This window comes from Helianthus annuus, chromosome 5 (assembly GCF_002127325.2).
Source record: "Helianthus annuus cultivar XRQ/B chromosome 5, HanXRQr2.0-SUNRISE, whole genome shotgun sequence".
NCBI classification, from domain to species: Eukaryota; Viridiplantae; Streptophyta; class Magnoliopsida; order Asterales; family Asteraceae; genus Helianthus; species Helianthus annuus.
In genome coordinates this window covers 32243344-32315432 of record NC_035437.2, presented here as the reverse complement: position 1 = coordinate 32315432, position 72089 = coordinate 32243344, and the positions used below count along the sequence as shown (strand labels likewise).

At 39.7% G+C, this 72089-nt stretch overlaps 2 protein-coding genes and 2 long non-coding RNA genes across 4 annotated transcripts; all 4 read left to right on the top strand.

Annotated features, from left to right (window-relative positions):
- Positions 1-40984: 40984 nt before the first annotated feature.
- On the top strand, positions 40985-44066 carry LOC110943093. Its single transcript, XM_022184849.1, has 4 exons — positions 40985-42359; positions 42738-43288; positions 43385-43915; positions 44004-44066. Exons 1-4 carry the CDS (start codon positions 40985-40987, stop codon positions 44064-44066), a joined length of 2520 nt encoding a protein of 839 aa, XP_022040541.1.
- A 293-nt stretch (positions 44067-44359) lies between these two features.
- On the top strand, positions 44360-45102 carry LOC110943092. Its single transcript, XM_022184848.1, has 2 exons — positions 44360-44975; positions 45098-45102. The coding sequence occupies exons 1-2, from the start codon at positions 44360-44362 to the stop codon at positions 45100-45102; spliced, it is 621 nt and encodes a 206-aa protein (XP_022040540.1).
- A 155-nt stretch (positions 45103-45257) lies between these two features.
- On the top strand, positions 45258-46541 carry LOC110938808. Its single transcript, XR_002591707.1, has 3 exons — positions 45258-45346; positions 45815-45868; positions 46347-46541. It is a non-coding gene; the product is annotated as an uncharacterized LOC110938808 (long non-coding RNA).
- Positions 46542-52133: 5592 nt separating this feature from the next.
- LOC110938807 lies at positions 52134-53577 on the top strand. Its single transcript, XR_002591706.2, has 3 exons — positions 52134-52263; positions 52732-52785; positions 53264-53577. It is a non-coding gene; the product is annotated as an uncharacterized LOC110938807 (long non-coding RNA).
- Positions 53578-72089: the final 18512 nt, after the last annotated feature.

Sequence of the window (72089 nt, the reverse complement as noted above, 5' to 3'; positions counted from 1 at the left end):
CGTTTTAACATGGCATCCACGATCCATGTTCCACAACGACCTGCTCCTTCCTAGTGCAAGCTCCATAAGTACCTAAGGTCCTGCAAGGCATGCAGCAGAGAGTCAACAACTAGTTGATCGGGTTCACAGTTAATAGTTCAGTAATAGCAAGTCGTAATAGTACGTGTATCAATATATTCATTCGTTATTCATGTATTAGTTCGTATCGCGGCCTCCCAGGCAGGTATGCGAAGATTAGGGGAAATTTCCCAGGTATTCTAGACTAGGTTTATTTTGTATCGCGGCCTCCCAGGCAGGTGTGCGAAGATTAGTAAATTTAGTTCGCGGCCTTCCTATGGCAGGTGTGCGAAGTCAGTCATAATATCGCGGCCAACCCTTGGCAGGTGTGCGAAGATCAGTTCAATAAGTGTTACTAGTCTAGTCGTATCTTATCGTTTGGTTCTATCATCTGAGTATACACAATAATTCATCAAATCCCATTCCCACCCGGGAACCCCATGCCTTGGCTGTGTGAACTCACCTTGGTTTGCTCGGCAGATACACAAAGTTCGATTAAGCTATATAGTGATCAACCACGTCCTAGCATGGTTACCATACGAGTTAGGTTCGTATTCAAGTATAGCACGTATGTTCTACACGTAATGTGCACAAGTAAAAATCATGGCATGCACAAGTATTTCATAGCAGTCCAACAGCAGACACGTAAACGAGTCCAAGTATCCGGCCCAATCGGTTGGGCTCGTGACAGTGCAAGTCCAATAATAAGGTGTAAGTGTTCACGGTCTCGAGTCGAGACTAACGATCTCGAGTCGAGACTAGGAGGTCTCTAGTTGTACTGGTTTTCGGGGTCTCGAGTCGCAACAAAGGAGATCTCGACTAGTGCATATATCACTCGAGACTGGGTGGTCTCGAGTCTGGTCTCGAGTCGCAACAGGACTCGCAATAGGGGTCTCGGGTTGTGCTGTTTTGTGTCGGTGCTGAGGTCTCGAGTCGAGACTAGGAGTTCTCGACTCGCAACCTGTGTCGAGACTAAGCATGTAACAGACTTCCTGATTTCCATAATTTGCAGCTAAATCAGTTCTGTAATATTAGCAAACAGATTTAGCAGTTTCACAATTCAGATCAATCAACATTCAATTCAGAATTCAAACACATTCATATCAATTAACAAATTTCCAACCATCCGATTAGCATACCATCGATCAAACAGGGCATTTATCAACTGATTCATAAGAACCCTAATCATAACCAAAGCATAAACAATAACTACAACTCATATGATTCGGTCCATCATGCAGTCAATCCGATTTACAACAAGAACAATAACAAGGATAGCAAACTTCGATCCGGTTATCATGCATACACATATCGTACAACATATCATACAACATATGAACCGAGTTACTAACATAAACCCTAACCGATCATGTAATCCGATTAATAACAATATCACATATAATACAAGCCGATAATAAGACACTAACCGGATTAGAGGATGAACAAGAAAGGTCTCGGGTGAACAAAGGAGTTATCGCCGGTTTCAAGAGAGAGGGAAGGAGGGTGTGTAGGGTTTGTGAACTTGTGTATGTTTGGTAAAAATGTGAGATGTTTACAACACCTCATGTGTTATGCGATTAGGGGGGATGGGCCGAACCCATCTTTGGGTTGCCTCTTGGTCTCGAGTCGGCCAAACATACATGGGCCGAGTGGGTTGTGTAGTCGGATAAATATTCGGTTCATGTAAAAATATACACAATCACATATCACGCATTCATTCATTTATTAAAGTTCACATAAACACGTAATGTCACACAAGATAAGTTCGAAATACGAGTTGTCACATTATCCCCAACATAAAAGAAATTTCGTCCCGAAATTTGGTACGCACTCACTGGGGAAGCTAGGTAGGTTATATCGTTCACTGGTTTTCCTGGGGTGTCACATCCTCCCCCCATTGATCTGGAATTTCGTCCCGAAATTCCGCAATAGTAGCTTCAGCCTCAGTAGTGGTTGTATTGGTTCCGAATAACTGGGGATACTTTTCTGTCATCTGGTCTTCGCGTTCCCAGGTGTACTCTGGGCCACGACGAGAGTTCCAACGAACTCGAACAAGAGGTATTCTCTTGTGCTTGAGGACCTTAACATCCCGGTCCGTGATTTCCACTGGTTCCTCGATGAAGTGCAACTGTTCGTCGATAGTGAGCTCTTTCAAAGGAATTATGAGGGTCTCATCTGACAAGCACTTCTTCAGATTCGACACGTGGAAGACGTTGTGAACTGCCCCGAGTTCTGCTGGTAGGTTCAGTCTGTAGGCTACTTTGCCTATTCTTTCTATGATTTCGAACGGTCCGACGTACCGCGGATTGAGTTTGCCCCGCTTGCCAAAACGTACCACACCCTTACAGGGTGAGACTTTAAGTAAAACCCGGTCCCCGACCTGAAATTCCAAAGGCTTCCTACGCTTGTCTGCGTAGCTTTTCTGACGGTCGCGTGCTGCTGCCATACGTTGCCTTATCTGTGCAATCTTTTCCGTGGTGTCCACTATAAGTTCTAGACCCGTGATCTGACTATCCCCCACCTCTGCCCAACAGAGAGGTGACCGGCATTTACGCCCGTACAATGCCTCGAATGGAGCGGCTTGGATGCTGGTGTGGTAACTGTTATTATACGAGAACTCCACCAAAGGGAGATGCTTTTCCCAGCCGTTGCCGAAATCGATAACACATGCCCGAAGCATGTCTTCTAGAGTTTGTATCGTGCGTTCAGATTGTCCATCCGTCTGAGGGTGGTATGCTGTGCTCATGTCTAACTGTGAGCCAAAAGCTTTGTGCATTGCTTGCCATAGTTCTGATGTGAATCGCGCATCGCGATCCGAAATGATAGAGATGGGCACCCCGTGCCTTGAGACTACTTCCTTCAAGTATATGTCTGCAAGTGTGGAAAACTTGTCCGTTTCTTTGATTGCCAAGAAGTGTGTAGACTTTGTGAGTCGATCCACGATCACCCATATGGTATCATTCCCACGTTGGGATCTGGGTAAGCCTGTAACAAAATCCATGGAAATTTCCTCCCATTTCCACTGTGGTATCTTTGGTTGCTGAAGTAAGCCTGCTGGTTTCTGATATTCTGCCTTGACTCTTGCACAGGTCAAGCATTTGCCGACATAGGTGGCAATGTGGGCCTTCATGCTAGGCCACCAATACGTAGTCTTGATGTCGTGGTACATTTTATCCGACCCTGGATGTACCGAGTAGCGAGATTTGTGAGCTTCATCCATCACGAGTTCTCGTAAACCGCCATGTAGTGGGACCCAAATTCGTCCCGTTACGTAATAGGCACCGTCTTCCTTCTGTTCTAATCGTTGCCTTGAGCCGCGTAAGGCTTCAGCCCTGACGTTTTCTGGTTTCAATGCTTCTACCTGAGCATCTCGTATCTGTGCTGGAAGATTAGACTGAATAGTGAGCTGCAATGCTCGCACGCGTCTAGGTAGAGTGTCTTTCCGACTGAGGGCGTCAGCCACAACATTGGCTTTGCCTGGATGGTACTTGATGGCGCATTCGTAATCGTTCAAAAGTTCGACCCATCGTCGTTGACGCATATTCAAATCCTTTTGCTTAAGGATATGCTCAAGACTCCTGTGATCGATATAAATTGTGCACTTGGTACCGTACAGGTAGTGTCGCCATATCTTAAGCGCGAAAACAACAGCTCCCAGCTCTAAATCGTGCGTCGTGTAGTTTCGTTCATGAACCTTGAGTTGGCGCGAAGCGTAAGCATTGACCTTGTCGCGCTGCATTAACACACATCCAAGACCCTGGATGGATGCATCACAGTAGACCACGAAGTCGTCCGTGCCCTCTGGTAATGAGAGGATAGGTGCACTGCAAAGTCTATCCTTTAAGTGCTGAAAAGCAGTTTCCTGAGTATTACCACAACGGTAGGTGACACCCTTCTGTGTCAGTAGCGTAAGCGGCTGTGCGATCTTTGAAAAGTCCTTGATAAACCGTCTGTAGTAACCTGCCAATCCCAAGAATTGGCGTATTTCCGTTGGTGTACGCGGTGCAGGCCAGTTCCTGATCGAATCTACCTTGGATGGATCAACATGGATCCCATCCTTATTTACTACGTGGCCTAGAAAGTGGACTTCACGAAGCCAGAAGTCACATTTCGAGAACTTGGCGTACAGCTGTTCCTTTCGAAGAAGTTCCAAGATAAGACGCAGATGCTGCTCATGTTCCTCCTGACTCTTGGAGTAGATCAGAATGTCGTCAATAAACACTATCACGAATTTGTCTAAGTAGGGTTTGCACACCCTGTTCATGAGATCCATAAATACGGCAGGCGCGTTCGTTAACCCGAACGGCATGACAAGAAACTCGTAGTGGCCGTATCGAGTTCTAAATGCTGTCTTGGAGACGTCCTCCTCTCGGACTCTCAGCTGATGGTAACCCGACCTTAAGTCTATCTTGGAGTAGTAGCACGACCCTTGCAACTGGTCGAATAAGTCGTCTATGCGTGGAAGAGGATAACGGTTCTTCACTGTCACCTTGTTGAGTTCTCGGTAGTCTATGCACATCCTGAAGGTACCGTCCTTCTTTTTCACGAATAACACTGGAGCTCCCCAAGGCGAAGAGCTAGGACGAATAAAGCCCTTTTCCAAGAGCTCTTGTAGCTGCTTTGACAGTTCTTCCAGTTCAGTTGGAGCTAAGCGATACGGTGCTCGAGCTATGGGTGCTGCTCCTGGAGCGAGCTCGATTTGAAATTCGACCTGACGATGAGGCGGTAGACCTGCTAAATCTTCAGGAAACACCTGAGGGAAGTCGCGTACAACTGGAATATCTTCCAATTTCTTTTCCTTCGCTGATGCATCAGTAACGAGTGCCAAGATAGCGGTGTGACCCTTCCGCAAACATTTCTGAGCCTTCAAGAAAGAGATGTTTTTAAGATCTGCAACAGATGTATCCAACTTTTCAATTCATGCCGTCAAATCCTGATGTTTTAAATCATCACCCAATTTAATGGGATCATCTGATTTCCCACTAACAGTGGTTTTATCAGTGGTAGAGGTAGGGAGTATACTCCAAACATTACCCACTAATGCCCCTTTTTCTTGGTACTGGGTCTTCTTCCTTCAACACTTGACAACCTTTTGATGTTGCCAGTAGGATAAATAAATCCACTGGTGGTTGGCAGAGGTGCTATAAAAGGAATTGCCTCCAAGGAAGTCTTATTGATGTAACCACTGCCCAACTGTAAACCAGTGGGTTCAACAGTTGTAGTGGCTGCTTCACTTGGATTACCACCAAGAGTTACTTGTAACTCAAGGGGTGTAACCTCCTCAGGTTGTGTTGGTGGGTTAGCAAGGAATGATACATCAGGCTCAGTCAGTTGTTGAGGTATATTCTCATTAATAGGTGATTGAGAAGGACTGAGTAATGCCTGGTTCAAATCGATTGCATCCAACAAAAGTTGTGTTTTTGGTGGAATTGTGGATGTGAAGTTGGGTGTAGAAAGAGGATTTGCCCCGGGCATTGGGCTATGGATGATGGAAACGAGTGTTTCCATAGCATCATAATGTGGTGGCCCTTTGTGTACAACTTGTTCTTTTTGTGAAGAAGCAGGAGGAGTTTTGGTTATGGGTTGAGATATTTGTACCAACTACTGTGAGGAAGTAGCAGCAGTGGTTTCTTGTGACATATGTGTTGTCACAGGCAGTAGCTCTGGTATCTCATCCTCCAGAGTTCCCGTTTTGATTGGTTTGGGGGGTTTTTTGATTTTTCTTTTTGTTTGGCTTTTTGCGATTTGCAGGTGTGGGTTTCAAAACAGTTGGGCTGCTGCTTTGATCACCTAGAGTAGTTGGCTCAGCAGCAGATACCTGAGGAGCAGTGGTAGCTGCTAAATTCTGCTCAGGCACCTCTACTTGTGTTTTGCAAAGTGCTAACATTCTTGAAAAAGTTTCAGTTGTTAAACTGTTTATTTGTGTAGACTCACCTTGATTTATTACAACTAATCATCCTTACTGAATTTCTTTTCAAAATAGTAACTTAAAAACCTTGGAAACAATAAGAATGATTTTGTTTCAACATTATTAACCAAATCTTTAAAAATTTCCCGAGAGTAGTTAAAATTTTCTTCTTGAAGAATTGCATACCCCAGATTTTGGATCTTTAAAGGGATTTCATTGAAAGAAGTGGTTTTGTTTGAAACACATAGTAGGAGGGTATGAAATAAAAATCTGGTTGCAGAAGGAAAATAACCTTTTTGTAAGGTAAGTCTCTTCATCATTGTGGCTTCATACCCTCTTTCAATGAAGTCAGTTTGTAACTCGTTTTTGGTGAAAGAAGTTTTACCTTTCTGATCATCGAGTTGAAAGACCTCTGAAATGGATTGTGGCGTGATTTGGACTTCTTTACCCTTTATAGAAGAGTGTATGGTGGTTGTAGTGTCTCCTTGTTTTTCAAGGGTTGCATTCTTCCAGAACTCCCTTTGGGTATCCAAATAGATTGGTGCATTGGCAGTAAACAAAGTTTTGTACTTTGATTTTGCCATGATGTTAATGGTGGAGTCGAAGACATCGGTGGTACCTGGTTTTGTGAGAAGACCCAGGTGATTGTGAGATGATTTATATGGGATTTCAGTGGAGATTGCATTTTGAGATGCTGTTTTCGACGATGATTTGGATGTGGGTTTTGCAGACTTCGATTTTGTCATTTTGAGTAGAATGATCGAAGAAATTTGTGAAAGATGAGATGAAAAACTGCTTTGAGAAGAAAATTTTTGAAGAATTCAATTCGATAGTAAAACCCTGTTTTGGTGGTGAGTGAGGGATTTTATAGGGAAGAAAGTGAGTGCTGACGTGGCAGCCGTTACAAAAGGTCTGAGCACTATGTACTGCCCACGTGACAACCCCTGGTGAAAGTGAAGGACAGTACTTTGATGAAAGTGAGAGATGAAGGCAGTGGTAAGGAAGCAGTGGATGATTTTCACTATTAGTGGATAGCATATCAGTGGATAAGACACTGCTTTTGAACAACAGAGATTATCCAAGGAATGAGAGAACAGGGGTTGACTTTCAGCAGTGGACAGACTTTTGAAGTAGAGCAGACTTTTGAACAATCAGTGGTTATGGCAGACTTTTAAGGATTTTAATGAAAATTTCATTTTTAGCTATTTTTAAGGATGGAATTTTGATTTTCTGAAAACATTTTGTTGCTTTTATTCACAGGAAAACAAGATGTTGCTTGTTACTCCATGTTCAGCATCCCAATCCTAGAGACCAAGCTTTCAAAAGTGGTTGTATCAAGTGCTTTTGTGAGCACATCTGCCAGCTGGTCTTTAGTTGGGACATGATGCAGAGAAATCAAACCTTTTTCATAGCAATCCCTCACAAAGTGATGTCTGATGTCGATGTGTTTGGTGGTAGAATGGGAAACTGGATTTTTGATGATATTTTCTGCTGCCTGGCTGTCCAACATGAGTGGTGTTTTTAAGGCAGTGATACCAAAATCCAGTAACTGATTTTGAAGCCACAAGAGTTGGGCAGTACAGCTTGCAGCAGCAATATATTCAGCCTCAGCAGTGGATGTTGAAACTGCTGCTTGCTTTTTGCTTTACCAAGAAACTAAGCAATCACCTAGAAACTGGCACCCTCCTGAAGTGGACTTCCTTGTGGTGTGACATCCAGCAAAGTCACTGTCTGAAAAACCTGAAAGCTTGATATTCCCATTTGCTGGATACCAGATACCAAGTGTGGGAGCACCTTTTATGTATCTGAAGATCCTTTTTACAGCAATGAGATTTGATTTTCTGGGAGCTGATTAACTTCTTGCACAGACACATGTTGCAAACATGATGTCTGGTCTAGATGCAGTTAGGTACAATAAAGACCCAATCATGCTTCTATAGAGTGTTTGGTCAATCAGCTCATCCTTTTCATCAGACATGACCAGCTTATTTGTTGCCATGGGTGTGCTGCATGGTTTACAATCATTCATATCAAATTTGGTCAAAAGTTCTTTAGCATATTTGCTTTGATGAATGAAGGTTCCATTTTGCATTTGCTGTACTTGGAGACCAAGAAAGCATTGCAGCTCACCCATTGCACTCATTTCAAACTCAGCTGTCATGAGTTCTCTAAACTCTTCACACATTTTGTTACATGTGCTTCCAAAAATAATGTCATCCACATAAATTTGGACAATCATTAAATCCTTCCCTCTCCATTTAAGAAACAGTGTTTTATCAATGGTACCTCTTTTGAAACCATTTGAGAGTAGGAAATTGGAAAGAGTTTCATACCAGGCCCTTGGTGCTTGTTTCAGGCCATACAAGGCTTTGCTTAGCCTGTAGACATGATCAGGATAAAATGGATCCTCAAAACCTGGAGGTTGACATACATACACCTCTTCTTGAATTGTACCATAGAGGAAAGCACTTTTGATATCCATTTGAAACACCTTCATGTTGTGGTTGACAGCAAAGGCTAGGAACAGTCTAATGGCTTCCAATCTTGCAACAGGGGCGAATGTCTCATCATAATCAATCCCCTCTTCCTGTCTGTAACCTTGAACCACAAGCCTGGCTTTATTTTTGACAACAATGCCCCTTTCGTCAGTTTTGTTCTTGAAGACCCACTTTGTGCCAATGGAACTGACCTCTTCTGGCAGTGGTACAAGCTCCCATACTTGTTGTCTTTTAAACTGTTGGAGCTCCTCTTGCATGGCTTCTACCCAGCTGTTGTCTTTTAGTGCCTCTTGGTACTTGACTGGTTGATGGAGTGATAGAAAACCAGCAAAAAGACATATGTTTTGGGTTTGGCTTCTTGTGAGCACCCCTTCATTGATGTTGCCAATGATTTGATCAGGTGGATGAGATCTCAAGAAGATTAAATCTCCTTGGTATGGTATGATGGCATTTGTTGGTGAAGGCTGCGGATGTGTATCATCTGAGCTAACCACTGCTGGTGACTTTGATGATCCAGTAGTGGCTTCAAAAGGTGGTGGAACAGGAGGTAATGAAGTGGATAACTGCTGACTTTTATCCATTGTTTGAGGACTTCTGTCAGCAGTGTCTGATGATGTGGAAGCATTGGTGGATGGGCTACTTTGGTCAACAACTGTTGAGGTAGCAGTGGTTGAGCTTTGACAACTGTTTTGAACAGCTGGTGCTTTTCCTTTTGTGGCAGACCTTTGAGGGATGATGATTTCATACCCATAGTCTGGTGTTGTATCCTCTGATGGACCTGCACTGTTAGTCTTGACAGCAGTATTTTCAAAAGTAAATTTTTCAAGATCAAACAGATCTGCAGGATTTGCTGGGATTTTCATTGATGAAAGTTCATTGAACTTTACATTCAAAGTCTCCTCCACTGCCTTGGTCCGTGTATTGAACACTTTGTATGCCTTGGCAGTGGTTGAGTATCCCAGATGATAACCACAATCAATTTTGGCTGCAAATTTTGAAATGGAATCTTTTAGGTTCAAAATAAAGCATGGGTAGCCAAACACCTTGAAATATGAGATCAGTGGTTTGATTTTATATAGAATTTCATAAGCAGTCTTTTTGTTCCTGGGGTTTATTAAAACTCCGTTCTGGACATAGCAAGCAGTGTTTACTGCCTCTGCCCAGAAAGTTAATGGCAAACCTGAATCTGCAAGCATAGTTCTGGCAGCCTCAATCAAAGTTCTGTTCTTTCTTTCAACAACCCTATTTTGCTCTGGTGTTCTAGGGATGCTGTACTGCCTTACAATCCCTTTCTTCACACAGAAGGCATCCAACTCCTTATTTTTAAATTCTGTGCCATTGTTACTCCTGAAGCTTTTCACTGGAAGGTCAAATTACTTTTCAACCTGTGTCACAAAGTCTTGCAAAATGCCTGCAGTCTCATATTTGGAGTGTAAAAAGAAAGTCCATGTAAACCTAGAAAAGTCATCAACAATAACCAAACAATATCTTTTCTTTTGAGGCTCATGACTTGAACTGGACCAAACAAATCCATGTGTAGCATTTGCAAACACTGGGTTGTTTTGGACTCTTCAATGGACTTGTAAGAACTTTTATGCTGTTTTCCAATAAAAAAAAGAAAATGCAATGTTCAGGACATGAAAACAATTTTTGTGGTAGGCCTCTCACCAAACCATTTTTTGAAATTTCACTGATTGTCTTAAGATTTGTGTGCCCCAGTCTTCTGTGCCAAAGTTCTGTCTCTTTGTTAGAGGCAGCTGAGAACAGACAGGCATCAGCTCTGGGACACTCTTTTGACATATCAACAACATAAACATTGCCACTTCTTTGAGCAACAAGTTTAGTTTGACCAGTTTTGATTATTGCTTCAATCTTTTTGACCATTTCTTGTACAATAATCCTACAACAATCTTTTGTGAAGAATGACCCAAACCCTTTGTCACTCATTTGTGATACACTCAGAAGGTTGAATTTTAGATTGTCTATTAGATTGACATTTTCAAATTTTACATTTCCAGATTGCACTGTACCAGACCCTAGAACTTTCCCTTTACTATTATTCCCAAAGGATATATCACCCCCTCCATGGATTTTAAAGTCTTTGAGGAGGGCTTTACATCCTGTCATGTGCCTGGAGCCTCCACTATCTACATACCAAAGACTATCAAAGCATGCAGAAGCTCCCTGCACATGAAGTAAAAGGATTAGTTCATTAAGGGCTCCAAAGCCAACATGGCTTTGGATGGGGATTCAGCAGTGTCTGGTATGGATGCAGAGTGATGGACAGTGGTTAGGTCAGGGGTTTGGACAGTTTTAGTACTGTTTCTTGCTAACCACTATTGAGGGTCTTGACCAATCACCTGCTGATAACCAAAAGGATGCCTATTCACTTTAGGTTTAGAGGGCCTTTTGTAGGCCTCATAAACGTGTGGAATCCTTTGGTAAGACTGTTTTCCTTGCCTTTTCTGAACTGATTGGCAGAGGGTGCATCAGTAACCTGAACATCTCTTTTGACAGATGTTTGGTTCAGCTGTTTTGTGACAGCTGTTTGAACTGGTACAAACAGTGGTTGTTTCTTGGTGAATTTGACAGAGGATGATGATGGACTCAAGGATATTTTAGCAAGGTACTCATTCTTTTTTACATAAAAGTTTTTGAGATACACACATGCTTGAGTTTTGTGGTTTGTTTTACCTCAAACAATGCAACTTTCAGCTGGAACTATGACACTTGTTCTGTTTATATCATAAGCTTTTAAGTGGAAACAATCTTTTGTTAGATGATTCCTTTTCTCATAGAATTCACAAAACAAGTTATCAATTTTTTCTTTCTTCTTTCTCTTTTCAGACTCCTTTGCAGCAGAGGTTTTAACCACTGCTGGGATGTCCTTGAGAGGAATGACTTTAGCTTTTGGAGCTTTAACACCATCAGTTGATGTAAAGTCCATTGGCTTGAAATTTTCAAGAATATCACACTCATCAGACCATTTTGGTTTAAACTGATGATTTTCAAGCTCCTCAAAAGTAGAGGATCCCATTGGTCTGTCAAGTGTGATTTTGTTACCAAGTTTGTCAGTGATTTTCACTTCTTGGCCATTCTTGTTTGTGGGGATGAACTCAGTGGTTACATCAGTGGTTGAAACAGATTTTTCAAAAGCATTGTTTTCATCATCATGTTTTCTATAACCAACCCCAAATTTCACATTGCTTTTTATCTGCTTTTCAAGCATAACCTCATACCCTTTGCATGATTCCACCCATCTCTCACATGTGATCTGGGTGGACTCTAACTCCTTTTTGCAAACTTGGTATTTTTCTACCAAAGTTTGGAGTTGGGTTTTGGTTATACTCTGCTCTTCTTTCATGCTGCTAATCTCTTTGTCTTTTTCAGCCAATTTGTTTTTAAGTTCTTTTAGAGATCTTTCAAATTTGACTTCATCAGATAAGATTTTATCCCGAAGGTTTTCATTCACCTCTTTGATGTTAGCAAAAGCAATAATGCAATTGTCAGAACACAGTTTTTCAAGAACTTGAGGTGATACCTTGGCAGCATGTCACACCCCGATTTCCACGTGTCTCACCGGTGGGCCCGGTGGGGGATTACCGTGACGATGTTGGCAACAATATAGTCAAACCACACAATTATATAATGCACAGCGGAAGCTTAAGATAAATATATAAACTTCAACCTCTGGTTGTAATATCAAATGTATTACAGAAGTTGAATATATCCACAGCGGATCAAAAGTAATAAATATTGTTCATTCAGATGCAGCATCGAGTTTGCGAGACTATGTACGATGCTTAGGACGCCTAAACCAGCCCATTTCGTATAGTACCTGCACTTAATCTTTTTGGGGAAAATACGTCAGTTTACACTGGTAAATACATTCAACTGACACATTTGAAAATGTTTATTAAAATTGATTTGAATGCACAAGGCACAAACTCTTTTATAACTTGGGAAAATTATAATAAAATCTTGTGAACGTTTTACATGTTCTTTTATGCGTTCAGTAGCCCGGGTCGTGCCGGGTTAAAGATTTATAGACACACCACATTGCGTAAAACCGTAGTATAAAAACCAACGGCTACGTCTTTTAATTTAATGTCGACACTATATACCGGGTGTACGCCTACACCGGGATGTCGATGGTCGTGGCCATTTCGTAAAATGATGCCAAGGATATCCAGGACAACGGTCATTAAACCCCCCAAAGGCTTTTAAGAAACAAAACTGTTTAAATGAGCCGATCATATTATTTAATTAACCACCTAAGCGATGGAAGAATATAATGCTCAATCAAGCGGTATTAATATACCGTAACCCAAGCCCATATAGGGGAAATAAGTTAAAGTATTTACCTTTGCAAGTATATTTCCTTAATTTGGATTAAATCACCGATAGCTTTTACTGGGGCTCCTAATCTGGAACGAAGGTTTTTAATTAACCTCTTAGAATCCTAAAGAGTCGTTATAATGGTCGTAGCCTAGACCGGTTGGTTCCGATATATATAGATATGGTTTAATCGCGCGAAAAGGCGAAAACCGAGAACGGAGTGTGAGTCTGACCCAACAAGTTCAGAGACTTGTTTTATATGGGTTTATGGTTCACACTCTGGAATTTGGGGTTCAAACAATATAACTTGACCCGTATCGGCTAATTTATGAAAACTAGTTTCATAAGCCGAACCGTGCGCGCAATAGGCGAAACGGTTAACCATGAGAGTCGTACGCTATTTCCTAAGTCAATTATGCCTTAAAGAGGTTGTGGTATCAATAGGATACCTTCCGTGATGCCCGTAACGAGTTTAAGTTAATATTATGCCCCGTAGGGGCTTTTCGGTCATTTTAAAGACTTTTAAAAGGGCTTTTCGAGTTCTACAGGAAACCTGAGTTTCCCGAACAGTTTATAAAGTCTAAAATACTTTATTTATTATTTAAAATCAGTAGCAACTGGAATCGGGTCAAAAGACCTTGTAGAACTCAAGTTTTGGCCAAAAAGGGCATATTCGGTATTTACCGAACCGTAGCCATAACCGCAGGTTATGAGCGAGGTAAAAATTATTAAAAATCTTTAAAATTCCCAAAATATTATTTTAATATAGTGGGTAAAAGTTTTGGTGACGAAATCTTGGTTTAGATAGGTGTTATGCTAATTGCGCCGTTAATTACTAAAGTTTACTTTAAATGCGCTATTTAGCATAACTCTCATTCTAGACCTCGGATTGACGTGAAACTTTAAGGACATGCTTATAATTTAATAAGCAAGGTTCTGGTCCGTTCACGTGTCCGAAATACTCGTTTTATTTTCAAATTGGCGTTACGGTCAACTTTTAGGCGATTAACGGAAATGCGCAAAAACATCGGATAACTCATGAACTGATTACAGAGGTTTATACCATCGTGTAACCTGGTCCTAAGAGAGTCCTAAGGTATGTCTATACCTTACTAAAACGGGTCAGAACTGAAGTCAATGCAAAAGTCAAACTTTTGCGACATTCGGCTCCGAACCGGGTCAATATAGCAAATGGTCGATTCAAACGAGCGCAAACAAGTTTATATACTTAATATCATATTTTATGAGTGTCAAAACAGGTTTCTTAGTATGTACATTACAGATTATGCATAAATCGCGAAAATAGCTTTCTGTTGACTTTTTAACCGCACGTTTGACTCGATATTTGACATAGTTAGAGTGGTGATCAGGGGGAACCCTTTTAAAGGTTTATTACCCACATAATTACCTACTCAAAACTACTTTTGATCCGTCATAAGACTGAACCATTTGCAAGTTATTGTAATGACAACCGTTAGTTACGACGGTTGTGTTTATAAGCTATAACTATGGAAATGTATGACCAAAATGGTTATGAATGACTTACAGAAGTTATTTCTTGCTTATAGAGCAGAGATGGATGCTTGGGAGCTCTTGGAATGATCAGATGAATGTGTTTTGTGTTGTGTGAATGTTATGCACATAATGTGGCTATTTATAGCCAAAGAAAGCACCTAAGATCATCACAACTCAGTCTACATTTGATCATGGATCATGGGCAGGTGTCCCTAAGTGATATGGGTCAAGTGTAGGGTGCCCATGCCTCATTTATTGGAGATTTGGTCGTTCATAATGCTCAAAAGGCAAGAAGTTACAACTTTCTGCATCTGGGCGCTTTACGCGACCCGCATGGGAGTTCCATGCGTTTATAATGCGGGTCGCCTGGGATTCAAATAACAGACGCGTAATAGAGGTGGCTCGCGGCCCGCCTCAACTTATCCCTAACCTTCACGCGGGTCGCGAGAGGCTTGGTTTCCAGAAATTTTAAATCTTTTGAAATGATTACGAAATCCTGGTAATTAATAACGAAATCTTTCGTAATGATTTACCTGACCTTTCGGGTTTGAAGGGGTAACTTTGCGGTTTGGCCCTCGGTTATTTACCGATAGGGGCCTCGTGTTATTTACCCGCATTCTTAAGTCCCCGGTTAGTTTATTAATTATTTGGAAAGCCTTAACTTTCACTGTTGACGCTTTTAACCCTTCTCATACGAATTCGATCGTAACATTTCTCGTTTCATAACGAAACTTCGCGAGATTTATATATTATATTTTAGTGAGTGTATAATACCATTACAAAGCCTTGGGAACGTTAAAGGGTCACTCAGAGGTATAATTAAACATGTTGACACAGTTAACCCCTGTAGCTTGTAATCTCTCACTTTCTTTCGTGTTTCGCTTTCGTACGATCTATGATATATTCGTTTGAAGGTACAAGCATTATTTAGGGTTACTATATAGTATATTTACCCTTGTTGACATTTATAACCCTCGAATTTAATATACTTTCAAGGTTTGTCAAAATTAGTCCTTTATTTCATATCAATGCCACGTGTAAACAAATGACACGTGTTAACACATTATTGGACGCAAAAAAATTCGAGGTGTTACATCCTCACCCCCTTAAAATAAATCTCGACCCGAGATTTACTCAAATAAATAGGGGTACTTTTCTTTCATTGTGTCTTCGACTTCCCACGTATATTCGGGACCTCTACGAGCATCCGATTTGACTTTTACAATCGGTACGTGCTTTCTTCGAAGTTTCTTCACCTGTCGATCTTCAATCGACAAAGGTTTTTCTATAAACTTTAAGCTCTCATCTATATGCACATCTGTGTGTGGAATCACCAACGATTCATCGGCGAAGCACTTCTTGAGATTGCAGATGTGGAACACGTTGTGAATTCCATTGAGCTCTTCAGGCAAGTTCAACTTATAGGCGACTGATCTGACTCGTTCAATGACCTCAAAAGGTCCTATGTATCTCGGACTCAGTTTGCCCTTCTTGCCGAAACGCATCACCCCCTTCCAAGGTGACACCTTAAGCAATACCTTTTCACCCACTTCGAAGTGAAAATCCTTACGCTTTGGATCAGCGTAGCTCTTCTGCCTATCGCGGGCAGCCTTGAGACGTTCCCGGATCTGGACAATCTTGTCCGTCGTCTGGAAAACTATCTCTGGTCCTGATAATTGGACCTCTCCTACTTCCGCCCAATAAACAGGCGATCTACATTTCCTACCGTATAATGCCTCGAAAGGCGCAGCCTTTATGCTGGTGTGGTAGCTATTATTGTAGGAGAATTCGATCAGGGGTAGATTCTTATCCCAGTTACCGCCTAAATCGATTGCACATGCACGAAGCATGTCTTCTAGCGTTTGGATAGTACGCTCACTTTGACCGTCCGTCTGTGGATGGTAAGCCGTACTGAAGTTTAAACGCGTGCCCAAAGATTGCTGGAAACTTTTCCAGAAATGAGACGTGTATCTAGTATCCCTGTCGGAGATAATAGACACAGGTATGCCGTGTAAGGCTACAATCTTATCAACATAAAGTTGGGCTAACATATCGGAGCTATACGTCTCCTTGATGGGTAGAAAATGAGCTGATTTAGTCAGCCTATCAACTATGACCCATATTGTATCGTTTCCCTTCCTGGTTTTGGGTAACTTGGTTATGAAGTCCATAGTTACGCATTCCCACTTCCACTCGGGAAGCTCAGGCTGTTGTAGCAAGCCAGACGGCTTTTGGTGCTCGGCTTTGACTTGAGCACAAGTCAAGCACTTTGCTACATGGGCGGCCACAGACTTTTTCAAGCCTATCCACCAATAATTTGCCTTTAAATCTTGATACATTTTGTCAGCACCAGGATGGACTGAATATCTGGAACTATGGGCTTCCTGGAGGATAACATCTCGTAGTCCTCCATAAATCGGAACCCATATACGTCCGTTCAGTTTAAGGATTCCATCCTTGCTAAGAGTCAACTGCTCTTCAGTTATTCCTAACTTTTCATCAGGATAATTAGCTTCCAACACAGCCTCTCGCTGTGCAGCTAATATCTTTTCAATTAAATTGTTCTTGACCTCAATGCTTTTGGCATTGATTCGAATAGGTTTTACCCTTTCCTTTCTGCTCAAGGCATCGGCGACTACATTCGCCTTGCCGGGATGGTACCTGATCTCACAGTCATAATCATTCAGGGTCTCCATCCAACGGCGTTGCCTCATGTTCAACTCCTTCTGGTTGAACAAGTGCTGGAGGCTTTTGTGATCAGAATAAATCACAAATTTAATACCATAAAGGTAATGCCTCCACAACTTCAGTGCAAATACAACGGCACCCAACTCCAAGTCGTGGGTGGTGTAATTCTTTTCATGCACCTTTAATTGCCTTGAAGCATAGGCAATCACCTTGCCCTTCTGCATAAGCACACACCCCATGCCTGTGTGTGATGCATCGCAGTAAACTACGAATTCATCAGTACCTTCAGGTAGTGTCAACACAGGTGCGTTGCTCAGCTTTTGCTTCAGGATTTCGAAGGACTCCTGATGCTTTGGGCCCCAAATGTACTTTTCTTTCTTCTTGGTCAAGGAAGTCAAGGGCGCAGCAATCCTCGAAAAATTTTCAATAAACCTCCGGTAGTATCCTGCTAACCCCAGGAAACTACGAATTTCGGTAGGCGTCTTTGGCTCTTGCCAGTTCATGACCGCCTCTACCTTAGCGGGATCCACTTGGATACCACGCTCACTCACAACGTGACCTAAAAACTGAACCTCTCGTAGCCAGAATTCACATTTCGAGAATTTGGCGTAGAGTTTCTCACGCTGTAGTAATTCGAGAATGCAACGGAGGTGCTTCTCGTGGTCAGCTTGGTTTTTGGAATATATAAGGATATCGTCGATGAAGACTATGACAAATTTGTCTAAATACGGCTTGCAGACGCGATTCATGAGATCCATGAACGCAGCCGGTGCATTTGTGAGCCCAAAAGGCATCACTAGGAACTCGTAATGACCATAGCGAGTCCTAAATGCTGTCTTATGTACATCCTCATCTCTGACCCTTAGTTGATGATAACCCGACCTCAAGTCGATCTTCGAGAAGTAGCTCGCTCCTTGCAGCTGATCGAACAGATCATCGATCCTCGGCAAAGGATATCTGTTCTTTATGGTAACTTTATTTAGCTCTCGGTAGTCGATGCACAACTGCATTGATCCGTCCTTCTTCTTTACAAATAGGACTGGTGCTCCCCAGGGAGATGAACTAGGTCTGATAAAACCTTTCGCCAGCAGTTCATCCAACTGGGTCCTCAGTTCTTTCATTTCCGTTGGAGCTAGCCTGTAAGGTGCTCTTGCTATCGGAGCCGCTCCAGGGATTATGTCTATTCTGAACTCCACTTGTCTATCTGGTGGCAAACCAGGTAGTTCTTCGGGAAAAACCTCGGGGTATTCAGAAATGACAGGAAGATCCTCTATCTTCGGCTTAGGTTCTTCAATTATAACCTGAGCCATGTAAATTACACAGCCTCTGTTCAAACACCTTGAAGCTTTGAGCATAGATACGTCCTCGGGTAACCCGTACTGCGTATCTCCTCGAATGGTAAGTGATTCACCACTCAGAGTCTTTAGCACTATCTGCCTCTTGCCGTAAATGATTTGGGCCTGGTTATGGGATAACCAGTCCATGCCTAGGACTATGTCGAAACCCGCTAATTTGAAGGGAAGTAGAGATAAAGGAAAAGAATGGTTCCTAATGGACATTTCACATCCTTCTAGAATAGTTGAGACGGTTTCTATCGTGCCGTCTGCTAACTCTACTTCGTATTTCGCATCAAGGGTTTTGATAGGCATATTTAGTAGTTGGCAAAATTTCTGGTCTACAAAGGATTTATCAGCGCCAGAATCGAATAGTACTCTTGCAAATATATTATTTACGAGAAAAGTACCTGTGAGCACATTGTCGTTCTGAACCGCTTCCTTTGCATCCATGCGAAAAACTCTTGCATTTGACTTCTTTGTTTCTTCCGCCTTCTTGGCATACTTAGGGCAGTTACTCTTGATGTGCCCCTTTTCATTACAACCATAACAGGTTGCATCCTTGATTTTCTTGCACTCCACAGTCTTATGATCCTTGGACTTGCATAGTCCACAGGAAGGAGTCTTTGATTGCGATTGTGAGTTCGATGCAAATCTACATTTCCCAGAGTGGGGTTTCTTGCAGATTTTGCAGTTGGGCCTTTCACCAGCTTGCCCATCTTTCTTTGCCTCCGACCCTCTCTTGCCTTCACCGTTTCCACGGTGCTTCTTCCCTGATCTTCGTGAGGTATCATCCTCACGTTTTCTCTTCTCAGCCTCCTTGTTCCTTAGTGTCCTCAGACGGACAGCGTCTAAGGTGAGAGACAAGGAGAGGTCAGTAACTGACCTGAAGGTCGTCGGCCGAGAGGCCTTTACACTCGCCTTTATCGCAGGCTCCAAGCCCCCAATGAAACGTGCAATTCTTCGGGGTTCTGGTGTCACAAGGTATGGGACTAGACGAGACATTGTATTGAAACTCGTCAAATATGCCTGGCAGTCCAGGTTCGTCATCACCAGTGACACAAAGTCAGCCTCGATCTTCTCAACCTCATGCTGAGGGCAGTAGTTTTCCTTAATGAGAGCAATAAATTCCTCCCATGTCATCTTGTACAAAGCACTGGGACACATACTTCACCACATCCCTCGCTGCACACCCGCTGATGTCCACAATAGTGTCCATCTCATCTAGCCAGGTGATACAATCAACAGCACCTTTCTCCCCTGTAAATTCCCGGGGCTTACAAGATACAAAGTATTTGTAGGTGCAACCCTTAGCATTTGATGCATCAGTATATTCTCTATCGCGATGGACGCTGTTCTCAGTGGACGAGTGTTTGTCGTCATCTTTCTTGGGTTGAGAGGGTGGTTTGGAGTGTGTCTTTGGTTTAGAGGGTGGTTTTGACACGGTTCTGCCTTGGGACTCAGTATATTGACGATCAAGAGCTGCCTGAACAGCATTGTCAATCAGAGCCTTTAGCTGTGCGCCTGTCAGACGCACTGGCGCATTGTCGTATTCATCATCATTAGTATGGCTATTCTCTTCGTTGGGATCTGCCATTGTAACTTGAATCTATTACAGAAGATAACAAAATTTTATTCAGGAGATTATTATATAGTTGTCTTTTATGACAATTTGTCAACCATGGTACAGAGACCATATTTGGTTAACTTATTATTTCATTACATATTAGGATTTGAATATATCCTATTTCAGCTATATAAATAGTATTGGCGGCATAAAGCCTAATCATGATGATGTTTTATAATATTAGCCGAGATTTCAGAGAATCAAAGGCATAGAGATTTGAACCGTAGTTTCTTTTATCTCTTTCTGACAGGGAGTCATAGACCACCACTGTCCTTTGTCTTTATAAGTAAATTATTACGGCCCATAGGCACTACACCTCTAATGGATGTTTTAATATGGTTGGCCCGTAGGCACTACATCACTAATGGATGTTTTTAATAATACTGGCCCGTAGGCACTACATCACTAATGGATGTTTTAATAATAGTGGCCCGTAGGCACTACATCACTAATGGATGTTTTAATAATACTGGCCCGTAGGCACTACATCACTAATGGATGTTTTAATAATATTGGCCCGTAGGCACTACATCACTAATGGATGTTTTAATAAGATTGATCACCTTCATTGGTGATTTAACCCACGATTTATAAATCATTTAGTTGGGTTTTGAAATCCTTAAAGGATTATTGTATAAGAATGACGTGCATGATTTTAACGAATCACATCTGCCATGATTGTTAACATGCGTACAAAGGTTAACAGGGAATCAGAATCTTTTCAATTAGGTCGTACCATCTTGACGGGATCTTAAAAGACACCAAGCTAGGTTTCACCTTTTAAGATTCTTTATCTAGGCAGATCAATATAAAAGGATTGGTTTTGATTTATTTTATACATATTAAAACAAAACTCATAACATACATTCCATAATCTCAAATACAATTACATATCGCCCTAAACGGGTCTTTCAAATAGTACATACCTCCATAGAGGCTTAAAATAAGTGATAAGTCCACGCAGGGACTAACATAAAGGTAAATGTCCATGCAAGGACTTAAAAGATAAGTCCACGTAGGGACTGAAATACGATAAGTGTCCACGCAGGGACTTATTTCCAAGTAGAAATTACATTAAGTACAACTATTAAGGGCTAGTGGTCACGTTTCTTCTTTTTGCCCTTTAGTAGGTTCGCCAAGCCTTTGAGAAATCCTCGGTGGCTCTTTTTCTCTTCTTCGAACTCTCTCTCCACACGATCTAGTCGATGGAGTATCTCTTCCTGTTCAGGAGGAGAGAAACGTGGTTGTGGCGCTTGATGCGGAACTGGAGGTCTGGGAGGTATTGGATACCCATGAGCTGAGTAGTCCGGTGGTCCCATGTTTCCATGTGCTCCGTCAGGGTAGCGCGCATTATATCTTGCCGACACCACATATGGGTCGCGCTCATAGCCGTAGTTGTATTGTGCTTGTGACGGTTCGAACGGGTTGTAAGCCGTTGGACCCGTGTAAGCAGGTATGGGTTGGTCATACCCGAATGGTGGCGAATTTTGTGCAGCTGGTGCGGAGTTCGCCTCCTGTATAGGACTTGAAGGTCCTTCTTCTTGTAGTGGCGGATAGTGGCTACTACTAGAATGTCGAGGAGTGCTGAAGTGGATACCCCCTCCTCCTCGTGTAGACATACGAGCATTTGTCCTCCTACGCCTTGGCGGATCAGGCATTACTGGTTGCGCCGGTGGCGGAGGTGGTGGCGTAACTGCCTCAAAGCGTGAATCCTCAGAGGGATCCTGTGGATGTCGCGGTTGTTATGATGTCTGTTGAGGTGGCGTGTAGTACCACTCATGTCGGTCAAACAACGCTTGGAAACTGTCTGGTCCCTGATAGGGTGTGCCATGGAAGGATGACCCATCAGAGACTTCTATCGGATGCGTGGGCGTACCACGCGCAGGTTCAGTTGGATCAGTATCTTCATCCATATGGTCCTCGGATAAGTGATCTTGTGGCCCTAATGGAATAAAACCTGAAGGTTCCTGTATGTAGTCAGCTGGATTAAACTGACCTATGTAGTAGGGAGTAGGGTCGTCGTAATTTCGGTGCGATACCGAACGTTGTAGAGGTATGAAGGAAGGTTGTGGGTTGTTGGGATCATTTTCTGAGTTTGGCCCAAAGGAGTGCCGGTAGGATGGCGTCGAGCTGTGCGAGGTGGAATGCCTCGCAGGTTCGTAAAGATCTCTTCGTCGTTGTGGCTCTTCGCTCCGTGTCATCGAAGGATGTCTTGTACCAGATGGTCCAGCTTCGTTATCGTGATGTGTCACGATTTCTCCTCTGCCTCTTCTTCCCCTTCCTCTTCCTCGGAATATAACAGGTGGCATTTTCCTGCTCCAAAACTTATTTAAAAATCGAATGGAAAATAAAGACAAAAAGGAGTATTAATCCGAATTTGTCCTAAGTTATTGTCTAGACTCAAGTATGTGCAATTGTGTCATTGAGATTAAACACATTAGGATAGTGTTTAATTCACTCAATGTTGGCTCTGATACCAACCTGTCACACCCAGATTTCCACGTGTCTCACCGGTGGGCCCGGTGGGGGATTACCGTGACGATGTTGGCAACAATATAGTCAAACCACACAATTATATAATGCACAGCGGAAGCTTAAGATAAATATATAAACTTCAATCTCTGGTTGTAATATCAAATGTATTACAGAAGTTGAATATATCCACAGCGGATCAAAAGTAATAAATATTGTTCATTCAGATGCAGCATCGAGTTTGCGAGACTATGTACGATGCTTAGGACGCCTAAACCAGCCCATTTCGTATAGTACCTGCACTTAATCTTTTTGGGGAAAATACGTCAGTTTACACTGGTAAATACATTCAACTGACACATTTGAAAATGTTTATTAAAATTGATTTGAATGCACAAGGCACAAACTCTTTTATAACTTGGGAAAATTATAATAAAATCTTGTGAACGTTTTACATGTTCTTTTATGCGTTCAGTAGCCCGGGTCGTGCCGGGTTAAAGATTTATAGACACACCACATTGCGTAAAACCGTAGTATAAAAACCAACGGCTACGTCTTTTAATTTAATGTCGACACTATATACCGGGTGTACGCCTACACCGGGATGTCGATGGTCGTGGCCATTTCGTAAAATGATGCCAAGGATATCCGGGACAACGGTCATTAAACCCCCCAAAGGCTTTTAAGAAACAAGACTGTTTAAATGAGCCGATCATATTATTTAATTAACCACCTAAGCGATGGAAGAATATAATGCTCAATCAAGCGGTATTAATATACCGTAACCCAAGCCCATATAGGGGAAATAAGTTAAAGTATTTACCTTTGCAAGTATATTTCCTTAATTTGGATTAAATCACCGATAGCTTTTACTGGGGCTCCTAATCTGGAACGAAGGTTTTTAATTAACCTCTTAGAATCCTAACGAGTCGTTATAATGGCCGTAGCCTAGACCGGTTGGTTCCGATATATATAGATATGGTTTAATCGCGCGAAAAGGCGAAAACCGAGAATGGAGTGTGATTCTGACCCAACAAGTTTAGAGACTTGTTTTATATGGGTTTATGGTTCACACTCTGGAATTTGGGGTTCAAACAATATAACTTGACCCGTATCGGCTAATTTATGAAAACTAGTTTCATAAGCCGAACCGTGCGCGCAATAGGCGAAACGGTTAACCATGAGAGTCGTACGCTATTTCCTAAGTCAATTATGCCTTAAAGAGGTTGTGGTATCAATAGGATACCTTCCGTGATGCCCGTAACGAGTTTAAGTTAATATTATGCCCCGTAGGGGCTTTTCGGTCATTTTAAAGACTTTTAAAAGGGCTTTTCGAGTTCTACAGGAAACCTGAGTTTCCCGAACAGTTTATAAAGTCTAAAATACTTTATTTATTATTTAAAATCAGTAGCAACTGGAATCGGGTCAAAAGACCTTGTAGAACTCAAGTTTTGGCCAAAAAGGGCATATTCGGTATTTACCGAACCGTAGCCATAACCGCAGGTTATGAGCGAGGTAAAAATTATTAAAAATCTTTAAAATTCCCAAAATATTATTTTAATATAGTGGGTAAAAGTTTTGGTGACGAAATCTTGGTTTAGATAGGTGTTATGCTAATTGCGCCGTTAATTACTAAAGTTTACTTTAAATGCGCTATTTAGCATAACTCTCATTCTAGACCTCGGATTGACGTGAAACTTTAAGGACATGCTTATAATTTAATAAGCAAGGTTCTGGTCCATTCACGTGTCCGAAATACTCATTTTATTTTCAAAATGGCGTTACGGTCAACTTTTAGGCGATTAACGGAAATGCGCAAAAGACTCGGATAACTCATGAACCGATTACAGAGGTTTATACCATCGTGTAACCTGGTCCTAAGAGAGTCCTAAGGTATGTCTATACCTTACTAAAACGGGTCAGAACTGAAGTCAATGCAAAAGTCAAACTTTTGCGACATTCGGCTCCGAACCGGGTCAATATAGCAAATGGTCGATTCAAACGAGCGCAAACAAGTTTATATACTTAATATCATATTTTATGAGTGTCAAAACAGGTTTCTTAGTATGTACATTACAGATTATGCATAAATCGCGAAAATAGCTTTCTGTTGACTTTTTAACCGCACGTTTGACTCGATATTTGACATAGTTAGAGTGGTGATCAGGGGGAACCCTTTTAGAGGTTTATTACCCACATAATTACCTACTCAAAACTACTTTTGATCCGTCATAAGACTGAACCATTTGCAAGTTATTGTAATGACAACCGTTAGTTACGACGGTTGTGTTTATAAGCTATAACTATGGAAATGTATGACCAAAATGGTTATGAATGACTTACAGAAGTTATTTCTTGCTTATAGAGCAGAGATGGATGCTTGGGAGCTCTTGGAATGATCAGATGAATGTGTTTTGTGTTGTGTGAATGTTATGCACATAATGTGGCTATTTATAGCCAAAGAAAGCACCTAAGATCATCACAACTCAGTCTACATTTGATCATGGGTCATGGGCAGGTGTCCCTAAGTGATATGGGTCAAGTGTAGGGTGCCCATGCCTCATTTATTGGAGATTTGGTCGTTCATAATGCTCAAAAGGCAAGAAGTTACAACTTTCTGCATCTGGGCGCTTTACGCGACCCGCATGGGAGTTCCATGCGTTTATAATGCGGGTCGCCTGGGATTCAAATAACAGACGCGTAATAGAGGTGGCTCGCGGCCCGCCTCAACTTATCCCTAACCTTCACGCGGGTCGCGAGAGGCTTGGTTTCCAGAAATTTTAAATCTTTTGAAATGATTACGAAATCCTGGTAATTAATAACGAAATCTTTCGTAATGATTTACCTGACCTTTCGGGTTTGAAGGGGTAACTTTGCGGTTTGGCCCTCGGTTATTTACCGATAGGGGCCTCGTGTTATTTACCCGCATTCTTAAGTCCCCGGTTAGTTTATTAATTATTTGGAAAGCCTTAACTTTCACTGTTGACGCTTTTAACCCTTCTCATACGAATTCGATCGTAACATTTCTCGTTTCATAACGAAACTTCGCGAGATTTATATATTATATTTTAGTGAGTGTATAATACCGTTACAAAGCCTTGGGAACGTTAAAGGGTCACTCAGAGGTATAATTAAACATGTTGACACAGTTAACCCCTGTAGCTTGTAATCTCTCACTTTCTTTCGTGTTTCGCTTTCGTACGATCTATGATATATTCGTTTGAAGGTACAAGCATTATTTAGGGTTACTATACAGTATATTTACCCTTGTTGACATTTATAACCCTCGAATTTAATATACTTTCAAGGTTTGTCAAAATTGGTCCTTTATTTCATATCAATGCCACGTGTAAACAAATGACACGTGTTAACACATTATTGGACGCAAAAAAATTCGAGGTGTTACACAGCAGCCATCATTGCACAATCACATTGAGGATTTTCTTCATCTTCAGCTCCTTCTTCTTTCTCACCTGCTTTTTCTTCTTTGTTCTCTTCCTTGTTTTCTTCGGACCATGGGTCTGTCAGTGGTTCAATCAGGGTACCTGAACTTTCTTCCAACAGTAGTTCACCAGCCACAGCAGTAACCACTGCTTCAGTCACCTCATCCACTGTTTTAATATCCAGCTGTTCCTCCTCAGTTTCAACCCCCTCCTGTATTGACTCTAATGCTATCAAACAAAATTCATTATTAGAATAAACATTGGAAGCATAGAGTGCAAAATTTTCATCACTTAGGTCTTCAGGCATACTTCTCCAGTCAACAAACCCTTGAGTGAAAAACTTTGTTGATCTGGTTGTACTGCTGCTGGAGCAGTGGTTTGAGGTGCAGGCTGCACTTGTGCCTGAGGGACAGGGGTTTGAACATATTGGATTTGTGGAACAGTGGTTTGGACATAGTGCACTGGCACAGGGGCAGCAGCATAGTGAGCAGTGTTCACTTGAGCTGCTAGGGCATATTGGGCATAGTGCACAGTGCCTTGATTTTGAGGTCTAGGATTTGAGCTAGGATGAGTGATTATGGGACCAGTAGTTTGATTCCTACACTCCCTAGCAAAGTGTCCCAACCTATTACACTTGTAGCACTTGATTTTCGATTTATCCAACCCAACCCTTAGATTCCCATGCAAGCCTGGGAACTTTCGCCCTGTTCTTTTATAAAATTTGCTAGTTCTAACACTTAGCAAGGCCGGTTGATGCAGGATGTCCATTTCCTCTAAATCAGTGGGGTCAAAATGCTATAAATCATTGAGTTCAAAGCTTAGATTGTCTGACATCTGGTTTTCGTTTGCAGTGAATGCATAACTTGTAGAGTGAGGATCAGGGTTGTTAAAATTTGCACCAGCAGTTATGTCAATGAAGTGATCATAACCCTGATCCTTACCACTACTCCCAGATTCTTCTTGACCCAAAAGAGCAGTGTTACCGAATGTATAATCATCAACGGTTTTTCCTGACTCTTGTAACTTCCTTTTCTGGTTCAACTCCCTTTCGTAGGTCAGGAATCGACCGTGAAGTTGGGTCAAGGTCAGATCCTTGAACTCAGGTGAATTTCGGGTGACAAAAGCTATGGTGTCCCATTTTTCTGGCAGTGACCTGAGGAACCTGCTATTTTGAGTTGAGTTTGTAAAAGTGGTTTTAACAAGCCTCAGTTCACTGGTGAGACAACTGAAACGCTCAAATTGTTGCGTTAGTGATTCACCTTTAACATGACAAAATGTTTCATACTGTTGATTCAGGATTTCCCTATTGTTTTCTATGACTTCTTTGGTTCCCCCAAACTGTTCCTTAAGCGCGTCCCACAATTCTTTGGCACTGTTACAGTGTAACAGTCCAGCATATATTTCATTGGGCAGCGCTGAAGCTATGATGCTAAACGCTTTAGCATCTAGTTCGATCTTTTGAAAGTCGGTTTCGGTATAGTTTTCAACTGGTTTTGGAACGAACTTTTTAGTATCTTCAGCGCTTGGCACTGTAGGAACATGGGGACCAAAGACGACAGACCTCCAACAACCTGTGCTTTGTTGAGCAAGGATGTGACCCATGATGTTGTACTCATTTCTTTTTAGCATAGGTGGTTTAAAAAGAGAGCCGATGTTGTTTTTATCATCCTGAGATTGTGACGTCATTCTTGTTGTTTTACAGACACTGAGAAATCAACTTTAATGGTGATTAATCCTTGCTCTTTTTTTCAACAAACGAACAAACGATCAGTATCAACTGTTATGAGCTGAACTTTTTACGTCAAAATGATTGTTAAATCAAATTTGACTGTCCTAGCTCTGATACCAATTGTTAGATCTGAGTTTGATTCTGATTGTATTTTGTGTTTGTAATTAAAGTGAAAATGGATGAGTGTGCAGCGGAATTAAGATGAAAACAAACTTTGCATACAATCAAACGAGAGTAATACTTTGATCAAACATCTTTACACAAAGAATCGGAAGATTGAATTTATTTCAATAACTATTACAATGATTGATGAATGAATGCAAACTCCCCCTCAGCCAGAGCTCAGTTGTCTGTTCGTGCAAATAAGATGATTGTGCAAAAGAGCTAATAGAACAGTACAAAGTACTGAACTATTTATAGGCACTTACAAACTACTGAGCATCTTAGCTGACGTCACCATGAAAGTGACATCTAACCACCTAACACACTCTAACCTCTGATCTATACAAACACTGCTGTGTTAACTACTGCTACTTCATTACATTACAAAACAGACTATTGATCAGCTGCTACAACCTTCTACTGCTATGAACCCAGCAGTACTTGTCCGGATCAGTAGAGCTTGACTCAAGGCAGTAGATTGAATCAGTAGGGCTTTAGTCTTTCATCAGATCTTTACTTGAGCAGCAGTTGTAGGTCAGCATTTAGCAAGATCAGCAGATAGGAGGTCAGTAGTTGTTGAAATCACTTTCAAGGGGAGAGATTTGTATGTAAACATCTGCTTATTTAGGATCCACTCCTCTGATCCAGTTTTGGCTTTAATTATCTGTTCCACTGATAGGGTTCAATCCCAACAGATTGCTCAAATCAAGGAACCACGTGCACGTCAAAAGAATAGGCACGTTGAGCGGAGTTTCAACTACATAAAAGATGAAGTTGAAAAGGGAAAGATATGTATTCGCAAAGTTCACACTGATCAAAATACTGCGGATCAACTCACGAAGCTCCTTGAATGGGCAAAGCATGAAAGGGTCATACTTGTGCCTTAGGACTTCGATATTCTAGTGATTGGATTTGATCTATTTTATATTTGGATATTGGAACAATTGTTATTTTAACTTTTTATCGTATGTTGAGTTATGTTCCATTTTAGCATGTTTAAATCCATGAATAAGTTACTTATTCTAAATGTCCGTAGTCGATCATACTTGTGGGAACAAATATGAATGTAAGACTATTATGAACTTGGATTGGTGGATATTCATTAGGTATGAATATAGAGCAAAGTGTTGCTGCCAAAGTTCATAGATATTTGTGGGATACAAATATTGGACTGGCCCGCTCTCAAATGTTACTGCATGGAATCATTTGTGTCACGACCCTAGCCCCGGTTTGACCCGGTCCAGAGCCGCGGGACAGGAATCCCGTGGTATTTAATTTAGGTGACAGCGGAAGTCTTTTAAACAGGATCTTTTAATACTAAAAATGCCCGTTTTACTTTATTACATAATTTAGTGATAAAACCCTGTAATTTACAATAAGGTGATTTCACTGGGAAATCTTTATTTTACAAAACATGTTTCCTTATTTATTTATATTGAGCCACTTCCTTAAGCTTGTAGTGCTTTACGGTACTTTTCCTGGATCACAACAGATCACCTGAAACATGTTTGAAAAAGGTTTTGTCAGCGGGAATTACTGAGTGAATCATTCATTTTAATAAAAATGACACATTGTTATAATATACAGTATTAAGAGCGATTACAATGTTTCTGTTTATCAACCAACTACCCACAGTATTTGTCACTCAACCAACCATCGGTAGCCTGTGCCCAATGGTGTCTGTGACTATGGTCATATCACCCCTTGGCTAACCCGTTTGTCCAATGGTGACGGTTATCAAGTAATGTATACAAAACCCAACATACCGGTTGTAATTTGGTGATTACAAAGACTTAATCCCTGTAATTATAACTTTGAAAATAACTTGGAGTTTTGTAAAACAGTTGATAAAAAAGAGAATGACTCACATTGCAGATTTATGCGGGCGGAGTTTAATCTACTGATTAGCCTGTTTAACCTAAATTAAATAACAATGCACACGAACTGGGTTAGTAACTAATACAGTATTTACGACAATTCACGAGATTAAACCCTCACAACAAGTGACAAAGTGCAATACTTAAACATCCATCGAATTAACGACGAATGACAAAGTATAAACTCAATTTGAGCGGCACTTAAACATTCGTTGGATAGTTTCAATCAATCGGACGTTGGATCGTAATAGCGATCGAGTTATTACCCTATTTATCGCGGCAGCGTTTAATGATTCGTGTGTGTTTATAGTAATTGGACTATATCTCAGCGTCTATTTGGAATTTGCTCGTCGAACTAACACCAGAATTCAAGTGCCAACCCCCCCTATTTATACTGAATTTTCGACTTCCTCGCTTGGCGCGACAGGGAGACTTTTCTCCTTTGCGTGGCGCGACGGGTAACATTTTAGGGTAGGGTAGGTTCGTGTCCAACATAGCCTTAGTGAGTCACAGTTCGACGAAATTCTCATCCTACAGCAATTTATGAAGATAATCGTCAGCTAGGGTTTACCCCCCCCCCCCTGAGTTTTAGGGGCCCTGATCCTGATTCCGATTTGTTCTGAAAATTTTAGGGTTTATGCAGAATTACTTGGGTTCTCAACTAGGGTTTCCTTATTAGATAATTAACATACTAAGTAGTAATTTTAGTGAGAGATGTTACATCCTCCCCACCTTAATAGAAATCTCGTCCTCGAGATTTACTTGAATAGATGAGGATATTTTCGCTTCATTTCTGATTCCGGCTCCAAAGTGTATTCTGGTCCTCTTTTTGAATCCCACTTGACTTTGACTAATACTAGTCGTTTGTGCTTGAGAAACTTAATCTTTCTATCTTCTATCTGTAGTGGTTTCTCTACAAATTTCAGCTTTTCATTTACCTCGATATCTTGAAGAGGTACTACCAAGGATTCGTCAGATAAACATTTCTTGAGATTGGATACATGAAACACATCATGTACTCCAGCTAATTCTTCTGGTAGTTGTAAACGATAAACAACTGGTCCTATTCGTTGAATTACTAGGAAAGGTCCTACGTATCTTGGACTCAGCTTTCCTTTCTTACCAAATCGTGCGATTCCTTTCCAAGGAGAAACTTTCAAAAGTACTTTGTCTCCGACTTGAAACTCTAGCGGCTTGCGGCGATTGTCTGCATAGCTTTTCTGATGATCTCGAGCTGTTTTCAATCTCTCCTTAATTTGTGTTATTTTATCAGTGGTTTCTTGCACAATTTCAGGACCTGATAACTGACTTTCTCCTATTTCTGCCCAACAAACTGGAGTTTTACACTTACGTCTGTACAGTGCTTCGAATGGGGCAGCTTCAATGCTTGAATGATAACTATTGTTATAGGAGAATTCAATTAAGGGTAAGTGGTTATCCCAGTTTCCACCAAAATCTATCACACATGCTCGAAGCATGTCTTCCAGGGTTTGTATCGTCCTTTCACTTTACCCGTCTGTTTGAGGATGATATGCAGTACTTAAATTTAGTCGGGTTCTCATTGCTTCCTGGAAACTAGTCAAGAAATGGGAAGTGAAACGACTATCCCTATCTGATACAATGGAGAGTGGGACTCCATGTAAAGATACTACTTCGTCTACGTACAACTTGGCTAACCTTTCCATGCTAAAGGTTTCTTTCATGGGTAGAAAATGAGCTGATTTGGTTAATCGATCCACACTTACCCAAATCGCATCATTACCTTTTCTGGTTGTGGGTAACTTAGTAACAAAGTCCATTGTTATGAGTTCCCATTTCCATACAGGCATTTCTAGTTGTTGAAGTAGACCTGAAGGTTTCTGGTGTTCTGCCTTTACTTGCGAACAAGTAAGACATTTAGATACATATTCAGCTATATCCTTTTTCATTCCTATCCACCAAAAATTATTCCTTAAATCTTGATACATTTTATTGTTACCTGGATGCATGGTATACCTAGATTTATGGGCTTCTTCTAAAATCTTATTTCTTAATTCTCCTTGCTTAGGTACCCAAATTCTTTTCTTATGGAATCTCCAAATTCCATCATTTCCTTTTTCTAACTCTTTTATTCGTCCTTTCATTCCTTCAGCATCGTCTTCGATTGCTGTTTCTTGAATTTTCTTTAATTGTTCAATTAAATCAAATTGCAAATTTAATCTAAGAATACGGACTCGCTTTTGCTTTTCATGATACTTACGACTTAAAGCATCTGCAACTACATTTGCTTTTCCTTCGTGATATTGAATATCACAGTCGTAGTCACTCAATATTTCCATCCATCTTCTTTGCCTCATATTCAACTCTTTTTGCCCAAATATGTATCTTAAACTTTTATGATCTGTATAGACAGTAAACTTACTTCCATACAGATAATGTCTCCAAATCTTAAGGGCAAAAATTATAGCTCCTAATTCTAAATCATGAGTCGTATAATTTTCCTCGCGTTTCTTCAATTGCCTGGAGGCATACGCAATTACCTTTTTGCGTTGCATTAGCACACATCCTAATCCTAATTTTGAAGCATCACAATATACTTCAAAATCTTCAGTTCCTTCTGGCAAGGCTAAAATTGGAGCATTTGTCAATCTTTGCTTTAAAATCTTAAAAGCTTCTTCTTGTCTAGGTCCCCATTCAAACTTAACTACTTTACAGGTTAGCTTAGTCAAGGGTACAGCTATTTTAGAAAAATCCTTAATAAATCGTCTGTAGTATCCAGCTAAGCCTAGAAAGCTTCTTATTTCTATAACCGTTTGCGGAACCTTCCATTTGGTAATTGCTTCTATTTTAGAAGGATCTACGTGAATTCCTTCATGATTTACCATATGTCCTAAAAATTGCACTTCTTGCAGCCAAAATTCACACTTCGAGAATTTGGCGTAAAGATTTTCCTTTCTTAACAAAGTTAAGAGTGCATGCAGGTGTTCACAATGTTCTTCCTGGCTTTTGGAATAAATAAGTATATCGTCAATGAAGACAATTACGAATTTATCCAAGTATGGTTTACAAATCCGATTCATCATGTCCATGAATGCCGCATGAGCATTTGTTAGTCCGATGGGCATAACTGTAAACTCATAATGACCATACCTAGTTCTGAAAGCAGTTTTAGGTATGTCTTCCTCTTGTACTTTCAATTGATGATATCCGGAGCGTAAGTGTATCTTAAAAAAATACCTAGCTCCCTGGAGTTGATTTAAAAGATCATCAATCCTAGGTAATGGGTATCGATTCTTAATTGTAACCTTATTCAGTTCCCTATAATCGATACACATTCTCATCGATCCATCTTTCTTTTTCACGAACAACACTGGTGCTCCCCAAGGGGATGAACTAGGTTGTATAAATCCTTTGCTTAGTAATTCATCTAACTGCTTTTTCAATTCTAGCATTTCAGTGGGTGCTAACCGGTAAGGTGTTTTGGCTATTGGTGTAGTTCCAGGAATTAGATGAATCCTAAATGCTACTTCCCTATCAGGTGGTAACACGGGTAATTCTTCTGGAAAGACATTTGGGTATTCTGATACTACTGGGATTTCCTGAAGTTCCTTACTCTTAGTGTTAATGATTACTGAGATCACATACACTACTTCTTGTTTTCTTGAATAACTAGCCAACTTCATTACGGAAATGAATTTCAGTGGCTTTCGAGGTTTATCTCCTGTGATTGAAATTACTTCTCCTATAGGTGTCTGGATTTCTACGGAATTCTTATCACAAAGGATTCGAGCATGGTTGGTTACTAACCAATCCATTCCTAACACTATATCGAATCCGGCTAACTTCATAGGTAACAGGTTTGCAGAAAACTTATGTCCTAATAGTTCTATCTTTCCTTCTTGCAAAACCTTATCTATGTTAATGGAATTTCCATCTGCCGTTTCGACTGTAAAAATCTGCCTAAGATTGGTTAAGGGTAAGTTAAGAGCTTGGCAGAATGAAGTATTAATAAAACTTTGATTTGCAACAGAGTCGAATAATACTTTTGCAAACACGTCATGAACTAAGAACGTACCAGCTATCACATCGGGAATGAGTTCTGCTTCTTGAGTAGTTAGTTGGAATGCTCTGGCATTCTTCTTAGTAGCTTCGTCGGTCGTCTTGGCTTTGTTGTCTACTGGTTTGACCATTTTGGGACATTCTGATTGGAAATGTCTAGTTTCTCTACAGTTATAGCAGATTCTTGTTTTCTTTCTGCAGTCTTCTTCACGATGTCCTACAGCTTTGCAAAAGTTGCAGGTTACATTACATCTTCCAAAATGTTTCTTTCTACAATTTCTGCAGAAAGGCGGATTTGAGGATTGCCCCGTTCCTCTTTTCTTAGTATTGTTGTTATTATCCATACGAAATCCTTGGGTAATTTTCTGAGCTAATTCCTTCTTCCGGTTTTCCTCTCTTGTATGTACCAGTTCATCAGTTAAGGTGTTAGCTAATTCTACCGCATCGTCTATAGTGCAAGGTCTCGCAGCTTTAACGATATTACGGATATCTCCAATTAATCCCCAAATATAACGAGAAATGAGTATTGGTTCTGGCGAAGCCAGGGTCGGTACCACTCTCGCATATTCAAAAAATGTAGAAGTATATCCTCGACAATCTACGCCTATCATATGATGGCTCAGGAACTTATTTTCCATTTGTTCCTTTTCATATTCGGGATAGAATTTTCTTTCCATTAGTTGATTAAATTCTTCCCAATTCATGGCATAAGCCACGTTCCTTCCTTTGGCTTGAAGTACCGTATTCCACCATTCTAGCGCCCCTTCTTTGAAAAGATGCGACGCATATATCACCTTATCTTCTTCGGCACATTTACTTATTGCAATTACTGCTTCGGTTTTCTCTAACCAACGCAGTGTTGCAGTTGCCCCTTCATTTCCGGCAAATTCTGTTGGTTTACAGGCAAGAAATTCTTTGTAGGTGCAACCAGGCGTTGCAGCTTTCATTTTCTTAGGGAGTGGGGCCTGCCGTGGATCATTGTTATGATTATCATGATTGCCACCTCCGTTTAGGCTAGTACTGAAATTATATTCCTGAGTACGTTTACTAGGAATGATCTGTTGAGGTTCAGCAGGTTTTTGGGCAGCAGCCAAAATTGCTGGAATAGCATTGGCTATCCCTTGAGCAACGATATTCTCGATATCTTGCCTAGTCATAAATTGATTTTCCTGATTTTGCTCAGATTGATTCACTTCATTAACAGGTTCATTACCAGCATTTTCCATCTGGTAATTATTATAAATATAATTTATTAGTGTCAAATAATTGATAAATAAAAATAAAATAATTGCACATAACCACACAACTTTTACAACACACGTATAACCAAAATTGTCGATTTCTCGACTTCCATTTTTATAGATTATATTAGGAATCCATACACACTGTTTATCTTACAATGTTTTATTCCTGAGCTATTTTACAGAGTTATATTTTTTTGTTGCTACTGTTATTATACAAACATACTTCCCAACCCTACTATTCTTTGGTCAACTGGCAGTTTAGTAGCGACGTTCCCTCTCATCGTATTTCCAGGAGATTTGTTCTCCCATTTCCCGGATCTTATTCCCCGTACCTATCAGTTCTTCGCCAAAATGGCGGAGTTCGGCTAGGTTCTCATTACTCATCGGTGGGTTTGGTATAGGTTCTGGGTCGAACTGAGGGAAAAAGTCATAAGGATTATTAAGAAGGTTCTGAAACTCCCAGTCGTTAGTCCACCACTCATCCATTTCTCCTAAAGGTCGGGTGTGGATTAGAGGGTCTGGAATAGCTGGTTCCAAATTCATCGGAAGTTGGGTTTCAGTAGGATAAGGGTAGAGATTATTGGTGATAGGTCTAATGACATCACAGCTTGCCAATAGATGATCTAATTCTTCCTGGAATGTAAATTCTTGAGTTTGCTTGGAACTTTCTCCGATTTCCATTCCCAATTGGCTAGAATTTCCCCCAATTTCTATCCCTGCTGACCTAGAACTTTCTCCGATCTTGATCCCTTTTCCTTTATCCATAGGATTTTCTATTTTGGGAATTTTCCTAGTTGCTGGTTTCCTCCTGCGCACTTTCCTCCATCCTACATATCTTCTTCTTTTCTTAAGCTTTGCTTTCTCCGGAGGTGGAGCTTGAAATTCCATAGGTTCCTCCAAATCAGCAATGTGACCAGTGAAGTCGTTGTAAACTTCTATTGGTACAGGATAGAGATTGAGATTCTGAAGGGCTTCAGATAACTCATTCATGTTGTTTAGCATATATGCAAAATGCACAAAATGCTAAGTTAAAATTTCATAACAAAATTTTACAAATAAACATTTAAGTATTATTGCATACCGCATGACTAATTTAATACAAAGGATAACTGAAATCCGAAACACACTAGGGTTTATTTATTTACGGAATAACTTTTCTCTAGAGCTTCTGGCTTGTAAGTAATATAGGTACTAATACTGGTTCAGGGTCCTGATAGTTTTAAAGTTAGTATTTACTGCTACCGTTGCTAACATATAAAGATCTGCCCATTTTTCATCTAATTTATCTTCCCAAGGTGGATTATTGCCTATCTCCTGGGTTTCTGGATTAAACCTCACTTTCTTTGGTTGGGATTTCTTTCCTTTTTCCTGACTTTTCCTAATAATCGAACTTCTTTTTACTGGGAGAAAGTGGCTTTTCAAACTGTGCTTTACGGACAAATATTCCTTCATCCATATCTGCTGGGTATTTTGAGTAAGTTCCTTTTTCTTTAGGTGTATCTAATTTATGATAGATAGCCGAAAGTCTTTGTTTACCCATACTGTAACTAACAGATATTTAGCTAATAAAACACATAATTACATAATAGCAATCAGTAGAATTAAGTATTTTGCTGAATACTTAATTTGCTTAAATTAGTGGCTCTGATACCACCTTTTCCTGTCACGGCCCTAGCCCCGGTTTGACCCGGTCCAGAGCCACGGGACAGGAATCCCGTGGTATTTAATTTAGGTGATAGCGGAAGTCTTTTAAACAGGATCTTTTAATACTAAAAATGCCCATTTTACTTTATTACATAATTTAGGGATAAAACCCTGTAATTTACAATAAGGTGATTTCACTGGGAAATCTTTATTTTACAAAACATGTTTCTTTATTTATTTATATTGAGCCACTTCCTTAAGCTTGTAGTGCTTTATGGCACTTTTCCTGGATCACAACAAATCACCTGAAACATGTTTGAAAAAGGTTTTGTCAGTGGGAATTACTGAGTGAATCATTCATTTTAATAAAAATGACACATTGTTATAATATACAGTATTAAGAGCGATTACAATGTTTCTGTTTATCAACCAACTACCTACAGTATTTGTCACTCGACCAACCATCGGTAGCCTGTGCCTAATGGTGTCTGTGACTATGGTCATATCACCCCTTGGCTAACCCGTTTGTCCAATGGTGACGGTTATCAAGTAATGTATACAAAACCCCACAAACCGGCTGTAATTTGGTTATTACAAAGACTTAATCCGTGTAATTATAACTTTGAAAATAACTTGGAGTTTTATAAAACAGTTGATAAAAAAGAGAATGACTCACATTACAGATTTATGCGGGCGGAGTTTAATCTACTGATTAGCCTGTTTAACCTAAATTAAATAACAATGCACACGAACTGGGTTAGTAACTAATACAGCATTTACGACAATTCACGAGATTAAACCCTCACAACAAATGACAAAGTGCGATACTTAAACATCCATCGAATTAACGACGAATGACAAAGTATAAACTCAATTTGAGCGGCACTTAAACATTCGTTGGATAGTTTCAATCAATCGGACGTTGGATCGTAATAGCGATCGAGTTATTACCCTGTTTATCGCGGCAGCGTTTAGTGGTTCGTGTGTGTTTATAGTAATTGGACTATATCACAGCGTCTATTTGGATTTTGCTCGTCGAACTAACACCAGAATTCAAGTGCCAACCCCCCTATTTATACTGAATTTTCGACTTCCTCGCGTGGTGCGACAGGGAGACTTGTCTCCTTCGCGTGGCGCGACGGTTAAAATTTTAGGGTAGGGTAGGTTCGTGTCCAACATAGCCTTAGTGAGTCACAGTTCGACGAAATTCTCATCCTACAGCAATTTATGAAGATAATCGTCAGCTAGGGTTTACCCCCCCCCCCTGAGTTTTAGGGGCCCTGATCATGATTCCGATTTGTTCTAAAAATTTTAGGGCTTATGCAGAATTACTTGGGTTTCTCAATTAGGCTTTCCTTATTAGATAATTAACATACTAAGTAGTAATTTTAGTGAGAGTTGTTACATCCTCCCCACCTTAATAGAAATCTCGCCCTCGAGATTTACTGGAATAGATGAGGATATTTCCGCTTCATTTCTGATTCCAGCTCCCAAGTGTATTCTGGTCCTCTTTTTGAATCCCACTTGACTTTACCTAACACTAGTCGTTTGTTATACCTAAGTTAAATGTAATAATTAAAGGATGACGCCTAAATTTAATTATGATGAAAATAAAGGGACCAAAGTTGTAACTATCTAAAATGGGAATGATAAAATAACAATTAACAAAAAACCCACACACAGTACGTGTGTGGGAGCTCTGTTCGATCAACAAGGGGCCAGAGGGGGAAAAACCCTAGTTCAATCCAATACACAAGATTAACTAAGAAATTCAAAGAAATTGAAAGCATAATCAGGAAATTTCAAGCTCTTATCTTGTTCATTCAAGGGGTAAGTTCAATTTCATGATCTAATAAGTTGTAGGAATTGGGTTTTGAATTAATCTTGAATGCATGACATGAAATTTAAGAAATTTAGTTAAGATTATGATGTAAGATTAGAATGATACCTGATTACTAGCAGATTTCGTTGGTTAAATAGTCAAGACCAAATTTATGAGAAGTTGTTAGGGATAGAATGATCAAGTATTTATATGTATGTGAATTATTGATAAATAACCTTGCATATGAGGTATAAACATTAGGTATATTGATATGGAACGAAGCTTGATTGATTATTGTAGGATGATTATGGAAAACTAGTCTAAAAATATGTTTTAGTAAGATAGGTAAAAGTCCCAAAAATGCGAAACCCGCCATGTGTTCGATGAAATGCTTGAAAGAACAAATTATGTGTAATTTGGAAGTTAATGAAACAAAGTTTGGGATACTAAATGAACGAATGATTATGTTGATATAGGCGTGAAGGAAGAGGGCTCGAGTGCTAAGAAGTCGGAAGGGGTACAAGATCGAGGTATGTTCCGTTGCATACAAATCTTTGTTAAATTTTCTTTTTACTTAATTTGATGTAAAACCATTCTTGTAAGACAATCATGGTAAATATCAAGTTAATAGCAAATCCTTTGTGGATTTGGTTATGCTAACGAAAGTTGTGTTAAGCTATACATTTTGACCGATTTAAATTGAATCGTGTCAAGTAGAGATGAATGCCATCCGTTTGAACGGGTGGTTTCGAATGCTATAATGAATGTTGAAAGCTTAATCCGTTATGCGGATAGAATGAAGAGTTATGTTGAAAGAAAATAACCCAATTAAACGGGTCGAACGTGTATGCTTAACTCTCAATGAGAGTGTTTATGCCAAAACCCAATTACTTGGGTAGTCGAATGCGTAAAAAGGATAAAAGTTCTTGTATGGATGGAGCTAAAACGAAAGAATTATGATTTAACAAGTGTGATAACTAACCTTTAAAAATTTGGTTGTTAATGTAGGTAAAACTCCACTTTAGGCGATCTTGAGATTTGGAGCGAGCACGTGTCCATGCCTTATTTTATCAAGCGCTTCCGCTAGTTTATATGCATACTTTTTGGGTCCATGTCTTGTTATTTTGTTTAAGCTTGTTAGAAGTCATACACTTGAAAACTTGTTGTCTTTGTTTGGGGTAGTTTAATGCTAATAGGGTTGTAGACGGATGTTGTCTATTATGTTAAAAACAGGGGGCATGTTTGTTTTACGAACGGGTCATGCCCAATTTTTTAAAAATTTTTATTATGTATCAAAGTTGGTATTTTGATGTCTGAAAAATTATTTTTGTAAGTAATTTATCATTATGGAAAAATGGACCTTACAAGTTGGTATCAGAGCCAAGGTTTGAGGGATTCGGGCAAGAGTCCTAGCGCTCGAACTCAGATAAAATGGCTCATGCTAATGTGCTCGCTCCAAGATCGCCATTGAGGTAATACGCCAAGTTCTTAGTAATAATAATGGTATGTGTAATATGTTTCGGATGCAAAAATAAAAGCTAAGTTTATTGATGCATAGATTGGGAGGCCATACGGAGAATTCGGGGACCGTATGGCTGGAAATATGCATAGGAAATAGACAAGGTAACAAAAAAATGACACAGCAGCGTTTCTGCAATTTGACAAGCCGTCGCCGACGGGCTCTTATACCGTCACCGACGCCCCCATTCAGCAGACGCCTAAAGTTCCTGTCTACGGACAAAGTGGGCGACGGTCCATAATTAGAAGCCGTCGCCGACGGTATGACTAGCCGTCGCCGACGGCCTTTACAAATGCAATCCACAGAAAAATTTCTTTTATTTTGATGCATTCATGTTTGGGAGTTCCGTGTGATTCAAAGGACCATTAGATGATAGCATGGAGTCCTTATAAGTATGATGATAAGATACTTAGTATCACAGTTTGTGATCACAATGAAAGCGAATTCGATAAGAACTGAAAGCAACAATGTGAATAACACAAGTCGAATAATAAAACTTAGATAATCAAGATTACGAATTACACTATTTTAAATGCAGTAAATAAGAGTTGAAGTATGTATTATATGGAAAGCTTGTGTTTAATGTTGAGTAAAAATGTCCTTTGTAGATGGCCGAAGTAAGAAATGTCAATGATGATAATGATCATAACAATGATATGGTTAGACAAGAAGCATTTGAGAGCAAAGTCACGGAAGTGGCGGAAGGGGTTATGCAAGCTAATCTTCCCCGATTAGCTCAAGAAGTAGAAAGACGAGTTTTGGGAGTCGTGGATGCTATGATGACCAGTAAGATCGAGGAATTGAAAGAACTAATTGAAGGATCCAAAGGTAAAGGCAAGGAGCGAAGGTGCACATTAAAGACTTTATGGCATGCCATCCGACAACATATGACGGTAAAATCGATCCAATCGAATGTCAAAGATGGATCTCTAATATAGAGGCAGTGTTTATACGAAGTCGGTGCGATAAGGAAGACCAAGTGATGTTCGCTACCGGTCTACTAACCCATTAGGCGAAAGATTGGTGGGATGCGCACAGTAAAGAAGTAGGCGAAGATAGACTTCAAATTATGACTTGGCAAGAGTTTAAGGGGCCCTTCATGAGATATCACTGTCCTCAGTCGGCTATCGACAAGATTCAGGAGGATTTCTTACGCCTTAGACAGAAAAATGAGTCAGTAAACGAAATATCAAACGCTTTCATGGATAAAATGAAGTTCTGTGGGGATTTGGTAACAACCGAAAGAATGAAAATAAATCGTTTCTATGGCGTGTTAAAGGCAGAAATTAGAGAGTTCATCACTCCCTCAAAATGTGAAACCCTCGATGAGCTCATTAATTTAGCACGGGATAGAGAGATTGAAATTAAAAGGCAAGAAGAGCAAGGTGAAAAGAGACCAAGTGAAAGGAGTGCGAGTTTTAGTCCATCTAAAAAGGGGAAGTTTCAGGATCAAGGAAAGAAGGGTAAGCCGAAAGGTGGAATTACTCCATGCAAGACTTGTGGGAAGCTCCATACCGGAGAGTGTTTGTTAGGCAAAAAGGGGTGCTACAAATGCGGTAAGGAGGGGCACTCGTCTTATCAATGCCCGAACAACCCGAAGACTTGTTTCAATTGTTTTGAAAGGGGGCATATCAAATCGGAATGCCCGAAGCTTCAGCAAGAGACAAAGAAAGAAGATAAGAAGCAAGAGGGTTCTAAGGCGAAGGGGAGAATGTTTCAAATCACATCTGAAGAAGCTAAATCCCAGCCGAATGTGGTCTCAGGTATCTTTCTAATAGACTCCATACCGGTTTATGTTTTGTTTGATACCGGAGCCACTATGTCGTTAATCTCTAGTGAAATCGTACAATATCCTTCCTTTAAGATTGAACGAATGTCGATGCCCTTAGAAGTAGAAATAGCAGATAGTAAAAATTACTTGTTGCACGAAATATGTAAGAATTGTAAATTAACCATTGAGGATGAGGAGTTTGCTATTGATCTCATACCTATGATCTTGGGGGAGTTTAAAGTAATAGTGGGCATGGATTGGATGTCTCAAAACCATGCGGAGATAAATTGTGAAACCAAAACTATACTTCTCCAAACTCCAAGTGGAAGGCGATTAAATATACAAGGCGAAAGAAAGATGGAAGCGAAGTTATGTACTCTCATTCAAGCTATTAAGTATGTGCTTAATGGGAGTAGGGCATATTTAGCTTACGTGGTAAATACTCAACAAGGCTTCCCGAAGCTTGAAGATGTTGAAATTGTGAACGAATTTCCAGATGTATTTCCGGAGGAATTGTCGGGACTCCCTCCCGAGCGAGAAGTAGAATTTCTTATTGAATTGAATCCGAGTGCGAAAATGGTGGCGAAGGCTCCCTATAGGTTGCCTCCCACTGAGATGCGGGAATTAATGACACAATTACAAGATCTTCTAGATAAGGGCTTCATACGCCCAAGTGTGTCGCCTTGGGGAGCACCTGTCCTATTTGTTAAAAAGAAAGACGGGTCGATGCGCATGTGTGTTGACTATAGAGAATTAAATAAGCTAACCGTAAAGAACCGCTACCCTTTACCTAGGATTGATGACCTTTTTGATCAATTACAAGGGGTGAGTTGGTTCTCGAAGATAGACTTGCGTTCGGGGTACCATCAAGTTAGGGTACGGGAAGAAGATATTCCAAAGACCGCGTTTAGAACCCGTTATGGGCATTACGAATTCCTGGTCATGTCTTTCGGATTAACGAATGCGCCGGCTCCATTTATGGATCTTATGAACCGAGTGTGCCGACCCATGTTAGACAAATCAGTAATCGTGTTTATATATGATATCTTAGTCTATTCGCGAAGCAAAGCTGAGCATGCAATGCACTTGCGTGACGTACTCGAAGTTCTCCGCAAGGAGAAACTCTACGCGAAATTTTCAAAATGCGCCTTTTGGCTCAGAGAAGTGCAGTTTCTAGGGCATGTAATCAACTCGGAGGGCGTCTTGGTAGATCCGTCAAAAATTGATGCCATAATGAAGTGGGTTTCTCCAAAGAACCCGACTGAAATAAGAAGTTTTCTGGGCCTCGCGGGATACTATAGACGTTTCATACAGGATTTTTCAAATATAGCCTTACCATTAACAAAACTGACGAGGAAGAAAGAGAAGTTTGTGTGGGGTAAAGAACAGGACGAGGCCTTTCAATTATTAAAGGAGAAACTATCACGTCCCCCGGTCTTGACATTACCGAATGGGACTGAAGACCTGGTGGTCTATTCTGACGCTTCACATCAGGGCTTAGGCTGCGTTTTAATGCAAAGGGGAAGGGTTATCGCTGATGCTTCACGACAATTGAAGCCGCATGAAGTGAACTACCCAACCCACGATCTAGAATTAGCAGCGGTAGTATTTGCCTTAAAGATTTGGAGAAATTATTTGTATGGCACGAGATGCACAATTTATTCGGATCACAAAAGCCTCAAATACTTCTTTGAACAGAAAGACCTAAATATGAGGCAACGGAGATGGTTGGAACTTATCAAAGATTATGATTGTGATATCCTATATCACCCGGGAAAAGCAAATGTGGTAGCCGATGCGTTAAGCCGAAAAGGGTATCCGTCTCCCCTTCGGGTAAAATCCATGAAGATGATAGTCATGCCACGATTACTCGAGACGATACGTGAATCTCAAATAAAGTCACTCGGAGCGGAAGACGTGAAGAGAGAACGATTAAAAGGTGTAATCGATAAACTAGAAGAAAATTCGACCGGACTTAAGACGCGATTCGGCCGAATTTGGATACCACGATTCTGCGAAGTCAAGGCCGCTCTACTCAACGAGGCACATAAATCACGATATTTGGTCCACCCCGGGGCTACAAAGATGTATCGGGACTTGAAAACCGATTATTGGTGGCCGGGCATGAAGCGTGATATAGTTAAATACGTCGCGAAATGCTTAACATGCTCCCAAGTGAAAGCAGAACATCAAAAGCCATACGGGAAATTACAACCCTTGGAGATACCGGTATGGAAGTGGGAGGAACTAACGATGGATTTGATAACCAAGCTTCCTAAAACAAAGAAAGGGCATGATACAATATGGGTAATCGTAGACCGACTTACAAAAAGCGCCCACTTCCTGCCCATCAAAGAAACTTACTCTTCCGAGAGATTAGCAGAAATTTATATGAACGAGATCATATCTCGTCACGGGGTGCCCGTGTCAATTATCTCGGATCGGGACACTAGATTTACTTCTCGTTACTGGCAAAAGTTTCACGAGAGTTTGGGTACGAAGTTGCACATAAGTACTGCCTACCACCCTCAAACTGACGGCCAGTCAGAAAGAACCATTCAAACACTTGTTGATATGCTGAGGGCGTGTGCCTTAGATTTCGGGGGAAGTTGGGATGACCATTTACCACTAGTTGAATTTTCTTATAATAGTAGTTACTATAGTGGTATTCAAATGGCACCTTACGAACTACTATACGGGAGAAAATGTAGAACTCCCGTATGCTGGAGTGAAGTAGGGCAAAGAGAGCTTGCGCCAAGTGATTTAATAGCGGTAACAATTGAAAAGATTGGATTGGTTAGATCTAGATTGAAAGCAGCCCAAGATTGGCAAAAAGCTTACGCTGACAAGAGAAGGCGTCCTATTGAATTCCAAGTCGGAGACTTCGTTCTACTGAAAGTGTCCCCATGGAAAGGTATAATCCGTTTTCGTAAACGAGGTAAGTTAGGTCCTCGTTACATCGGACCGTTTAAAATCTTGGCTCGGGTCGGAAGGGTTGCATATCGATTAGAACTACCGCCTGCACTAGATGGGATTCACAATACCTTCCACGTGTCGCAATTGAGAAAATGTCTTGCGGATGACACAGCATTAGTACCTCTCGATGACATCGAGTTGGACGAGGGGTTGAACTACGTCGAAAAACCCATAGCCATTAAGGACGTCAAGGTGAAGAATCTCCGCGACAAAGCTGTTAGACAAATGTTGGTACAATGGCAACACCGAAAAAGTTCGGATCTTACATGGGAAGCAGAAGATGAAATGAGGAAACACTATCATTTTCTTTTCGGTATGTCAATATTTAAATTAGTTATTAATTCAGGTTTCGGGGACGAAACCTATTTTAAGGGGGGTAGACTTGTAACACCCCAAAAATATTTATTATACATGAGTTAAATGTAATAATTAAAGGATGACGCCTAAATTTAATTATGATGAAAATAGAGGGACCAAAGTTGTAACTATCTAAAATGGGAATGATAAAATAACAATTAACAAAAAACCCACACACAGTACGTGTGTGGGAGCTCTGTTCGATCAACAAGGGGCCATAGAGGGAAAAACCCTAGTTCAATCCAATAAACAAGATTAACTAAGAAATTCAAAGAAATTGAAAGCATAATCAGGAAATTTCAAGCTCTTATCTTGTTCATTCAAGGGGTAAGTTCAATTTCATGATCTAATAAGTTGTAGGAATTGGGTTTTGAATTAATCTTGAATGCATGACATGAAATTTATGAAATTTAGTTAAGATTATGATGTAAGATTAGAATGATACCTGATTACTAGCAGATTTCATTGGTTAAATAGTCAAGACCAAATTTATGAGAAGTTGTTAGGGATAGAATGATCAAGTATTTATATGTATGTGAATTATTGATAAATAACCTTGCATATGAGGTATAAACATTAGGTAAATTGATATGGAACGAAGCTTGATTGATTATTGTAGGATGATTATGGAAAACTAGTCTAAAAATATTTTTTAGTAAGACAGGTAAAAGTCCCAAAAATGCGAAACCCGCCATGTGTTCGATGAAATGCTTGAAAGAACAAATTATGTGTAATTTGGAAGTTAATGAAACAAAGTTTGGGATACTAAATGAACGAATGATTATGTTGATATAGGCGTGAAGGAAGAGGGCTCGAGTGCTAAGAAATCGGAAGGGGTACAAGATCGAGGTATGTTCCGTTGCATACAAATCTTTGTTAAATTTTCTTTTTACTTAATTTGACGTAAAACCATTCTTGTAAGACAATCATGGTAAATAGAAAGTTAATAGCAAATCCTTTGTGGATTTGGTTATGCCAACGAAAGTTGTGTTAAGCTATACATTTTGACCGATTTAAATTGAATCGTGTCAAGTAGAGATGAATGCCATCCGTTTGAACGGGTGGTTTCGAATGCTATAATGAATGTTGAAAGCTTAATCCGTTATGCGGATAGAATGAAGAGTTATGTTGAAAGCAAATAACCCAATTAAACGGGTCGAACGTGTATGCTTAACTCTCAATGAGAGTGTTTATGCCAAAACCCAATTACTTGGGTAGTCGAATGCGTAAAAAGGATGAAAGTTCTTGTATGGATGGAGCTAAAACGAAAGAATTATGATTTAACAAGTGTGATAAAAAACCTTTAAAAATTTGGTTGTTAATGTAGGTAAAACTCCACTTTAGGCGATCTGGAGATTTGGAGCGAGCACGTGTCCATGCCTTATTTTATCAAGCGCTTCCGCTAGTTTATATGCATACTTTTTGGGTCCATGTCTTGTTATTTTGTTTAATCTTGTTAGAAGTCATACACTTGAAAACTTGTTGTCTTTGTTTGGGGTAGTTTAATGCTAATAGGGTTGTAGACGGATGTTGTCTATTATGTTAAAAACAAGGGGCATGTTTGTTTTACGAACGGGTCATGCCCAATTTTTTAAAAATTTTTATTATGTATCAAAGTTGGTATTTTGATGTCTGAAAAATTATTTTTGTAAGTAATTTATCATTATGGAAAAATGGACCTTACAAGTTGGTATCAGAGCCAAGGTTTGAGGGATTCGGGCAAGAGTCCTAGCGCTCGAACTCAAACCAAATGGCTCGTGCTAATGTGCTCGCTCCAAGATCGCCAATGAGGTAATACGCCAAGTTCATAGTAATAATAATGGTATGTGTAATATGTTTCGGATGCAAAAATAAAAGCTAAGTTTATTGATGCATAGATTGGGAGACCATAAGGAGAATTCGGGGACCGTATGGCTGGAAATATGCATAGGAAATAGACAAGGTAACAAAAAAATGACACAGCAGCGTTTCTGCAATTTGACAAGCCGTCGCCGACGGGCTCTTATACCGTCGCCGACGCCCCCATTCAGCCGACGCCTAAAGTTCCTGTCTACGGACAAAGTGGGCGACGGTCCATAATTAGAAGCCGTCGCCGACGGTATGACTAGCCGTCGCCGACGGCCTTTACAAATGCAATCCGCAGAAAAATTTCTTTTATTTTGATGCATTCATGTTTGGGAGTTCCGTGTGATTCAAAGGACCATTAGATGATAGCATGGAGTCCTTATAAGTATGATGATAAGATACTTAGTATCACAGTTTGTGATCACAATGAAAGCGAATTCGATAAGAACTGAAAGCAACAATGTGAATAACACAAGTTGAATGATAAAACTTAGATAATCAAGATTACGAATTACACTATTTTAAATGCAGTAAATAAGAGTTGAAGTATGTATTATATGGAAAGCTTGTGTTTAATGTTGAGTAAAAACGTCTTTTGTAGATGGCCGAAGTAAGAAATGTTAATGATGATAATGATCATAACGATGATATGGTTAGACAAGAAGCATTTGAGAGCAAAGTCACGGAAGTGGCGGAAGGGTTTATGCAAGCTAATCTTCCCCGATTAGCTCAAGAAGTAGAAAGACGAGTTTTGGGAGTCGTGGATGCTATGATGACAAGTAAGATCGAGGAATTGAAAGAACTAATTGAAGGATCCAAAGGTAAAGGCAAGGAGCGAAGGTGCACATTAAAGACTTTATGGCATGCCATCCGACAACATATGACGGTAAAATCGATCCAATCGAATGTCAAAGATGGATCTCTAATATAGAGGCAGTGTTTATACGAAGTCGGTGCGATAAGGAAGACCAAGTGATGCTCGCTACCGGTCTACTAACCCATCAGGCGAAAGATTGGTGGGATGCGCACAGTAAAGAAGTAGGCGAAGATAGACTTCAAATTATGACTTGGCAAGAGTTTAAGGGGCCCTTCATGAGATATCAGTGTCCTCAGTCGGCTATCGACAAGATTCAGGAGGATTTCTTACGCCTTCGACAGAAAAATGAGTCAGTAAACGAAATATCAAACGCTTTCATGGATAAAATGAAGTTCTGTGGGGATTTGGTAACAACCGAAAGAATGAAAATAAATCGTTTCTATGGCGTGTTAAAGGCAGAAATTAGAGAGTTCATCACTCCCTCAAAATGTAAAACCCTCGATGAGCTCATTAATTTAGCACGGGATAGAGAGATTGAAATTAAAAGGCAAGAAGAGCGAGGTGAAAAGAGACCAAGTGAAAGGAGTGCGAGTTTTAGTCCATCTAAAAAGGGGAAGTTTCAGGATCAAGGAAAGAAGGGTAAGCCGAAAGGTGGAATTACTCCATGCAAGACTTGTGGGAAGCTCCATACCGGAGAGTTTGTTAGGCAAAAAGGGGTGCTAAAAATGCGGTAAGGAGGGGCACTCGTCTTATCAATGCCCGAACAACCCGAAGACTTGTTTCAATTGTTTTGAAAGGGGGCATATCAAATCGGAATGCTCGAAGCTTCAGCAAGAGACAAAGAAAGAAGATAAGAAGCAAGAGGGTTCTAAGGCGAAGGGGAGAATGTTTCAAATCACATCTGAAGAAGCTAAATCCCAGCCGAATGTGGTCTCAGGTATCTTTCTAATAGACTCCATACCGGTTTATGTTTTGTTTGATACCGGAGCCACTATGTCGTTTATCTCTAGTGAAATCGTACAACATCCTTCCTTTAAGATTGAACGAATGTCGATGCCCTTAGAAGTAGAAATAGCAGATAGTAAAAATTACTTGTTGCACGAAATATGTAAGAATTGTAAATTAACCATTGAGGATGAGGAGTTTGCTATTGATCTCATACCTATGATCTTGGGGGAGTTTAAAGTAACAATGGGCATGGATTGGATGTCTCAAAACCATGCGGAGATAAATTGTGAAACCAAAACTATACTTCTCCAAACTCCAAGTGGAAGGCGATTAAATATACAAGGCGAAAGAAAGATGGAAGCGAAGTTATGTACTCTCGTTCAAGCTATTAAGTATGTGCTTAATGGGAGTAGGGCATATTTAGCTTACGTGGTAAATACTCAACAAGGCTTCCCGAAGCTTGAAAATGTTGAAATTGTGAACGAATTTCCGGATGTATTTCCGGAGGAATTGCCGGGACTCCCTCCCGAGCGAGAAGTAGAATTTCATATTGAATTGAATCCGAGTGCGAAACTGGTGGCGAAGGCTCCCTATAGGTTGGCTCCCACTGAGATGCGGGAATTAATGACACAATTACAAGATCTTCTAGATAAGGGCTTCATACGCCCAAGTGTGTCGCCTTGGGGAGCACCTGTCCTATTTGTTAAAAAGAAAGACGGGTCGATGCGCATGTGTGTTGACTATAGAGAATTAAATAAGCTAACCGTAAAGAACCGCTACCCTTTACCTAGGATTGATGACCTTTTTGATCAATTACAAGGGGCGAGTTGGTTCTCGAAGATAGACTTGCGTTCGGGGTACCATCAAGTTAGGGTACGGGAAGAAGATATTCCAAAGAGCGCGTTTAGAACCCGTTATGGGCATTACGAATTCCTGGTCATGTCTTTCGGATTAACGAATGCGCCAGCTGCATTTATGGATCTTATGAACCGAGTGTGTCGACCCATGTTAGACAAATCAGTAATCGTGTTTATAGATGATATCTTAGTCTATTCGCGAAGCAAAGCTGAGCATGCAAAGCACTTGCGTGACGTACTCGAAGTTCTCCGCAAGGAGAAACTCTACGCGAAATTTTCAAAATGCGCCTTTTGGCTCAGAGAAGTGCAGTTTCTGGGGCATGTAATCAACTCGGAGGGCGTTGGTAGATCCGTCAAAAATTGATGCCATAATGAAGTGGGTTTCTCCAAAGAACCCGACTGAAATAAGAAGTTTTCTGGGCCTCGCTGGATACTATAGACGTTTCATACAGGATTTTTCAAAGATAGCCTTACCATTAACAAAACTGACGAGGAAGAAAGAGAAGTTTGTGTGGGGTAAAGAACAGGACGAGGCCTTTAAATTATTAAAGGAGAAACTATCACGTCCCCCGGTCTTAACATTACCGAATGGGACTGAAGACCTGGTGGTCTATTCTGACGCTTCACATCAGGGCTTAGGCTGCGTTTTAATGCAAAGGGGAAGGGTTATCGCTTATGCTTCACGACAATTGAAGCCGCATGAAGTGAACTACCCAACCCACGATCTAGAATTAGCAGCGGTAGTATTTGCCTTAAAGATTTGGAGAAATTATTTGTATGGCACGAGATGCACAATTTATTCGGATCACAAAAGCCTCAAATACTTCTTTGAACAGAAAGACCTAAATATGAGGCAGCGGAGATGGTTGGAACTTATCAAAGATTATGATTGTGATATCCTATATCACCCGGGAAAAGCAAATGTGGTAGCCGATGCGTTAAGCCGAAAAGAGTATCCGTCTCCCCTTCGGGTAAAATCCATGAAGATGATAGTCACGCCACGATTACTCGAGACGATACGTGAATCTCAAATAAAGTCGCTCGGAGCGGAAGACCTGAAGAGAGAACGATTAAAAGGTGTAATCGATAAACTAGAAGAAAATTCGACCCGACTTAAGACGCGATTCGGCCGAATTTGGATACCACGATTCTGTGAAGTCAAGGCCGCTCTACTCAACGAGGCACATAAATCACGATATTCGGTCCACCCCGGGGCTACAAAGATGTATCGGGACTTGAAAACCGATTATTGGTGGCCGGGCATGAAGCGTGATATAGTCAAATACGTCGCGAAATGCTTAACATGCTCCCAAGTGAAAGCAGAACATCAAAAGCCATACGGGAAATTACAACCCTTGGAGATACCGGTATGGAAGTGGGAGGAACTAACGATGGATTTGATAACCAAGCTTCCTAAAACAAAGAAAGGGCATGATACAATATGGGTAATCGTAGACAAACTTACAAAAAGCGCCCACTTCCTGCCCATCAAAGAAGCTTACTCTTCCGAGAGATTAGCAGAAATTTATATGAACGAGATCATATCTCGTCACGCGGTGCCCGTGTCAATTGTCTCGGATCGGGACACTAGATTTACTTCTCGTTACTGGCAAAAGTTTCACGAGAGTGTGGGTACGAAGTTGCACATAAGTACTGCCTACCACCCTCAAACTGACGGCCAGTCATAAAAAACCATTCAAACACTTGTTGATATGCTGAGGGCGTGTGCCTTAGATTTCGGGGGAAGTTGGGATGACCATTACCACTAGTTGAATTTTCTTATAATAATAGTTACCATAGTGGTATTCAAATGGCACCTTACGAACTACTATACGGGAGAAAATGTAGAACTCCCGTATGCTGGAGTAAAGTAGGGCAAAGAGAGCTTGCGCCAAGTGATTTAATAGCGGTAACAAATGAAAAGATTGGATTGGTTAGATATAGATTGAAAGCAGCCCAAGATCGGCAAAAAGCTTACGCTGACAAGAGAAGGCGTCCTATTGAATTCCAAGTCGGAGACTTCGTTCTACTGAAAGTGTGCCCATGGAAAGTTATAATCTGTTTTCGTAAACGAGGTAAGTTAGGTCCTCGTTACATCGGACCGTTTAAAATCTTGGCTCGGGTCGGAAGGGTTGCATATCGATTAGAACTACCGCCTGCTCTAGACGGGATTCACAATACCTTCCACGTGTCGCAATTGAGAAAATGTCTTGCGGATGACACAGCATTAGTACCTCTCGAAGACATCGAGTTGGACGAGGGGTTGAACTATGTCGAAAAACCCATAGCCATTAAGGACGTCAAGGTGAAGAATCTCCGCGACAAAGCTGTTAGACAAGTGTTGGTACAATGGAAACACCGAAAAGGTTCGGATCTTACATGGGAAGCAGAAGATGAAATGAGGAAACACTATCATTTTCTTTTCGGTATATGTATTCAGGTTTCGGGGACGAAACCTCTATTAAGGGGGGTAGACTTGTAACACCTCAAAAATATTTATTATACATAAGTTAAATGTAATAATTAAAGGATGACGCCTAAATTTAATTATGATGAAAATAGAGGGACCAAAGTTGTAACTATCTAAAATGGGAATGATAAAATAACAATTAACAAAAAACCCACACACAGTACGTGTGTGGGAGCTCTGTTCGATCAACAAGGGGCCAAAGGGGGAAAACCCTAGTTCAATCCAATACACAAGATTAACTAAGAAATTCAAAGAAATTGAAAGCATAATCAGGAAATTTCAAGCTCTTATCTTGTTCATTCAAGGGGTAAGTTCAATTTCATGATCTAATAAGTTGTAGGAATTGGGTTTTGAATTAATCTTGAATGCATGACATGAAATTTATGAAATTTAGTTAAGATTATGATGTAAGATTAGAATGATACCTGATTACTAGCAGATTTCGTTGGTTAAATAGTCAAGACCAAATTTATGAGAAGTTGTTAGGGATAGAATGATCAAGTATTTATATGTATGTGAATTATTGATAAATAACCTTGCATATGAGGTATAAACATTAGGTAAATTGATATGGAACGAAGCTTGATTGATTATTGTAGGATGATTATGGAAAACTAGTCTAAAAATATGTTTTAGTAAGATAGGTAAAAGTCCCAAAAATGCGAAACCCGCCATGTGTTCGATGAAATGCTTGAAAGAACAAATTATGTGTAATTTGGAAGTTAATGAAACAAAGTTTGGGATACTAAATGAACGAATGATTATGTTGATATAGGCGTGAAGGAAGAGGGCTCGAGTGCTAAGAAATCGGAAGGGGTACAAGATCGAGGTATGTTCCGTTGCATACAAATCTTTGTTAAATTTTATTTTTACTTAATTTGACGTAAAACCATTCTTGTAAGACAATCATGGTAAATAGAAAGTTAATAGCAAATCCTTTGTGGATTTGGTTATGCTAACGAAAGTTGTGTTAAGCTATACATTTTGACCGATTTAAATTGAATCGTGTCAAGTAGAGATGAATGCCATCCGTTTGAACGGGTGGTTTCGAATGCTATAATGAATGTTGAAAGCCTAATCCGTTATGCGGATAGAATGAAGAGTTATGTTGAAAGCAAATAACCCAATTAAACGGGTCGAACGTGTATGCTTAACTCTCAATGAGAGTGTTTATGCCAAAACCCAATTACTTGGGTAGTCGAATGCGTAAAAAGGATGAAAGTTCTTGTATGGATGGAGCTAAAACGAAAGAATTATGATTTAACAAGTGTGATAACTAACCTTTAAAAATTTGGTTGTTAATGTAGGTAAAACTCCACTTTAGGCGATCTGGAGATTTGGAGCGAGCACGTGTCCATGCCTTATTTTATCAAGCGCTTCCGCTAGTTTATATGCATACTTTTTGGGTCCATGTCTTGTTATTTTGTTTAATCTTGTTAGAAGTCATACACTTGAAAACTTGTTGTCTTTGTTTGGGGTAGTTTAATGCTAATAGGGTTGTAGACGGATGTTGTCTATTATGTTAAAAACAGGGGGCATGTTTGTTTTACGAACGGGTCATGCCTAATTTTTGTAAAAATTTTTATTATGTATCAAAGTTGGTATTTTGATGTCTAAAAAATTATTTTTGTAAGTAATTTATCATTATGGAAAAATCGGACCTTACACAAATTCTTTTCTTATGGAATCTCCAAATTCCATCATTTCCTTGTTCTAACTCTTTTATTCGTCCTTTCATTCCTTCAGCATCGTCTTCGATTGTTGTTTCTTTTATTTTCTTTAATTGTTCAATTAAATCAAATTGCAAATTTAATCTAAGAATACGGACTCGCTTTTGCTTTTCATGATACTTACGACTTAAAGCATCTGCAACTACATTTGCTTTTCCTTCGTGATATTGAATATCACAGTCGTAGTCACTCAATATTTCCATCCATCTTCTTTGCCTCATATTCAACTCTTTTTGCCCAAATATGTATCTTAAACTTTTATGATCTGTATAGACAGTAAACTTACTTCCATACAGATAATGTCTCCAAATCTTAAGGGCAAAAATTATAGCTCCTAATTCTAAATCATGAGTCATATAATTTTCCTCGTGTTTCTTCAATTGCCTGGAGGCATACGCAATTACCTTTTTGCGTTGCATTAGCACACATCCTAATCCTAATTTTGAAGCATCACAATATACTTCAAAATCTTCAGTTCCTTCTGGCAAGGCTAACATTGGAGCATTTGTCAATCTTTGCTTTAAAATCTTAAAAGCTTCTTCCTGTCTAGGTCCCCATTCAAACTTAACTGCTTTACAGGTTAGCTTAGTCAAGGGTACGACTATTTTAGAAAAATCCTTAATAAATTGTCTGTAGTATCCAGCTAATCCTAGAAAGCTTCTGATTTCTATAACCGTTTGCGGAACCTTCCATTTGGTAATTGCTTCTATTTTAGAAGGATCTACGTGAATACCTTCATGATTTACCATATGTCCTAAAAATTGCACTTCTTGCAGCCAGAATTCACACTTCAAGAATTTGGCGTAAAGATTTTCCTTTCTTAACAAAGTTAAGAGTGCATGCAGGTGTTCACAATGTTCTTCCTGACTTTTGGAATAAATAAGTATATCGTCAATGAAGACAATTACGAATTTATCCAAGTATGGTTTACAAATCCGATTCATCATGTCCATGAATGCCGCAGGAGCATTTGTTAGTCCGAAGGGCATGACTGTAAACTCATAATGACCATACCTAGTTCTGAAAGCAGTTTTAGGTATGTCTTCCTCTTGTACTTTCAATTGATGATATCAGGAGCGTAAGTCTATCTTAGAAAAATACCTAGCTCCCTGGAGTTGATCAAATAGATCATCAATCCTAGGTAATGGGTATCGATTCTTAATTGTAACCTTATTCTGTAACAAAGGGATAAATGATAGATTCACCTAAATCATATTCAAGTAAGGGACTTGAAGGGGATGATGTTATTGAATGGCACTTCGTCATACGTATTAGGGGTAGTAAACCGTTGTTAGGCGTCATTTACTGCTTGCATCAATCTTCTATGTATCTTGTGCAAGTGGGAGATTGTTGGACTCTGTATACCTAAGACATATATTAAATTGATGTGGCTAGTACGTTATGATCCAAGTCGGGTCATACCCAATAAAAAGCTAGACAAACACCTATAATATTTATTTATGATCTGATCAAACAAATAAATATTGGTTTTCTAAATAATTGCACTTGAGAAACTAATAAATTATATGGATAATTTATTTTGAGAGAATATTTATTTTGTTATTTAATGGGTTAAATAACATAATAAAAAATTGAACAAGTCTTATAATATGTGATGTTATAATTTTATAAAAGTTATAAAATTATATAACACTTAAAATGTTTATAAAAGAATTTTGAATTTTTTTTATTAAAAACTACAACTGGGCCGCCCCCACCATGCTCCTCCCAAGACCAATTTTGGTCCAATGACAATCCATGCAATTGTCATAAGTTAGAAGCCTTTTGATTGGGTCTTGAGGGTGGTGATGTCTCTCACATTCTTTTTTTCATTTGGATGAAAGAAAATTAGAAGAGATGAACATACTTTTCTCTCACATAATTCATGTGTAAGAACTCCAAAAATCCTCTCAAGAATTTTCGCCCAAGAGTAGGTTGTCAAGAGGGATTTTCAAGTGAGTTTTCAAGTGTACAAATCCTAGCAACATAAGGTGTTCGTTGGAAGCTTGGGGTATGCAAGCTTGAGGTCTTCTCCTTTGAAGATTTCATTCAAGAATATCATCTTCTTCATATCACCTTGCTCTTGGAATGGTAGTATTCTAAAACATCCTATGGTTGTATTTTGATAGCATGCATGTCATATATGGATCCGATTATTGGGTTTTACATATAAAATGAGTTTTATATCTTGAATAGTAACATGTTTTTAAATACTTTTTCCGCTGCGTTTTTATTTTATATGGTTAAAATAACTTTGATAAACTTGTGAAAAACCCAACAAGGTCGTCCAAGGACACAAGAACTTTTAATACCGGTTTATTGTCAACGTCTAATCTAACCAAATTTTGATAAAAGTTTTGAAAGTTTAAAAAGATAAACTAGAAAATCAAAATATAAGGAAAACAAATAGACAAGAAGGAATCACTTGGTTCCAACTCCTCTTTTATGTATCATTTGATGATTTCCGCACTCTGGGCATTTTAAGAGATTATCTTAGTTATAATGGTAGGCCCCATTCCAGGCAACGTTACCCTCAACCAATTGGTCTGAGTCAGCAGGGATACAGTCCGCAAGGTCGGATTATTGAAAGATAATTAAGTAAATTATTAATGCGAAAAGTGGTAGGCCCCCTTCCAAGCAGCGTTACCCTCAACCTATTAGTCCGAGTCAGCATGGATACAGTCCCGCAAGGTCGGTTTAATGTTTTAATAGTAGTTTATAGATAAGGGATTACAAGCAGTTCTTACTTCCCCTAATTTGATGCTATCTGCCTCAAGGGAAATCCAACTAAGCTTGAATCAGGTACTCGCAGGATCTATACACTGAACGAGGCAAGAAGTTTGCCCAAACACCCTTCTAACTCCCTTCCATGAAGAAATGAAATGACTAAGTAAAGTTCACCTTCAATATAGAATGTAAAGACACGAATGAGTGAATCAACAAAACATGAAGAATTGATTAAGTAAAGTTCACCTTCAATATAAAAAACTAGTTATTAAAGTCATTGATACATACCCAAATAAAAAGTTGCCAAAGATTTGAAATCAAAAGTAACACATAAACGATTTGTCTTCACCAAGTGATGTAAGATATTTAACCAAGCATGGTCTTTGTTTGACAAGAACTCTTACGATCGATCTTGGATCCCGAGACTACTACACACTCTAAAAGATGAAAGATGGATGATGGTGGTGTGTGTTGGTGTTGTAATGGTGGTGGACTGATGGCAGGTGTGGGAGAAGTGGTTTGCCAAGGGATGAGTTGGAATGAAACCAAGCACTCCTATGTATAGTTGGAAATAGAGCCTTCAGACGGCCGCGTGCCCACCTGGCACGGCCCCGTGTCTTCCTTCTTCTCTGTCTTCATTTAATTCTGCTGTCAGATTAGATCCCCCATGGCCCCGTGTGTCAACGGCACGACCCCGTGGCCATTGTACTTGCTATACTATCCAAGATTCTACAAATCTGGGAGTTGACCACGACCCCGTGTCTATGGGACACGAACCCATGTCTCTTGTCTGCTTCTGTTTGTCTTTTTCTTCATGGAATCTGGAGTGGGGCACAGCCCCGTGTCAGCTTTCTGACTTGTTGTTTTTTGTCTTAGGGTTAAACTCGGAGGGTCGGTATGAAGTGTCAACTTCCCTTCCTTTGTATTTATGTTGGTTTTGCCGTTAATTTGTTCCTTTTGTACATTTAAGCTCTTTTAATCCTGAAAAACAAAAGTATACAAAGAAACACATTTTTTCTCAACATTAGTACTAGAAAAGGTTGTTTTTATACCTTATTTGATACAATTTATATGTTGCATTTTACGCATATCAGTGGGGGAATTCAAACCCAAATACCAAAACTCACTGGACAAATATTATCATTGGCATATTCAGAAAAAAGTCCTCTTGGAATCACAAGAATTATGGGGAATTGTTGAGGAAGGTTATCAAGAATCGGCCACAGACGCCGCTGAAAATATACACAATGAATATATAGAAAACAAGAAACGTGATAAAAAGGCCATGCATATAATTTTTCAATCAACAAATGATACAGTATTCGAAAGGATTGACACTTTCAAATCAGTAAAGGATGCATTGGATGTTCTACAAAAGTCATACCGATCCGAGAATAGGGTTAAGACGGTGAAATTACAAACCCTCATATGTGAATTTCACAGTCTCAAAATGAAAGAAATTGAATAACCGGAAGAATACTTCAACAGGATCACTCAGATTGTCAATCAATTAAGCTTGAATGAAGTAAAGATAGAGGAACAACAGATAATTAAAAAGATTCTCAGAACCCTAAAACGAAAATTTGAATCTGTGGTGGTTGCAGTGGAAGAATCTAAAGACGTAGCGAGTTTGTCTACGAAAGAATTGCTTGGGATCTTGAAGTCACATGAATTGAGACTCAAACAATATGATACTCCATCGCTCGAACAAGAATTTTAAGTGCAAAATAATATAAATGACAGACCCAGAAACATAAGATTCGAAAGCACCAATCGAGGATGGGGTCGTGAAAGAAGTAGATCCTTTGCACATATACGTGCTACAACTGTGAACGATTAGACCACACTGCCAAATTTTGCCAGAATTCAATATGGAAGAAACTACCAGTGAAGATTGTTGTTACCTAGAAAATGGTTGTAGTATTCATATGACGGGCAACAAGGATGCTTGTCCCAACAACTCTGAAAGAAAGGAAGTAAGGAATGGTGATGACAAAAAACTGGATGTCCTGGGATGTGGTGAAGTAAGCATACAACTACAAGACCAGACTAAGAGAATACCAAATGTTTACTATGTTCAGGGCTTCAACTATAATTTATTGCATGTAGCCTAATTCACTACAAAAGGTTATGATGTTCGCTTTAGAAATGCAACATCCAAAATAAAGGATCCCTCGGGTACTTTGTTAGCAATGATGCACATGACTAGAAATAGAATGTAACTTCATAAATTAAACCAGTATGTGAACCTTGAACTATGACAATTTGTTATATGTTTTTCTCTTGAACTTTTTAGTATTCTCGTGTATACTAAAATAATATAAATCTTTAACTCATTTGGTTTTATTTTAAGAAGTTCATTCATCATTTAATTTTATTTTATCTAATAACTTGCATTCATTAACTTTTAAAAAAAAATACGCAGTTATATAAATTTTTTTCTCAATATTCCGATATATATTTTATTGAATATGGAGTTGTATTCAAAACAATTTTTTTTGTATTATAAACAATAACGAGTGCCAGTGCAGTAAACAAACTGTATATATAGTGTAAGTATTAGTAGAAAACTCATACTTAGAGAGAAAACCTAGAAAACACTAACTTCACAACATTTTTTCTTTTTGAAAAAAATCGAACATGTAATATACATGTTTGAAAGAGTTTTGAGTACATAAAAAAAGCACCGAGACTATTTAAAAAATAAATCAATAATTTTTGGGCAACACGACTGTAACATATGTTACAAATGCCTATTACATATAATACACAAAAATTTGTTTATTTTTTTTTAATTTGGTTGATGCTTTTTTTTTCTCAAAAAACTTTAAAAACATGTATATTACATGTGTATTTTTTTAATATAGTTAGAGTTTTTAAGGTTTTCTCTCTAACTAAGGGTTTTTATATATAACCTTGCCTATATATATACACACGATTAGGTTCAAGAGTGAACACTAGTGTAGCTTGCGAACTGAGTGAACTAATCCTGGCCATACACTTGTGTAGATCAATGACCAGGATTTGATGTTGAAATACACTAATGTATTTTACGATTTGATGATGAGATCCTAGCCATACACGTGTGTAGATCAATGGCCAAGATTTGTTCACTCAGTTCGCAAATACACTAGTGTTCACTCTAAAACCCCACCCTATATATATATATATATATATATATATATATTGATGTATTACATGTTGTTATTTCCTACATAGGTTGTCACTTAATAATTTAAATGTTGAAACAAATAATTTTGTTTTATACCAAAACTTTAACAAGTTTTTATAATCATGAATATATATATATATATATATATATATATATATATATATATATATATATATATATATAGGAAGGTTAAGGTACATTACGGCTTAACGTACATCACGTATGACATGTAATTACGTACGTTCATTTTAAAATCACGCACGTTATTACTCAAAAATCTAAAATCACGCATGTTGAAACACAATAATCACGCATATTGAAAACATTAATCACGCATGTTATAGAACAAATCACGCACGTTGTCGTACGTGAAGTACATTAAGGCGTAATGTACAATATACTTTTTCTATATATTATAGGTATATATAACAAAAATTGTATTGGAGTGTTAGGACGAAGTGATTTACCTAATCATAAGATAAACTATATTTAAAAGAAATCAATTCATGTAAAATAACCAAATACTTATACGTAAAAATTTTAGTATGAAGTGATTAAGCAATGCCAAATCATTATCCATTTCCATTCATTTAGATTTTAAAAACTTACTGTCCGTATTCGACTATTATCATCTGAACCGACGTATACATTTTAAATTTTAGCATCCAAACCAAACCCAACAAATTTTTACTTTATTAACGATATACAACCATTCAAATACTCACATGTCGAAAAAATTATAAAATAGGTACGTTAATGGTTAGTTTAGCCAAAAAATATTGAACCAAGACTTCAAAGAATCAAGATTACATATTGAATGGCTGATACGGTACTCAATTCACTTTATGTGTATTTATTATATGATGTGGATCATCTTAAATTTACAAGAGAATATAACTTTTTATTTGATTCCAAAGTATGGATCCTAAAAGGAATCCAAGCTTGGTTAATGATTACTAACAATTATTTAAAATCTGACACAGAGCAAAAATGTTTGTATATAAAGGTGTGTGATCCTTCTAATACTCTTCATAGGCAAATACACCAACACTGAATTCCTTTCCCATCTTATTCGCCTCAAACAACTTCATTCTGAAACAAAAATGCCGTTTTATTCCAAATCGAAAGCCGAGCTTGTTAGGATTGGTTCTGATGCATTTGCTATGCTCGAGTTTTCAAGTGGGCACAAATCTAATCATAAGTATTCGACATCAACAGTAAGTGATCCACCTAATCAAAATACTATGTTCCACTATCAACATCATCGTCAGCAACCCTATGTGGTTCGACAACAAGTGTATACCACCCAAGTTCAGGCAGCAATGGTTGAGACCGTGGTCGATTGTTACGAGGCAGCCAAGAGGTACGGTGGGACTGTTATTGTAGATTATGCTAAGAGAAAGCCCACCCGTAGAGGTTTCTTTGATTGAGGTTTCACTCATACTCTTAAAGTGTTTCCTCATGTTGTTGGGTTTGGTATACGACTATAGTATTTGTATACCTTTATAATTAGGAGGTTTTGGCTAAAGCCAAGTTTAGTACTAATATAAATTAAATAATCAGCATATGTGTTGCTTGTGGTTTTAAAGTGCCTTTCACTGTCTTCATGTATCGAAATGAGGGTTAACTTTGTAGACATTCACAAAACGATGTTAATCAAAATTAGATTGATTAGTTGTTGACGGATGAAATTACTTATTGGGTTGAATACTTGAATATGAATTAAGGTAAAATCAATCGTTTAAATTTCTAAGACAATTTTTTTATTTGGACATTAAAATATGATGGCAATATTGATGACTTTGCTCCAAAAATATAAAGGACATATCTAGTTAAACCAGTACCATTAACAAGAAACAACAACAAAATAAAAATGAGTAAAGAACTCCTACTTATTACTCTTAATTCCACAATCAATATAACACAAAAAATGAGTACTATAGCTTTTTTATTTTTTTTTAAATAAATATCAATAAAACACACCTACGACCCAAACGGGCAAAAGGCCAAACAAACAACAACACCCCCGACCCAAACGGGCAAAGGGCAAAGAAATTACAACATGTACAAAGGATATTTACACCAATCCGCCCAGCTAATATAATTACATGATGATCTATTTTTAACCCAAGCATACCTCTCGACTTTAGCTCCCCTATGATATCTTGCGGACTACATTTATATGGTTAAACACCACATCGTTCATATTTTTCCATATGCACCAGCAAGCTATCATAGTCATCCCGTAAATGATCTTTTCCGCCTTCTTACCAAACTTAATGAACTTGTGGATGTCCAAAATATCTTTAAATTCAAAAAAGAAAAGCGGCAAAATGTTGCACCAAACGCTGAAGGCCGACCACACCCTAATAGCCACCGAGCAAGCGGTAAACAAATGCTCCATCGTTTCCTCGAATTCGTCGCAAAAAGGGCACATGACTGATGTTATATCCACATTTCTTCTTCTTAAATTTATTCTCGTAGGAAGCCTATTCAGATTGCCTATCCAGTTCATAATATTACATTTAATGGGCACCCATTTGCATCATACAAATTTGGCAAGTGGCAATTACCTCTATCGATAATCAAAGCCTTTTTGACCAACTTCACCGAGAAACCATTCTGACTATCATCAATCCAATACCATGCATCCTTAACATTGGAGAGTCTCAAGAGGCTGAGAACCTCGCAACATTCCTTCCATTCCTTTAACTCCTCATCTGACTCAGGTTGTCTAGACCAATGCCATATACAAGCTCCATTACCTTGACCTGCTTCCATTCTCTCTGCGACTCTTCACATTTTAAAAAATCTAAACCAAATAAATAGGGCCATCTTTCCATGAAGGGAAGATCGCCCGCCCACGTGTCAATCCAAAAGCGAATATCAGCCCCATTCCCCACCTTATCCATGATTAGCCGATTTAACCCCTTCCCATTTATTTTCATTTTGGATATTAACTTCACAATGTTTTTCCAACATCCCGCCATGTTACCGTTAAGAGGAAGGAAACTCCTTTGATTATTCTTATAGTGGCACGCTTCCACAACTTTATACCATAGATTATGATTTTCAGCCCTATATCTCCACCCCCATTTAACAAGAAGGGCTTCATTGACCTCTTTAAGCCTGTTAATACCCAAACCACCTTTTATCTTGCGGCAAGTGACCCAATCCCAAGCCACCCAGTTCATTTTTGAATTGCTACCAGAGTCGGCCCATAAGAATTTTCTCATTTTGGATTTGAGGGACTTGATAACCCTAGCCGAGGCCTTATATAAAGAGAAAAATAAATAGGCAGACTTTCCAACACCGAATTGATCAAAGTAAGCCTCCCCCTGTCGATAAAGTTTTAGCTTTCCACACCGACAGTCTTTTATCAAAAACATCAATAATTGGTGCCCAATTGTTAATTCTGTTCATATTAGTCCCCACCATAATCCCCAAGTAAATAAGCGGGATAGAGTCCGTTTTACAGCCAATCACTTTAGCCATATCTGTCACTTCCCCACTATCAACACCCAACCCGTGTATGTTTGATTTTTGAAGATTGATTTTTAAGCCCAAACATAAATAAAAAATTCTTAAACATCTCGCCACGTTCTTTAAATTATCCCTATCCCTATCCTCCAACACAAGATCATCATCAGCATAAAAAAAGGTGAGAAATTACCAGACCGTTATTGGGAGTATGAATACCTTTGAAAAGCCCTTCATTCCTAGTGAAGCGCGTGTGGTGTTATAGGTTTTTTTGTATATTTTAGCCCTTTTTACATGTTAGTCAAGTTTTAAATTTATAAAACACGATATTTTACTAACACCTAACACACATATGGGCAAGTGCACCCATCGTGAACGTAGTATAGTGTTGGTAAGATACCGAGGTCGTCCAAGGACACAAGAGCTTTTAGTACCGGTTTATCCTCAACGTCTAATCAAATCAAAAGTTTAGAAAAATGTTTTAAACTAGAAAATAAAAACTAAAAATGCTGAAAAATAAAAATAAAAGTAAAAGTAAAATCAGATAGACAAGATAAATCACTTGGATCCGACTCGTGTTTAGTGTAACCTTTGATTATTTTCGCACTTTTGCACCTTTTAAGATATTATCTTAGTTATAGTAGTAGGCCTCTCTTTTGAAGGTGACGTTACCCTCAACCCAGTAGTTTGAGTCAGCAAGGATACAATCCTAAAGGGTTGGATTATTGAAAGATAATTAATTAAGTTATTAATGCGTAATGTGGTAGGCCCTCTTTTGAAGGTGACGTTACCCTTGGCTAAGTAGTTTGAGTCAGCAGGGATACAATCCTAAATAGCCGGGTTAAAGTTTTAATAGTAGCTTACATATGAGGGGATCAAGGAGTTCGGACCCCCGACATCCAATACCAGTGGGTATTGAAGGAGGTCCTACTAAAGTTGACCCAGGTCCTTGCAGGATCTATACACTGAACAAGGCAAGACTCCTACCAAACCATTCTCTTAACCCCCCCCCCCCCCCGACCAGGTAGCCAACATATCTCCATATAGACCGTGGAGATATGAATGGTGAAAATCTTTTATTTTACATAGACAGTAAAATAATGCCAAGACACCACGGACAAATGATAAGGAAGATTCACCTTCAACATAAGAAACTAGTTATTAAAGTCATTAATACATAACCAAATAAAAAGTGCGAAAAGATTAAAAATTAAAAGTGTTACACTAGACACTTGTCTTCACCAAGTGATGTAAGAGACTTAGGCAAACATGGCCTTTGATTGTCAAGAACTCTTACTATCAATCTTGGATCCCGAGACTACTCACACACTCTATGATGGATGATGCCGGTGGATGTGGGTTGTGATGGTGGTGGTGGGTGGGTGAAGTGTGAGAGAGGTGGTTTGCCAAGGGATGGTTTGTAAATGAGACAAGCACCCCTATTTATAGCATGCACAGAAGCCTGGACACGGCCCCGTGTCCATTGGGCACGGCCCCGTGTCCACCCATCTTCTCTTTCTTCATTGAATGCAGTTTGTCTGCATTAGTTGACCACGCCCCCGTGTCCGCTGGGCACGACCCCATGTGCAGAAGCGTATCTGTACTATCAAGATTTTCCTAGATTCTGCGAATCTTAGAGTTGACCACGGCCCCGTGTCCGCTGGACACGCCCCCGTGGTGGGTGATAGAAGCTTCTACAACTTTGTCTTTTCTGCAGACACTTGGGCACGCCCCTGTGCTCATTGAGCACGGGGCGTGTTCAGCCTTCTGTTCTCTTGTTTTTGCTTGGGAAGATGTTGTCGGTGGGGTCGGGCATGCCACGTTTATTCCTTTTCTTGTATTTATGTTAGATTTAGCTGCCTTTTTGCTTCTTTTGTTCATTTGAGCTCATTTAATCCTGAAAATACAAAAGGAAGACAAAAACACACTTTTTCCAACATTAGTACTAAAAAAAGGTTAGTTTTATGCCACATTTGATGTAATTTATATGTTGCTTTTGCGCACATCACCTAGCTTTGCACAAAATGCTTGAACAGGGATTCCATGACCAAAAGGAACAGAAACGGGGACATAGTGTCACCCTGTCTGACCCTTTTGGAACAGTTAAATTCAAATGTAGGAGACCCATTCACAAGAACCGAGGATCTAGCCGAAACTAGGATCCCTTCGATCCATTTACACCATACATCGGGAAAACCCATTTGCCTCATGATGTCCAAAAGAAAACTCCAGCAAACGTTTTCGTAAGCCTTTTCAAAATCGATTTTTAAAAGAAAAGCCTTTTTATTGTATTTTTTAATCCAAGCCATGAGCACATTTAGCATTAATGAACTGTCCAGAATGTACCTCCCCTTAAGAAACGTCGTTTGATTCTCCAATATGATGATCCTTATAACCATTTTGAGACGATTTGCCAAAATATTAGAAATAGTTTTGCTTATCACCCCGATCAGATTAATAAGTCTATACTCTCTCAGCCCCACCGGGTCCTTGTTTTTCGGGATAAGAGTTATGAAGGATGAGCTACATCCCGCCGCGATAGTACCTTTGCTGTAAAAAGAAACCAACAAGTTATAGAAATCATTTTCAAATAAATTCCAGTACCTTTTGATGAATTTGAAGTTAAAACCATCCGGCCCTGGGGCTTTGTCAGAACCACATTCGAACAACGCACATTTGATAAAAGGAACCGTCAAAGATGCCGCGTCTACTTCTGATAGACACCTAACATTCTGGCATATGAGTTTAGGTCTATCTCTATTTTTTTCCTTGAAAGCCTTTTTGAAGAAACCCATGGTCTCTTTGTTTAATAGAGAAGGTTTAGTGGTACATACATCGTCAATCATAAGGCCCGGGATATTATTGAAAGCCCGCCTACTTTTTATGCATCTATGAAAGAACGTTGTATTCTCGTCACCTTCCAAATCCCATCTAGCTCTAGCTCTTTGTTTAGTATCTTTAATTTTGTAACCTTCAAGCTCTTTTAAATCTTTTAGGCATTCCAATTTGGTCCACTCCTCCTCTTCGGTTAACTCTCTACCTTCCGACACATCTTCCAAGCATTCTAATTCTTCCTTAAGAGTCATCTCCATTTCCCCTTCCTTAGATAAAACCTCTTTTTTCCAAATTTTTCAAAGTCTCCCTAATCTTCTTTAATTTTTGCATTAACGCCTCGTCAGGCTCCCCAGCCCCGGTAAAATTAGCAATCGCCTTATGAACCACCTCATTGAAATCATTTCTTTCCATCCAAGAGTTGAAAAATCTCAATGGCTTGGGACCAAAGTTTTTATCTGAACACGTCAAAACAAGAGGGCAATGATCCGAGAATAGTCTCGGCATCGCCCGAAGGCATGCCACCGGCCACTCAGAAAAGAACTCATGACAAACCAAGACTCTATCACTCTTGCTAAGTTTGTTACCATTATCCTTTAGGTACATGAATTTTCTTCCTTTCATATCATATTCTCTTAACCCATTTTCAAAAATAAAATTATTAAAAATTGAAGCACATTTTTATTAAAAAATAGAATTCCTCCTTTCTTCCCGATTACGTACCGCATTAAAATCACCCATTATCACCCACCACCCCGGTGACAACCCATCACCCCCCCCCCCCCAATAACATCCCAACGGACCTTTTTTAAGCGTACACGTTAACAATATTAATAGCTTGATCGCTTCCCTTTAAAGTCCCTATAGTTAATAAAAAATTAGGATGCTTAAAAGAATCGTATACCTTGAGGATGCTAGGGTCCCACATGCTAACCACCCCACCAGATCTACCAGCCGCTGGCACGTGATCCATCTCAAAATTGCCTGCTCCCCAAAATTTCTCGAATTCGATACCTGAAACGTCACTAAACTGAATTTCTTATAAAGCGATGAAGTCTATCCCATTTTCTCGTTTCAAATTGTTTATCCACCACGCTTTATTTTTCCCTTCTCTCCTAAACCTCTAATATTTAAAGAAAGAAAATTCATCTGTCTCCTTTTTGAAATCCTTCTTCCCTAATCGCTTCTTTAATCATAGGCTCATGGTTCTGAAGATCGACACCCACAATGCCCCCATGACGGATGTAAGATGCATCTCCAAATCAATGCTCTCCTCCTCCTCCTAGTTGGGCTACAAATTTAAATCATCCACCACCTCCTCCAATATTTCCTTTCTATTGCCACTCGATTCTTCTAGAAGATTCTCATAACCTCCTACTTTTCCCATATTGGTTTTGACACCTTCTTCCTGATCTTCTGTATTGATACTATCCTCCTGAATTCCGATTATTTCATTCAAGTCGAACGGGTCATTGTTTCTCATCCTCTTTCTTGGTCTAATGAGCCCACCAACCTCCTCCGCTATGCTTTTGTTGCAATTGGGCTTCCTATTTTTCTTTTTCCCTTTACCAGGCCCAAAAGCTTCTAGGATTACATTAAAGCCCGAATTTTTAAACAATTAAAAATATTGTCGTCACCATCTTCTTTATCCTTCCTCGATACTCCTTCCTCCCATTGACTATAATTAAAGATTCTAGATAAACCTCTTACCCCTCCATTCATCTGTTGAAGATTACCAACCATATTGTCGTTGGCAAACATTGGAGATCCCTCCGTATTTAATAGCTCCGGCTGTTCATCTTCACCATAACTCACTCAGCCAGCCGGGAAAACCCCATCACCGGTACCGTTTGATCCCACCAGAGTTGGAGTTCTAATCTCGGTTCCCCCCACCCTGTTAAACTTTGGATTACCGACATCATCATACTCCGGCAGAGATGTCGGAACATTAGAATAATTAAGTTCCTTATCGTCCTTCACCAGATCCCAGTCACTGCCGAGCCCTTCATCCTCCGTCGCCGACCTACTGTTATTGCATCTATTACTCTCAGACAAGAACTCCCATCCTTCACCTACATCCAAAGATACTCCCTATTTCTCAACTAAATCCGGAATCCAATCCCTCTTTCTTCTTCAACCCAAATTCTAAATCGTTTTCCATCTTCAATAATGATAACTTCTTCTTCGATCCTCTTAACCGAGTTCGTCATGACGGACACACAATCTGAAGTTAAGATATTGTCCTCCGGTTGTCTTTGTGAGGCATGGATAACTTTGCCAAACCGTCTCCACATCGAATCAAAAGTTTCATTCTCGGACAGATGGAGTGGGACTCCGTGTATGTTCATCTACACCAATCTCTCGAAAGCTACCGATTGTCCCCTCCATATCTCCACAAAAATGAACCAACCAAAACCTGGTGAATCGACTCTAAATCTACCTGCCTCGGTAGATGACTAGAAAACCAACAAGACATTCAGCCCGCCTAGATACTTAATCGTCGCCTCCCCATAATTTGCTTCCTTCAGTAAGATGTTTAACTTTCTAATCGTCCACAAATCTTTCACCTTGCCGACAATCGCCTTACCATGAAGATCCCCGTAAGCTTTAACATACCCGGATACCACCACTTCCTTCACTTTGGCCGGACCGTTAACCTTGCCTGAAACTGTTTCCGCATAAGATCTTCCGCTGCTGGTAAAGTAGCTGCCATTATATCCTTCCTAGTTTTTGAAGGGGTGTACATTATCTCCCTGTTCCATGAAAAACTTCCATTTCTTCTTCCCTGTCTGAACCTTGTTGTCTCTCCCCACCTCGTTCTCCATAGCAAACCTGGCGATGTTGATGATAAGCCTATAATTACCCAGCCATATATTTCTCATCTCCTTCTCTAACTCTGCCGCATAATTCACCCCTATGAAACTAGCAAAACCGAAGCGATACCCCCGCTTGTCTCTCTTCCTAGTGATATAGACACCCTCAACTCTCCCAAAAGCTCCTAAAGCTTCTGAAATATTCTTCGAACTACATCTCTCCGGAAGGCTCGAGATGTAGAATTTCGTTATGTTGTTGGGACCTGATCAAGAACTCCGGCTGTCCATTTCTGCCAGGTGACACCTGCCGGAAAACTACAACGGAAAACTGCAGCCAACCACGTAGCTATTAAAGTGATTCCGCCAAAACCGTGATATGTGATTCAAAAAAATAACTATCCCAACCCTCCCATTTCTTCTTATTCCCAATTAGTGTGTAATAAGTATTCCAACAAATTTTATGGGTACTATAGCTTAAACTCGCAAGTCATCTCAGGTGACCAATTAATGCTATTAATGCTATGACAGTATGACGATTGTACACTTGAAGACGTGCACGTCCTCTTAATGGAGATCTCTTGTTTGTTAATTAGTAAACTCCAACTTGTTATTAATGCCTCACTTGCGGTGTGCATATATAATGTATATATGTGTGGGCCTTCGGATGGTAAAAGTGGAATTACACTAATTTTGACGTTATTTTACTAATTTCGTGAGAATAACGTTAAAAGCGGCGGACGGTTAATCATGCATCATGTGACGGCGTTAAAAGCCGAAAGACAAAAGGGTAAATGCACTGATCGGTCTTTGTTCTTTTTCCTGATTGTTGAGTGTTATGTGTCTTATGTCCAAAGCTTGATGCAAAACTACTATCGAGCCGGGAGTCTCTCTGGAAGCAACCTCTCCATTCCTATGAGGTAGAGGTAAGGTTGCCTACATCTTACCATCCTCATAACCTACTTTAGCTTTGCTATTGGTGGGATTTACTAAGTATGATGATGATGATAGTGTTAGGGGCAAAATGTTCATTGTTATAAAAGTAAAATTGTTAAAGTATTGATTAAGGATTTGATTACTTACTTTTTTTTTAAAGATAAGTAACTAAAAACCCTTAATTATTTTTTATATAGTGAGTTTAGTGTTGGAAATTTTGTTAGGAAAATTATTTTTTCCTAATTTTGGACTAAAAATAAATATAATAAAATGAGCGGGTTTTATATATTTATTTGTGGGTTTGTGGTCTACGTTGGAAGGGCTTCGCAACGAACTAAACCACGTCCAAAACGGAGCTAAGATGAATGAGATATCGATGCTCAAAGTTTGGTGTTTGAAACTTGAATGCTGAAATATGTGGGAAAGTGGCACCTTGTCCCACATCGGATGAGAGATGGAACTTAAAGGGGTATTTAAGTAGGATCTCTCCATCCTTATTGTTTTATGGAAGCACTCACTAGTGTACTCGCGAAGGGTGCGGAGCACCCTAACTCGCCCTCGCCCTCGCACTCGCGCGCGCGCGTGGGCGATGAGGCGCAATGTGGCGCTTTGATGGCGCACTTTGCACTTCGCATCGCCGCTTGAGAGCCGCCTTTGTATTTTTGACCGCGCGCGCGTGGTGAAGCACAAGGGTTGCAAGGACCAAGTGGTTGGTGATGTGGGATGCATGCGCATGACCCTGGTGGGTCCGCGCGCAGTGGCGCATGACGTGGCAGTCATGCGCGTACGCGCGCGAGTACACATGAAGGCGCGCGGTTGCGCGCATGGTGCATGGGCCTGATGTGACGTGCGCGGCGCACCAAAGTGAGCCAAAACGGCGCGACTGTGTGGCGTGCTCGTAGAGGCTCACAGGTGACGAGGCACACGCGCGCAGGCGCACATGGACCTGAGTGAGTAGGGCGCACGCGCCCATGGCAGTGAGCCAAGTGGACGCACCGCGCATGCGGGAGCATACCTGCGTGCGCGCTAGTGTGTCTTGCGCGCGCGCGGAAGCTTGCTGCTGCAGTTAATGCCAGTGCAGTTACATTCAGCATTTGAAACTGACGAAGTTAATGCGTTTGACTGAGAATTAAATGACGAATTAAAGTGCATTAAAGACGTTTAATGCAGTTTAATTCACCCATTTAATTTGTTTTTTTCAGTTTCTTCAAGACCTGCAGTATAAATAGGAGGTTCCTATGGCAGATTCGATACACCGCATTACACAAGCTTCATACAATCTTCTCTCTACAGAATTCATCATCTTCTCTCAAGGCGCAAGGTACTCGTTCAGGTTGGAGTCAAGACCGGCAGTGCAACTGCTTGAGGCTGTTGTATCCTGGAAACAAACGTGTTCTCCTGGGAGACACGAAATTTGTTTTAAGGGACCCGTGTCTAACACGATCCTCAGCCAAGAACAGTTTCGTCTGTTCGAGTTTTCTGTCTTTGTTTTTCCCTTTTTCCAGTTGTAATTGTATTTACTTTTCAGTTGTAATTCTGTTTTTGTTCTTGTATTTCAAGTTAATAAATTATTTTATTTATTTTACACGAACGGATTCCTACAATCTTAAAACAAATTTTAAAACACCGTTCGTGTAGAATCACAAACTTCTCTCCTATGAATTCAATTTTTTTTCTCTCACAGCAGGTTGTGTTTTAAAAAGATTTTTCTCTGTTTTGATTCAAAGGAGCGACTTTGTCAAAACAGAACTCTGTTCTTCTACTCCTTCTTTGTCTTTGGGTTCTAAGATCTTTTCTTGTAGTCTTCAAAGTTGGACTTAGAAGCTACGAGGCTGATTTTGTTACTCATCGATCTTGTTACTAAATAATAAATCAGCACATTTATTATTCTAACAGTTTTATTAACTTGGTTTTGTGGAATTTTTCAGAATGTCGACTGTAAATACCAACGTCAACGTTGTTGTCTGTACCCCAGCCAACACTGTGGGAGCGTCCACAGTGGCAAATCATGCTGAACGACCCGAGAAGTTCTCGGGTCTCCACTTCAAGAGGTGGCAACAGAAGATGTTCTTCTACTCGACCACCATGAACCTTGCGAGGTTCTTGACGGAGACTGTTCCCCAACCTGCGGAAGGGGAGACCGATGCTCAGGCTCTAAGAGCGGTAGAGGCATGGAAGCACTCGGACTTTATATGTCGAGGCTATGTTCTCAATGGTCTCGCGGATGCCTTGTATAATGTGTACTATAATATCAAGACTTCCAAAGAATTATGGGAGTCTTTGGAGAAAAAGTACAAAACGGAGGATGCGGGAACAAAGAAATTTGTTGTCGCCCATTTCTTGGACTTCAAAATGGTTGATAACAAGACTGTTATGAACCAAGTCCAAAAGTTACAAATTATACTTCATGACATCCACGCTGAGGGTATGGTACTCAGCGAGACGT

Excerpts from the sequence above, each read along its gene's own strand:
- LOC110943092 (XM_022184848.1), top strand. The coding sequence starts at position 44,360 with ATGGCACCTTACGAACTACTATACGGGAGAAAATGTAGAACTCCCGTA.
- LOC110943093 (XM_022184849.1), top strand. The coding sequence starts at position 40,985 with ATGACTTGGCAAGAGTTTAAGGGGCCCTTCATGAGATATCACTGTCCT. Across the intron at positions 42,360-42,737 it reads TAAGGGCTTCATACGCCCAA|TCTATTCGCGAAGCAAAGCT; the intron begins GTGTGTCGCCTT and ends ATGATATCTTAG. Across the intron at positions 43,289-43,384 it reads ACGATCTAGAATTAGCAGCG|AAAGACCTAAATATGAGGCA; the intron begins GTAGTATTTGCC and ends TTCTTTGAACAG.